The 60,948-nt window shown below is 31.1% G+C and overlaps 3 protein-coding genes across 6 annotated transcripts; all 3 read right to left on the reverse strand.

Annotated features, from left to right (window-relative positions):
* Nucleotides 1-8,306: 8,306 nt before the first annotated feature.
* Nucleotides 8,307-10,971, reverse strand: LOC123229088 (pentatricopeptide repeat-containing protein At3g22470, mitochondrial-like). Its single transcript, XM_044654668.1, has 2 exons — nucleotides 9,392-10,971; nucleotides 8,307-8,401 (listed from the first exon to the last, which is right to left on the reverse strand). Exons 1-2 carry the CDS (start codon nucleotides 10,876-10,878, stop codon nucleotides 8,395-8,397), a joined length of 1,494 nt encoding a protein of 497 aa, XP_044510603.1. The 5' UTR covers nucleotides 10,879-10,971; the 3' UTR covers nucleotides 8,307-8,394.
* Nucleotides 10,972-19,452: 8,481 nt separating this feature from the next.
* LOC123228745 (polygalacturonase-like) lies at nucleotides 19,453-20,870 on the reverse strand. The gene is given in 6 exon segments (XM_044654207.1): nucleotides 19,453-19,542; nucleotides 19,545-19,698; nucleotides 19,786-19,972; nucleotides 19,975-20,246; nucleotides 20,506-20,744; nucleotides 20,826-20,870. Coding segments are annotated over 6 exon segments (987 nt in total).
* A 28,818-nt stretch (nucleotides 20,871-49,688) lies between these two features.
* On the reverse strand, nucleotides 49,689-56,080 carry LOC123230158 (pentatricopeptide repeat-containing protein At1g62910-like). Of its 4 annotated transcripts, none has more exons than XR_006505023.1 (4): nucleotides 55,759-56,080; nucleotides 55,399-55,565; nucleotides 53,978-55,293; nucleotides 49,689-50,265 (listed from the first exon to the last, which is right to left on the reverse strand). XR_006505023.1 is itself a non-coding variant. In XM_044656293.1 (4 exons), exons 2-4 carry the CDS (start codon nucleotides 55,466-55,468, stop codon nucleotides 53,128-53,130), a joined length of 1,245 nt encoding a protein of 414 aa, XP_044512228.1. In that variant the 5' UTR covers nucleotides 55,469-55,565; nucleotides 55,759-56,079; the 3' UTR covers nucleotides 52,694-53,127. The 4 variants fall into 4 exon arrangements, 2 of the variants coding, with proteins under 2 accessions (XP_044512228.1, XP_044512227.1); XR_006505022.1 differs by having other exon boundaries at nucleotides 49,689-50,389; XM_044656293.1 differs by lacking the exon at nucleotides 49,689-50,265 and adding an exon at nucleotides 52,694-53,134 and having other exon boundaries at nucleotides 54,126-55,293; nucleotides 55,759-56,079.
* Between the last annotated feature and the right edge of the window lie 4,868 nt (nucleotides 56,081-60,948).

The following is a 60,948-nucleotide window of genomic DNA, read 5'->3' on the forward strand; positions in this document are numbered from 1 at the left end:
GATTGTCATATTCCCTCTGCCTTTCTTAATATTCTTTATTAAGAAGGAATATTAACTCTCTTCTTCCTTAGGATGAGTCCCCTTTCGAATTCATTTCTGTCTAAATAAACTCATCAATATGTATGTTCTTTCTTTTCAACAATTCTACAATCGGAGATTGATTCACTGATTACAAATCCTAAAACAAGTTATCCAAGGAGAGGATTTGTTTAACTTGACTAACAATTAGCATTGTCTCACTCTTCAAGTAAGTACCTTGTACCTAACTCTAAACGAAATGAGTTCTCACTCTAGTAAATGTATGAATGAACTTCATGTTTGTTCGCTATAGGGGAATATGAGAGAAGAGTTCAAATGGTTTGGGGTGGACAAAGATGGGTTTGTTTTTAGAGAATTCAAAAGCTTGGGATGCTAAAGAAAGGTATTCAACTTGTGAAAGAAGGAAAGTGGTGTCAATTAGGAGATGGATAAGAGGTGCTGAATTGGAGTTATTCTTGGAATATGGAGCTAATTGATAATGGTGATGAAAGGTCTTGAGATGAGGTTATGAGGTGCATAAAGAGGATTTAATTGGTCTCCATTTTCATTTGTTTATTTAGTTCACTAATTCATATAGTTTTACCTCTAAACTCCAATTATTAATTGAATCTGACCAAATTGCATGGTCTTTGCCTATTTGTTTAAGCGGGTCACCAACTATCAATTGTGGTTTAAAATGGTCTTAGGTGTGAATTAGTTTTGCAATTTGGGGTGATCCGATGAATGTATTGAGAGTTTTGCATTAGAGGTAGGTTGGGAAGGTCATTTGTTAGATTAGGGGCCAATCACAAGGTGAATAAAAGTTGTGAGGTTGTGAGGTATATATAGAGGATTTGAAGAAAGATGCAGAATCTAATTGGTCTCTATTTTCATTTGTTTATTTAGTTCACTAATTCACATAGTTTTACCTTTAAGCTCCAATTCTTAATTGAATCTGACCAAATTGCATGGTCTTCATCTACTTGTTTAAGCGGGTCACTAACTATCAATCGTGATTTAAAGTGGTCATTGGTGTGAATTATTTTTGCAATTTAGGGTGATGCGATGAATGTATTAAAACAAAGAAGACTAGGTAAAATTTCAATCAATCAGTCAAATCAAACAAACAAAATTCTTATTGTAGTTTCATTAAACAATCAGGCAAACCCAATTAAAAATTTGGTTATGATTGGAATCACACCATTTTAGTGCAATTCCAATTGAAAGGGTGCTAGTCATTAGGGTTTCATTTGACAATTGATTTTGTGATTGAAGCTTGGAGACAAAGAAGAAGAAAAGAGGGTTAAGGAGTGCTAAGAGGTGTGGTGAGATGACATTGAAGAAGAAAGAAGTTGTGTGGTGTCTAACATAAATTTTAGAAGATTTTTTTAAATATATAATTAACATTCGAAATAAATAAATAAGATTAAGTAGATACACTTTTGTTGTTAAAGTTGGTGGAAAAATCAAAAGGTAGAAATTTGTTATGACACCAAATGAAATTTACTAATAAAAATGTATGATGGGTGGTTAAATGAGTTTCTCAAACTTAAAAGGTATAAAAATTTTAATTATATAAATAATGGTGAGTGTTTCCCACCCAAATTTGTATGATACAAGTACGGGGTTTAAAAAAAAAAGTAATAATCCAACTGGAATTAGAACCGTGAGTTAACCATTGAGTATTTGTATTTTGGTTTTAGTTCTTATTTGGGACTAGCCTACTCTGAATAGATTTTAGTTCTAATTTTGTAATATTGATTGGTTCTGATTTCATTCCTAAAGAATTAGACCTTGAACCTAAACTCGAATCTAGAGATAAAATGGGAATGTGAGAAATATTTCTAATCTAATTTTGTGGATATGGAAACTCTCGATATGTGTGTATATATAAATATAAAGTAATATTATATGTATTCACTTTTGATATATAAATATATATATATTTATAGTACTTATTTTATGATTAAATATTATTTTATTTTTAATTTAAAATTATCAAATCATATAATAATACATATAATTAAGAAGGCGATTAAAAGTTTTACACAACCGCGACATTACAATTTCAGTAAGTCAATAACTGAAGGGCAATCGCGACATTACCAGTTCTACACAACCCAGTAAGCAAAATCCCAACTGTAAACTCATTAGGTGCACAACCAACAGAAACCATTTTCCTAAACAGTTCAATCGCCTTCTTAATCTTGCCCTCCATACAAAGACCATTAATCAGACAAGTAAAAGTCACAACGTTAGGGTAAAAACCCCTCCTAAAAATACTCCCAAAAACAACAAAACCATCAGAAACCCGGGACATTTTGCATAAGCAATTAATAAAAATGTTCAAAGTAATCAAATTAGGCGAAAACCCAGCTGAAACGAATCTCGTGTATAGAACAAGAAATTCATCATAATATTTTTTCTTAACAAGTGCAGAAAACAAAACACTGAATGATGACAAACCAGGGGTGGGGTCCATATGAATCATGTAATCGAAGGAATCAAGAGCTTCATCAAGAGAAAAGTTACCTGACTTGCAGTTTACATGGAGGAAATTATCAAGTTCAGATTGGTGTTTGATGGTAGAGGTGCGATTGAGTGATTTTAGTGAAGAAGGAATGAATGAAGTTGAAAATCTAACATTCAAAGATGATTTTAAGGAAACAATTGAAGTTTTAGGAAACATTTTCGACGAGGGGATTCCTGAAGGAAAGGAGTTGGAACTTCTTCGGTGAACGACTGTAAAAAGACTGGAGTTGCGCTAGAACTACAGGGATAGACTCGCCCGAGTTTTGATCCCAATCGTAGCAAAAGAGTCAAACAAATAATGTATAACTACTGATTTGTTTAGTGTAACAGTGGCTAACCTTCAGTCCTCCTAAATGTTGATTGAACGCTGTTTTGTCTTATCTATTATAAAATTTTATCTTTAGCATATGTGCAAGGTTGGTCAAAAGTTATAACATATTTAACCATTTAGTTATACACATTTTATTGATTGTAGGTGGAATTTGTTATTTCTCCATCGCCCTTTGAACCATTTGGAATAATTGCTATAATAGAGTCGTCAATCGATTATGATCTATTGAAAGCAATTTATTATTACCTTCTTAAGTGGTGTGAAATTTGTTTACAGTATTCTAAGATATGATGATGAAGATGATCAATGTCGTCCAAACTGACATATGTTAAACAAGAATAGCAGTGTTTATACATAGCATGTCAAATTAATTTACCTTTAATCATTTTTTCAATTTGATTGAGGCACTGTCACACTGTTGATTTTTATTTCTTATATTTTTTCTATCGGGGGTGCTTTACTTTTAGTGTCATTGCTCCAAATGCGTTGTCAACAACATCATTACTTTCAAACTATTCAAGCAAATTAAACTCATTTGAGTGTGGATTCATTTGTCATTTTTTATTGAATGAAAATTAATGATTTATACATGAAGTTAAAATTTGGTTGTGAAATTGTAGAAGGAATGAAAGATTGAGAATGAGAAATTTGGGTTTTTTTTTTTGGTTGGGGGGGGGGGGGGGGGGGGGTGTGTGTGTGGAGGGGAGGCGAGGCTGTTGAGGGGGTTGGAAAGGAGGCTTTATATAGGTGGGTGCACTGTCATTTTGCACCTGCAAATGTAACTTTTTTTAATTTTATATAGCCTACTGTAATAACATATCGTATTCTTGTAGGTTGTGGCAAAAAGGAGAATCTGGGCGACGTTAGGCCTTGCAATGTCTACACAAGAACAAAACAAAGACCTATTGCAAACCTAGTAAGACCAGTAGCCAAAGCATCATACTAAAGAATTTCGTAAGAGAGATAATACTTAAATCCTATCCTCTAGGGATAATTTGAATGATAAAATTATGACAATCAAATAGTAAAAAAGATATGAATTTGAAATTTATTGCGATATATTAAAATTAAATTTTTTACTTATCTAATATAATAGTTATGAAGCTAATCATTAAACCTGAAGTTTTGATGGCCGAACAATCCAATCCAATCCAAAATTGGGTTCTTGATTGATTAAAAAAAAAATCTCTGCCCTCTTTAGGGATGGCAATTTGGGCTCGACTTTAGAGGCCTCGACCCTCCCCAACCCTAACGGGGAGGGGATTCTCTGATAAAAACGGAGAAAGGGGCGGGGATGGGGACGAAAAAAATCTCTGTAATCGGGGACTGGTCGGGGACGGGGATACATATGTCCCCGCCCCGCCCCTTCCCTCCCCTCCCCACCCCGTCCCATCCCTACCCCACCCCCTAAATATAATATATTAATATTATAATTTATAAACTATTAAGTTCTAAAAATTTTTATATTATGATTTATTAAAACTATAGTTTTAATTTTACTAATTTTTGAATTATCAATTATCAGCTTTTACTAATTTCTGAATTATTAATCTAATATGTTAAAAAAACCCCAGAATCTCATTATCATAAAATGTAAATGCACCAACTTAATTATATTTTAACTTCAAAACTTAGGTAGTCAATCCACCAAGTTTTACAAAAAAAAACAAATTATAAACTTGATAAAATCAATTGAAGTGAATGAAAAGTGTTAAATTTAATGTTATTACAAAATTACCCTAAATCACATACATAAAGAGCTACTAATGAAGAGATTGATTCTTGCATATTGTTAAATTTTGTGCAAACTTTGTATTTGAACTAAAATAACAATAAATATTTTGTAGCTCTTGTAGTAAGTGATATTTTGGGAAAATATGATTTATTTTATTTATTGAAATACATAAATGAATTAAAATTTATATTTATGGTTATGGGGAGGGGATTTTTCCCCACGAGGATGGGGAGGGGATTTTCCTTCGCGGGGAGGGGATAGGGATTCTTTGTTATCCCCATAACGGGGATGGGGCAAGGACGGGGATTGATATCCCCTACGAGGATGGAGACGGGGATTGATATCCCCTCCCCGCCCTTCCCCGTTGTCATCCCTAGATCAGTTACCTATAAATGAAGCCCTTCACAAGCTGCAACCGATTCTGTTACTTGCCTTTTCCCATATGGAAAGCCCTTCACAACCAACATCACCATAAATCAAAACCAAATATTAACTATAACCAAAATATTTGCTCTCTTTCTGAAAGAGACTAAACAATAATTTCTCAAATTTAAGCACCATTTAACCAAAATAAGTATATAAATACTATAACCTGCATGCAAATGGACAATTTGGGTATACAATAGAAGGTGTTTAGTTCAGTTTGACTCAAGTTTGGTTTAAATTTATTATTTAAATCGATTATTTGAATTCAAGATTCGGTTCAATTTGAATTCATAGTCCGAATTGAAGGTTTAAATTTATAACTCAATTCAGTTTGAATAAATGATTTTACTTATTATTTGGATAAAATAATATTGTTTTGTTAATGAGTTACAAATCTAAATCACCAATTCAAATAATTAATTTGAATTACAATTTCAAATCGAATCAAACCATGAATAAAGCCAAATCATTTTTTATTTGAATCAAACTTAAACTACTATTGATTTTGGCTCGAAAAACTTGGGTTTAAAACTCAAACTAGATCATTTTCTATTCAAATCAAACTTAAACTAAAAAGTATTTAAACTCAATCTGATTCGTATCTATTCTTGCTTTCGAGACAAGATGGTTTTGTTTGGTCCCGATAAGAAAATCAAAAGTGCACCACTAAAAAACGAGGCTAAAAGCTTTTGTTAGGATTAGTCAATGATGATAAAAATAATTATAATAATCATAATATTAATAATAATATTATTATTAACATAATATTTTATTAGACGAAATATTTAATTAAGATAGTATTTAAATGCAAAAATTATACATTGGTTGAATAAATAAATTAGAGAGACAAGAATATTATTATTTATGTATTGTAGACACAGGCTAGTATTGTTGGGAGTAGTTGGTTGCTCTTGCTGCCGACATTAGCAGCATTTGCTTATTCATATTGAAATAATCATTTTTCTACAAATTTGAATCAAAACATCATGATTATAAAGATGTGGAGGTTTGATGTCGCACAAGGTATAAGTGGAAAATTGGAGAAACGTCTAATTAGTGTTAAATCTGAACCGATTGAATTGACTCGATCTTAGAACCCAAACAAATTCTAGGAAATGAGATTTCCATTAACAAAGATATTTGTTGGGAATCTAATTACAAAAGTCTACCACTGCAGGCCCAAAGGCAAAAATCCAGAAGGCAGCTCAGGAGGTGAAGAAGATAGCCCAACTAAGAGCAAAAATGAAGACCAAATGGGTGAGGGCAATTTGGACAGTTCACAAAAGCAACTGAAATTAATTGAAGCCTCCTTCCCAGAATTCAGGGGAGAATCCTTAGTGGTGGGGTCCATTTACGGTTAGAAGGTTGCACGTATAATGGGAAATGCTTGGAATAGGAAAGGGGGGGCAGAAATTATTATTCAGACTATTGTTACTAGGTAGGTAGAGATAGTGGGAGGGTGCTAGCTCTCGCAACCCACTATCTCTGGACTATTGTTCATTTTCTGTTTCTGTTTCTGCTGCTTTTGTTATCACCTTTTGTGGATTCTTGAATTTCCAGAGGAACTTATTGTTACATTCTTGGAACATTGTTGTAACTATTTTTCACATTATGAATATGAAATGAAATATGATTACTGCTCTGTTTAATCTCATTACAAACATGGCACAAGTATAATTGATAAAAAGAACAATGAGAGTGAGTTCATGTATGTGATTATCTCCCGTCTCCCTTACTGTTGTGAGAGATTTGGTGATGTCGTTTGGATTGTTGTTGGAAAGGAACTGGGATTGTGAATTTGTAGAAAGGAGCTATGCCTAGAACCTACTGAAAGACCTGCTGAAGGAGCTGCTGAGCGCTGTTAAAACCCTTAACTAGGAGGGCCTATCATTCAGGTTTGCAACAATATTGTTTAGGGATAATTTACAACCTCTCATACAGAATCAGTGTAGAAACATCAACCATCGAGCAAGGAGAGAATGATGTCGAGAGGAAAGTGATGTCAATTATGGCACAGTCGAAATTGACCAATTTATATTTTATCTTGTTATAAAGGGGACAAAACAACGCCGTTTTGTCCAAAAAAAAAAAGAATTATGGTTTGGTTCAATTTCAAAACTATCTAAACCAAAACCCAAATTGTAAACCATTTTCCAATTTTTTTTTCAACCCAACTCAAACCAAACTACCAAAAAAATCGAATGGCTCAATTTAGTTTTATGGTTTTAACTGTGTTTTGCACACTCTCATCAAAAATTTCTAGGAGGTACATACTTAGAGATAGATATACACTTGGTCAAATTCAAGACACATTGATTTTTCAACGACAATATAATCCTTGAAACTAAGTAACACTACTCAGTTCCATTTAAGGGTGTAATTAATCCGAGCCTTGTAAAGTTGTGCCTAGCTCGAGCTCCACCTAATTACATTAAAGGAGAACTCAAGCTCAAGCTTGAGACAAGAAGATTGATTTGATCTTGACTTAAAAATTACATTTAAACACTTTAACTTTCAAAACAATATTATAAATCTCATAATTTATATATTTATTAATTGCCGTTTATATTTAAAAATAAAAAATAAATTTTTTGGAGTATAAATGCAAGATTTGAAAATTTTAGTAAAATATTGATATTTTACTCGAGTTAAGTCATCAGCTTAGTGAGCCAACCAACATCAACCTCTAGCTCAAGTGTTCGAACTCGAGTGGCGAGCTAAAACTTGACTTTACTTAAATCAAGCCAAACCTAACTTAAGACATCTAGGTCATAAGCGACTCAACGTTGTTTACACCCTTAGTTTTGTTATCTAATACATATCTTTATCAAAAGTTTTATATGCCTCTAATAAAAAAAGTCTAAAATAATATAAAAAATAAATTAATTTCAGTCCTTATTAAAGAAACAAATCAAATAATCAATGAATTAAGAAATTTTCTAAATACCAACAAATCAAAAACCAAGTAATCCCAAAGAACAATCGTGGCTAGACAAAGAGACAATACCAAAACCTCACTGTTTCATCTTGACTTCCTAGATAAATCTTATAAGATTCTGATGACAAACAATCCCACACATATAATAAACCCATTAATTCAATGACAAAAATGACACCTGAAATCAATAAAAATTTAAAAAGTGAAAAAAAAAATATTACTAAAAATGACACCCAGAAACCAGTATTGTAAACTTACACATCACTTTATAACCACACTTCTTTTTAACACACAATAAGCACACACTTTCTTAGTCTTCTTCACCATCCAATTATAATTTGCAAAAGAGTTCATACGATTTCTTTATTGGTTCAATCACATCATTTTAATCAACAACCTTGAATGTGAAGCCATCTACAACCTTTGATAACATTAAAAATGCACTTGTTAGAAACAAAGATGTGTCAGCCACATACTAATAGCAACTTGATGGTCACGCTAAACCACCAAAAAATGAAGATATGGATTATAATCTGGGAATAACTTGGGTTGAGTATCATTACACTAATTTAATATCATTTTAGAATTAATTAAGTTCACAAAATAATTCATTACTTGGTGTTCAAATAAATAATCTAACAGCTATCATGAAACATGTTAATCCAACATGAAAAAATACATAGACTCAACCATACTAGTACTAATGACTTCAGGAATTCTGATACTGTAATAAATAATAGACTTCAAGCGGACTACCATACTATTGAGTTTGAATATTAACGTATCATGGGTTTTGCAAATGAGGAGAGAAACTAGACTGAACATAGATAAGGATGCAAAATTCACCATCGACTATTCATCTTGCAACTTTACTCAGATTAACAGGATTGAAATGTGGATTGCAGTCAATAAAATATAACAATTTAGTTTAGAAATAACAACACTTGAATGTACCGAACTATTAGTTTTTTGAATAAAAAAAATTGAAACTTTCTTTTTTTTTAAATACAGGGACTGAAATTTCATATTTTCCAATAGAAAAACCTAACTTGCATTCTCTTACACAGAAACAGGTCCAACCTTTAATACCATTTAAATTTAGACTTTTGTTTTAATTTAGAAATCATGACCAGGATATTTCTTGGTTAACATGCACAATTTAAGGTTGACATGGATATTTATTGGTTGACTGATTTTTTTTTTCCCTAATAAGGAGACCGAAATTTCATATTTCCTATTGAGCACTACTATGTTGGCAAAAACCTTTACATAGAAACTTTGACATCTGGCAAGACTCTTGTGATAAGTTGTACTCCCTCAGAAAATGCAGTTACTTGACAATCAACTATCCGTAGGTTCTTGGTTAGAGAACCCTGGTAGCAAATTTAGGACTTCACTGTAGTTTCTATACCTTTGTAGTAAATCTAGAATAATTGAAGCCGTGGATGCATCTGGCTTTACATTTCTCTCTTTCATTTTGTGAAGAAGTTCTACCACTTTTGAAGTCTCATTATTTTGCAAGAAACCAGACAAAAGAGTACTAAAACTGATGCAATCTGGAGCACAACCGTTTTGTTCCATATCTGATAACAAATTACTTGCCATCTCCAACTTCCCTTCTTTACAAAGTCCATACAACAGAATGTTATATGTCACAACATCTGGAACAAATCCTTCATTGCGCCATCTGTTAAATAGTTCCAAAGCAATATTGAGTCTTCTTGTTTTGCACAAACCATCAATGAGACAATTGAAAGTAATGATGTCAGGATGAATGTTTCCGTTTCTTAAAGAATGAAACAGTTCAACAGCCTCCAAAACACAACCATTTTTGCAAAACCCATCAATAAGAATATTATACGTAATTAAATTGGGAGGAACATTACTAAGTTGCATCTCACCAAATAGTTTTTTTGCATTTCCAACTTTACCATATATGAAAAGACCTTTTAGCAAGATGTTAAATGTAACGATTGTTGGCTGAATTCCCTTTGAGGTCATTTCCTTATAAACACAAATAGCTTCATCAGCTTTTCGATTCTTGCAATACCAATTGATCAACGTAGTGTAGCTAACTACATCAGGTTTGCATCCCTTACTCAACATCAAAGAAAACAATTCCTTAGCATCATCAATTTTATTTGCCAAGCACATACCATCCATCAAAATACTGAAGCTAAAAACATTAGGCTTACACCCCTTACTTTCCATGGAATCAAATAGTTTTCTTGCGTCCTCAATTCTACCTGCCAAGCAGTAACCACTTAAAATTGCATTGTAAGCAAATGTGCTGGGGTGAATACCTCTATTAATCATTAGTTGGAGCAATCCATTGGCTTCATCAATCTTCCCTTTCTTACAAAGTTCATCCATAACCACAGTAAATGTCACCTCATTAGGCTTTACACCTTCATCCAACATTTCTGCAAATAAAGTTTTAGCCTCCTCCCAATTAGATGTATTACACAATCCATAAATTAAAGTGTTGTAAGTAATCACATCTGGATTAACAGCCTTGGACTTCATTTCTGAAAACAGTTTCTTCGCCTTGTCTACTAACCCATATTTGCAAAGACCATCAATAATAGCAGCATAGCAAACAACATCAGGCTTGCAAATGACACCAAATTCACCATTCCCATTATTCATTTCCTCAAATAACTGAAGGGCAACAGTGACATTACCTGTTCTACACAAGCCAGTGATCAAACTCCCAACTGTAACCACATTAGGCCTACATCCAACAGAAACCATTTTTCTAAACAATTCAATCGCCTTCTTAATTTTGCCCTCCTTACAAAGACCATTAATCAGACTAGTAAAAGTCACAGCGGCAGGGTAAAAACCCCTTCTAAAAATACTCCCAAAAACCACAAAACCGTCAGAAACCCGGGCCATTTTGCATAAGCAATTAATAACAATGTTCAAAGTAATCAAATTAGGCAACAACCCAGCTGAAACGAACCTCGTGTATAGCACAAGGAATTCATCGTAATAATTACTGATTTGTCCTCTTTTGTGATTAAGTGTAACAGTACTATAAGTACCCCTATATAAAACATTTAAAACTTTAGTCCTTTTTAATGAATGACTAATAATTTGAAATATAAAATTGAAATATGAAGGCAAAACAAGTTATTCTACCCAAGGTTCAGTCCACTAACAAAGTCTTACTTGTTAACTTTTAAAATTTAAATATTTAACTACTATTTTAATCTATTAATAATAAGAGTATAAGTGTCATTGTATTTAATAATATTAAAAAAATAAAATTTTATCCTTTTTGCTTAGTTTAATTTTAAAAACTCATTTTTTTTCATTATAGCTTTGAAAACTAACACTTCTTCTTGTTAGGGTTTCTTATTTTTAACTTATCAACCACCCTCTTAACTTTTATAAAATCAAAGTTACACTCTACAACTACATTCTCTTCCTTTTATAACCTTTCTTCTCGGTCCGACAATATAATTTTCATTTTGTTGAAACTCTCTCCCTTGCCAATAATATTTTTGGCCTCTTTATTAAAGTTTCAATTGTAAACGAGCAAAATCCTTGATGAAAGTGTAATCTTTTATTGGTGATATTGTCACTCTTTTTTCTAGCAAAAGTCAACACTCTCCTTCTGTCATTGATGCTCATCACATTGGCTCAGTTCCCTCCCTTTGTCGAATCTTGTTTCAACCATCCTTTTTTTTATTTGCACACATGATCGTTGGCTTGGTTCCTTAGTTTTTTGTTGGCAATGTTGATTTTCTTAGTTAACAAGATTAAGCCTCGTTCCTTGGTTTTCCTCGTCAGCCAAAGATGAAGGGAGAAGTTTGTCGAAGACATAGGTGAAAATATAATGTTTCAAAACTTAGGGGGTAGTTGTAGGAGGAAAAAATATGAATAATATGAAACTCTTGGACAAGGGGAAAAAGTTAGTTGTCTAAATGATACTCCTTTGTCAATTTTTGATTTTTCATGTGTATGTATACATATATGTTAAAAAGGGTAAATTAATAATTTACAATTAAACTAACAAATTTGAATAACATGTAAATATTTAGATTTTTAAAAATTAACATATATAATTTTGTTAGTGAACTAAATCTTAAGTGGGAAAAAATCTTTCGCCCATTATGAAATTTATTATACTGTAAAGTGTGGGGAAATAACAAATGCCTTTTATATATATATTTATGGTAATTAATTGGAAATAACATTGATGATTTATAGAATGAGCATAACATTTTAATCTTATATAAAAAAATTTTAAGTATAACATTTATCAAAGCACAACGTATAATAGATAGAGAATTATTGATTAAGAGTTCAAGAGTTATGAACAGGATGATACAAAAACATTTTATTCCTAATATTATAGGTAGAAATTAATAAGGAAAGATCATAATAAACATATAAAGATTATAGTCAACACTATTTAATTTAATTTGATCTTGTTTTTTATTGATATGATTTTGACTTTAATTTAATCTTATTCTGATTCTGATTTGATTTGATTATAATTTTTGACAATTGGTGGATGTTCGTACAAAAGACACAAATGACCTTTTGTGACATGTAGAATAGGTTATGGTGGATGGCTGTACAAAAAGGGCATATGGTTGTTCACAAAGTAAAAAGTGGATTATATCCCTAGGGTTTCAACATGACTATGAAGAGGAAGGCCAAGTCATTAATGAGGAAGATGTGCACGCCTATGTACAAGAATGTGCATCATGATCAAGGATGCTTGTGAGTAGTTAACCATGTGCGAGAGACTAGGTATGTGACTGTGAGCCCTAGGATGTACTATTGTACATTCGATAAGGAAGTAAAGTTGAGCTAAGTCATGAACCCAAAAATTCATAATGTTGTCCGAAGGATAATACCGATGTATATCGTATATAGTAGTACTGAGTCATGCCTAAAGAGTTTAACAGTATAGTTAGGCCATAAGAGAAAGAAAAATTAGGGTGAAAACTACTTACGAGTCTAAATTAAGTTAGGGACTCGAGATGCATGTATGTTTATACATGAGCATATCCCAATCAGTGTTATCATATTAAACCATAATCTTTTATTAGTAGATATGTTTCATGAGGGTTGTTATGAGAGGACACTTATAAGATTCTTTCTACATATGGCCATAGTAGAGCATCGCTTATAGTTAGCAGGACAGAATATTCGTAAAAGGGTAAAATAGCCCATAGTAGGGCTTGCATATGATATCACAGTATAATAATGTTTTTAAGGAAATGAGACTGCATAGTATGTTACATGACCAAGGTGACAAATCTATGTTTTAACCTAATTTGATCAACACATAAATTTAAGTATTTTGTAAAAGTATAAAGTGTTTTCACCTGAGTTTTCAAGTATTTAGAGGGAAAGTTATCTAAATATAAGATCTCGAGTGTATCTTAGATGACCAAGAGATTTTGTTATCATAGTTATGAGACCTTAGTGTTTTTTGAGATGACTATATAGGACCAAAGGTGTTCCTAAGATAAAGTCAAGAAAGGATCAGAAACACTTCTAATGACAAAGTCATTAAAGATTGAAGTCCAAGAAAAGTACTTCTAATGACTAAGTTAGAGTGAAAGCAAGTCAAGGTTATAATGGGCATTAATTAAGTTTAAGTAAAACCTTAATACAACCAGGTAATTTATTACTCACTCCTCTACTTTTAATGTTTTCTAGGTAATGAGTGCTATGTATGGATTTATCTTGGTTTGTTACACATATTATTTAAGTATCTTTATGTATTTAGACTTTTTTGCATGTTTTCGCATTTAAATTTAATAAAGGGTATCTATGAAATTTTTTAAAATTATGATTTGATGGATAAACACTTTTAAGTGTTATGCATGTTTTTTTAGTTTATGTACTTACGTTTCCCTTTGAAGGATAATATTTTGGGAAATTATATTAAATGCCCAAAATTAAGAGAGTCTAAGCAAAATTATCCAAAACAATCAGGTTTAAGAAAAAATGCCCCATTTTTGTGAAATGACCAAACTACCCCTATATATAAACAAAGAAAATTTTCTTATTTCCCACAGCAATCTTCCACGATTCCATTGTGCAAATTTAAAGAAAATTTTCGCTTTACGGTCATCCCACGGGCGAAGAGATTTCTGATAATTTTTGATGACCGAAAATGACAAAGAAGGTTAGTAAATCTTCCTTAATCTTGTTTGAATCAAGTTATTGCTCATATTATTGAGATTTGAGTGAAATTTTACGGTTTAAAATTTTACGGTTTTGATTTAGAACGACGCTTAACATGTACATGACCGTGGGTTAAGGGGTTAAGTAAACCGTAGGGAGCTAGCGAAGAGTGGCTAGTCCACAGGGGGTGTTTATGAAATTTGCCATGTGGCAATAAGCTAATGTCTTGAATATCGTGTGTTAGGGGAAAAATTTACTTTTTTGAAACTACAGGGGCACTAAGAGATTAGAAAATTGCTGAGGGGGCAAGGGATTAATATTGAACCTGTTTGCAGTAGAAATTTTCTCAGGGGGTAAATTGATATTTTTCATATCTAAGGCTCCTTGACGTATAGTTTTTGAATTTTATATCTATTTTTTCTATTTTAGGGTACTTCAATATATAGTTTTCGAATTTGACATTTAATTTTTCAATTTTTGTGTTTTTTTGACACATTTTACGATGTAATAACGTATTTTCAACTCAATATTTCGATTTTTTTGTTTATAGTATATATCGATTTGTATTTTTGAATTTCAATTTCATTTTTTCGAATTTCATGGTTTTATGATGTATCGACTTGTATTTTTCAGATTTTCGAATGATTTTTTGATTAGTAACATTCTTACGTATTTCAACTTATAAAATTCGAATTTGAATTCCGTTTTTTCAATTTTTGTTGTTTTAGGAGAAATCGACTCTTTTTTTTCAAATTTTCTAACGATTTTTTAACTATTCATAATCTATGGAATTTCAACGTATAGAATTCAAATTTTAGTTTTGTTTTTTTGAATTTTGTCATTTTATGATATATCGATTTGTATTTTCAAGATTTTTAAATAATTTTTTGATTGTTGACATTCTAAGGTATTTCAATGTTTAGAATTCAAATTTCAGTCTTTGAATACACAAGCAAAACATCCTAATGTCATGAAAAAATTCTTAAATCGATGGTCATCGTCTGTTTCAATAACAGTAACGGTGCCCCGATTAGTATGCTATAGATTGTAGTAATAATTTGGTAAGAGCATAAATGATTCCTCCGGTGAGCTCTTTAATGCATTTATAGCCCAGTTTCTTGCCCGCACGCCTATGAATATGAAATGTCAATTTTATATTGGTCAGCGATGTCCACAATTATTTTCTTAGGCCGATAAATTCGATCAATTAACACAAATTTTGACCTTATTAGTACACTTATTTATGATATGGTAAGATTTGATCAACTGAACATGTGTGGGTAGGATTCATATGGTTGATTTGAAACACTTCATCGACTTTGGACTTGTTTGCATGTATATACCATTCACAATTTTCAGCCTTACACTTAATTTCCCATCGGACCCTGTCAGACTTCTTAAACATGAATTGAAATCCTTTAAGTAAGATAAATTGCTTCATAGCATCTTTCAATTGTACTTTATTATGAAAAATATCACCAACCTTTACACCATTTTTTTCTCGGATCGATTTGGTACCACCTGATGATGTTAATGGTTGTGGAGAAAAATTAGGAAGCCACCTAAACGGATCAGTGGGGATATTGTCAAAAAATGGCCCAGAATAATTTCTACCACCTGAAATAGGATTTTCAAGCTGCAAACTATCCATACCCTCAGTAACTGGTGTCATATATTCGGGTTCTACCTCTTCAGAAGGAATATTAGGCATATTATTTCTATCAAAGTCACCCCAGTCAGGAACCTTATCTTTTTCTCCATTAGCCCATGAGTTTACGATGTACAATGGGTCATTACTAAAATCAATCAAGTTTTCCAAATCATATTCTTTTTTCACCCCACTAATTTTTCCTTCATCTTCATCTTCATCTTCATCCGCATCTTTTTCCACTTATCCTTCAATTAGGGTACATGTAACAAAAATAGGAATACATTATTGTAAGTACTGAAACATATCAATAAGACCCTGGACTCTTCATCATTTTGGATCTGTACGGGGCAATCGAATTCAATTTTTTTTGGCTTCATTGATAGTTGAAGGTAGTTTTTCATTGGATCAATACCGCAAGACTCCTTTAAAAGCTCAATAAATCCCTCAAATGTTATTTCATAAGGAATTTTAATCAATTGTTTGGATCCTCCAACATATTTTATTGTGTTGTCGCCACCTTGAATCCATTCTCCTTGATAACGAACTGATGCATAACCATCTATTTTAATTTTAATCCTGCAATGACAAGTTTTTGAAAATAATTATTTATTTATAACCAAAAATTTGTAATAACTATGTAAAACAGTTTTATAATTATTAATATAAAAAACCCTTCATATTTTTTTAATATTTCATTTAACCCCTATAATTATTTAACAATTTATGTAACACCCTCGTATGTTATTTTGTATCAAAATGCATCTATTTTTTCTTAATATTCCATTTAAAACGTTTTTACAATGTTTAATATCAAAATACCCCATACATATTTTTTAATATTTTATCTAACTCCCTATAATTATCTAATATTTTATTTAACACCCTTGTATAATATCTTATATCAAAATGTATCTATCTATTCTTAATATTTTATTAAAAATGTTCTTATAATGTTTAATATCAAAATACCCTCTATGTTTTCCTAAATTTTATTTAACCCCCTATAATTATCTAACAATTTGTTTAACAACTTTTTCTGTTACCTTATATCAAAATATATATATCTATTCTTAATATTTCATTTAAAGCTTTCTTACTATGTTTAATATCAAAATACCCCCTATATTTTTTAACATTTTATTTAGCCCCCATACTTATCTAATATTTTATTTAATACCCTCGTATGTTTTCTATTATCAAAATACATCTATTTATTTTTAACATGTTTTTAAATCTTTCATATATTATGAAATATTTAAATACCCTCATGTTTTTCTTAACATTTTATTTAACCCCTTATAATTATCTAACATTTCATTTAACACCATTTTATGTTCTCTTGTATCAAAAAACATCTATCTACTCTTAACCTATTATTTAAATCCTTCATGTATTATGTAATTTGAAAATACCCCCTATATTTTTTTAATATTTATTTTACCCCTATAATTACCTAACATTGTATTTACCACCCTTGTATGTTGTGTCATATCAAAATACATCTATCTATTCCTAAAATTTCATTTATAATGCTCTTACAATGTTTAATATCAAAATGCCTCTCATATTTTTATAACATTTCATTTAACCATCCATAATTATCTAACACTTCATTTAACACCTTTGTATGTTGTCTTGTATCAAAATATACCTATCTATTCTTAACATGTTATTTAAATGCTTTATATATTGTATAATATCAAAATACCCCCATACTTCTCTAACATTCATTTAACCGCTATATTATTATCTAATATTCAAGTACTCCATTTACATGACATATAAACTAGATTTAACAAATAAAATTAAGTTTTTAGGTTAAGATTCATATAAATATTTTTTTTCATGAATAGCCTTTTTTCTATTCGAATTTAGAAATATGAATTTTTTTTATCCAAACGAACCTATACTAATTGATATTGAGTAAAAATGAGAGTGAGAGTGAGTGTTTGAGTAAGATGAGAAGTGTGTGTAATAAGAGTGGGAGAGAGGGTTTATATAGATGTGGTGAAGGGTAATTTTGGTATTTTAAAAAAAGTTTAGGGCATGTTTGCTTAGGAATAGGAAAATTGGACATTTTTGCTTATGAATAGGGAAATTGGGCTTTTTTGCTTAATGGATGAGTAATTTGGCCATTTAATATAATTTCCCTAATATTTTTAAAGGGGATGTTACATACACTTTTTTCACACAACAAATTCAGGATTCATTTTCTTAATTGTAACACACATAAACTCATTTTGAACAACTAAAAAATGTTAAGGACAAGCAACTAATCCGATTAAACGCTCTTCTAAATTGTGCGAACTAATAAAATAAACATCTATGCACACTAGTAGTGATAATTTTTTCTAGCAGTTTAGGATCGACTGCCTAATTAAGCTCAACACAGGAAATACTTTTGATATGGGTTGAATGAGTAAATACAATATCATTAGACTCGAGGCTTCTATCAGATCTTAAAGTAGAACTAGAAGAAATCCATGAATAATCCATTTTATAATGCTAGTCACAAAACTTTGATACCATGAAAGGTTTCGCCTGAATTTTAGGCACTTTGAGAAAAAAATATCTCTATTTTTTATTGAAGAAACGATTACAACTATTAAATCGAATTTAAAAAATCTGACTAACAGATAGAAATATCTATTAAATCAAATCACTCACCATCTGATCATGCTTTATGGCTGTCGAAACATTGATCAAATAAAAGTTGATTTGAAGATTCGTGTCTTAGGTATTTAGAGAAAGAGAGAGAGAGCTGTATTTTAGAAATAGTGAAAATATCTTATGAAAATCTCGACATTCTTCGACTAGAGAAATATATAAGCCACTAGACGTCATCATTTTTTCCTTTATTTTTAAAATGCTTCTTCCAACAGTAAAAGAACCGTTAAGGTCAATTTTAGTTGTTGTTGCTATTGGGATCTAAAAATGAACAACTTTTTATCTTCTTAAATAATTTTTTTTCTTTTATAACTGTTGATAAGTTCTTGAAAATTCACTTATCCATAGTGTTTTTCAGAATTTATTGTGAAATATTAGGTTTGATTTGAGTGATTAGAATTAATTGTGCTATAAATGTGTTTTTCAACAAAATAATGGGCAAATTTTTGTGTGTTATCATGTCTCGGGTGTTTGAAAATGATATTATGGAAGAGATTTTGTGACTATGACAGTCAAACATATTAAGAATTGAAGTTAAAACAAAGCAGTTTTGATATTTCAAATGATAGATTCTCATATTCAAGAAAGAGGATTCAAAGACTCCACATCCAAGAATGTGATGTGGCAGACACTGAAAAGACATAGTAAGTTATGCCTTGGAATTTGAAGAGCAATGTCGTGGCACAAAGAGGGTAGACGATTAGACATGTTAAGTTATTAAAAACCTAATACTACGACATGCATAGAATAGTCTAGATTTCCCCCGTGGAATAGTTTGATTTAACTTAGCTTATTGTTAGGTAAAATGTGTTGCTAAATAGTTCCACTCAATATGCATTAAAAAAGAAAAAACTTCATCAAGTTCCATGCATTTTAGAATTAAAAAAAAAAAGTAGAAGAAAAAAATAAGGTTGGGCTTTGGATTAAATGTATGATTTGATGAAGTTGAGCATACATAAGAATGAATCAACTAAATGCCTCAAACGATTATTGTGGTTTTATAGATTAAAAGACCTAGACACAAGTAATTGGATATGTTTTCCTTTGAGGATTGGCTCAACGTTTAAACAAGAAGACGTTGTTGGACCGCTTCAGTGCCATTGTAAACCAAGTTGATATCACCAATCTCCCCATTTTTGCACGGATTCAATCTGCTACACAGAAGATTAACTGCAACTTTGGAGGAGGAAGTGCCGCGAATGTTGTTGTATTTCACGTTGCTGATCTTCACCTTTGAGGGAACCGATACGAATTGATAAGTGAAAAATTAGTTTAGTCGCATTACTACTTGAGAAATCAACCATGAACGATTAGTATTGTGTTCATATACCTTCTTGTTACAAGCATTATATGGGTAATATTCCTGACCAATAACAATGGGGTTTTGGACATTATTCATGACAATGTCTTCAAATGTGAAATTGGAAAGTACACTCTCATAAGATTCGGGCGATGTCTTGATTCTTACACCATTGTTGGTGCCTGTGAAGGTGCAGTTTCTCACTGTCAAACCAGTAATTTCTTATTGGGAGTCCTTCCAACACAACCAACATTACCAACACTAATACCATGTCCCGGTCCACATACGACATTGGAGACAAGAATGTTTTCACTTCGGGGACTGAGTGAGACACAATCATCACCAGTTCCTATCAATGAATCATAAATCTTAATCTCAGTTGATGACCCGATGTGAATTCCATCAGTGTTGGGATTATCCCCAGGTGCTGAGATCTCGATAGATTTTAGGTTCAAGTTGTAGCAGGCGAAAACGTTGTTATGAACTTTCTTGCTATTAATAGATTTTATTTCTTCAATTGTTCAGTCGTTGAAAAAATCTAGTGTTTTAAGTATTAAAAGGGGATATGCAAGGCATATAATGTAACTCAACATTGGAAGCTCGCACTTGGAGTTTTTGTGGCAGTCATTTTGTTTCCATGCAGTATTAAACTTTCTTGCTATTTTGTTTGTCCTTGGCCATGGAAAATTCCACCTCCAGCGGGGGTAAAGTTGTTGAGGTATCGAAAGCCAATCCTTAATTTCTTATCAACAATGTTGAAAGGTCAGCAGGAGCCTTCACAAATCCCTTCACAGCAAAATAAATTGGACCATTGCATGGACCTTCAAACACCACTGAACTAATCAAGTATTTCCCTGGTGGGACAAATACCTTGCTTTTGCCATTCCAATCACAAGATTTTTTCCAAGCAACAGTAAAAGCCTGAGACTCAACATAAGTTTTGATAATGCAAAAATGAAAGGACAGTGATATTGTCTCTAAATATGAGTTCTGCCAAGCCCAGTACAATAAGTAGTCAAGCACATTCAAAGAAAAGGGAAAAAGGAAAGAGTTAATATAAACTATACTGACCTTGCTGTCATCACTCTTCCCATTTGCTATCGCACCCAAATCCATTACATTGAAAATCGCTTCATTTATTGCACAAATATTTTTTTGACAATATAAGCGCAATCAAGATAGAAAATACTTGTTGAGAGTATAAAATGAAAATCCACGAGAGCCTGTAATTATATATAGCTAGCTTGATGAACTGAACTTTAATAATAAATTAGTGTGCTTCACTTTGTTTATGGTAGCTATATTGATTTTAAGAGGCTAGCTATATTGATTTTAAGAGGCATTTATAGATTCTCGATAGCACTCTATCCCCAATAGTTTTCCTTTAAATAAAATTATTGGCCTGTGTTTATTTACCATGATTCTGCGAGTAACTTAATACAGTGGCCGCTAGTAAGTTAGAGGAACTTCCTTATACAAATAAGGCTGATTGTTGCTGACACTGTAAGAAAAGCAAGCTATTTTGAAAAATAGGAAGATTTACAAATGTTGATTCTATTAACATATGGAGGACAGTTAAGCCTCTACTTTTCTATTCCTAATGGTAATTGTGTAGCTCATTTTCGACTATCTAGTACAATTTTGCTTGTGAATTTGATTCATTGAATACGACGTCAATGTATTGTAGTTTCCTATAAGCAAACTAGCACGATTTGTGATACCTAAAGTTTATGAAGATTTACATGTACATAAATCTTAGATAGCCAAATGGCTAGCACTTCGATTTTTTAACGCCAGAAGGCTTGTTTGTCATTAAATTAATGAATAGAACTAGCTTGTCATTTTCTACTATGGCAATTATACGACTTGTCATTCAGTATATACTGATAAAATAATTAATTTCTTTATGTACTTAACTTTTTGAATAAATAATTAATTAAATTTTCACAAATAATTTAAAAAGATTTTGTGACATAAAGATTGTGGTTTATCCGAGCCTTACGAATTTGTCGAATTATCGACACAAACAGCAAGCAGAAGGTAATATTGATTCAAAATGGCGTCAAGCACAATTTATTACAATATCAAGGTTTGCAACTACCAAAAGATTCAATTTTAGAAATTGAACTCCTATGCGTAAAGACTGACCAAATCAATGAAGTTTCAAGGCATCTCTTTTTTAGTCAAAATGGTTATTGCATTAGGAGTGACACCCACTGTTAGAATTAAAAAAAAAAAACGGGGATTTTTTTTTTCCTGCAATTGTGTGTTGTACTCAACTGAGGTTTCGAAAGTTAACTAAGGTGCAAGCAAAAGAGCTACAAGAGTTAACAGTGTTAGGAGAAGAGCAACGGTGATCAAAACACATTGTTTTTTTTTTTTCTTAAAGTCAGTTCCTTTGTCCTTTTTTTACAGCACTTTTCTCTCCTTGATTTAAAATTTTCTCTTGTATTTGTTTTCTGTCCTTGGTATCAGAGTTACTGACTAACGTTAATGGTTGATTTATCTTGTTTTTCAAGTGCACTTAACACGCCGGAGAGGGGTTATTCGTTTGATCTTGCACCTGAGAAGACTATAACTTCATTTGGACACCTGTGATTGGCTAATTTATAACCGGTCACACCCAAGCTGGCAAAAGATAACTACAAATACTAGAGAGCACAAATCTTGTCATTGTTGGGGTGTATGATATGGAAGACCATCTTACAGGTCTTATTCCTTGTTCTGATCCTTTTATAATTGTCAAGTCTCAAGGTTCTAGCACTTATAAGAAAAATAATATTAGGGTAAAATATATGATTATGATAAGATATTTAATATTAGGATAAAATTAGGATAATATTTAATAAAGATATTATTAGGATAATATTTAATGAGTTATATATAAAGGGGAGTAAGTATTGAAAGAGAGGAGATAATTATTATTATCAATAAAACTATGTGTACCTATTTTTGGTATATAATTTGTGTACACAGATGATATATCATCATGTGATTAGGTGATTTTGAATTAAAGATAAAATAATACCCAATCATATGATGATGCATAATCTATGTATATGAATTATGTATCAAAAGTAGGTATATATAACATTATTCTATTGTTATTTCGATAATTTGGGCAACACTTGGCTGATTGGGAGGGAAAAGACAACTCTATTTGCCTTTGAGAGGAGTTGACATCTCTTATTGTCAACCATAATTATTTTTATTTATAATATAAACATTGAGTTTCTATCAAAATGGTATCAGAGTATTTCGGGAATGAGACCAATCAATGCTATGTTGGATAACGATGGGAGTTGGTTGTGGTTTCGACAACTAAAGGAATTGGAGTATGGAGATATGTTGGTAAAAAGAATATGTCTCTATTGTGATGGTAAATCCGAATCTGATCACAATTGTATATTCAAATGGTTAGCAGTGTTACTGGTGGACAAGGATGGATTTCATGACAATGTCATTTTGATAGTTAGCGATAAGAAATGAGAGAGGAAGAGTGGAACTGATTTTGCTGAGATGTAGGTTTCTAACGAAAAATAGTAGATTTTGATCACCAAAAAGTGAAATTGATAGATTTCAGCAACTCTAACCATGAATTAATTCGTTCTACTAAATTCACAAAGCCAATGATGGTCCAAAATGGTGATTTGACAATTTTTGAGGGTAACTCATTTGATTTCATTGAAAAATCAATTGTTTTTGGTGAACCCCAACTACTTGAAATTGTTCATTTGCCGAAGATTTTGGTGCTAGGGATGAAGGTAGAATATATTGAAAGAGGAAGTATGCGGATGATTTTTTTTTTGGACAAGGGCAATTAGAATAATAGCAAAATGGGACAGGTTTTTTTCAAAATAGGTAGGAAGAAATGTAAAAAAATGAAAATAATAAATCATCCCTATCTTGAGAACAAGGTGGTTTTTGAGAGACGAGTAATATTAGAACTTGATAATAATAATAATAATTAATTAACATAATATTAAATTAGGATAAAATATATGATTAGGATAATAATAATATTAAGATAATATTATATTAGAATAAAATATATGATTAGGATAATAATAATATTAAGATAATATTATATTAGGATAAAATATATGATTAGAATTATATATTTAATATTAGGATAATATTAGGATATTATATATAAGATCAGGATAATATTTGATAAATATATTAATAGAATAATATTTAATGAGTTGTATATAAAAAGGAGAGAGTATTGAAAAAGGAGAGGAGATTATTGTTATTTGGATTATTTGACTAGCCCTTACTTGATTGGGAGCGGAAAGATACCTCTATTTGCCTTTGGGAGAAGTTAACACCTCTTATTGTCACCTATACTTATTTTAATTTATAATGTAAGTACTGGTTTCTATTAGTTTTCTATTAGACTATTATTTTTGAAAAACATACTTTGCGTGCCGAAAATAAACAAAAAAAAAACCTACTTAGTATTTCAAAGTTTACTAAGGATTATATTGTTATTGTTGAATTCTCTTATGATTTGTGTTTTGTGAAGGAAAAAGAATCAAAGACCATTTTGCTATAAGGCACACTTGAGAATGGGTTGTATCAACTCTAGACTCCATCAATAATAGCTTCCTATTCTTCTACTATTGTCCTTTAATATATTTTTCTTGAATCTATATCTTGTTTAGTGCATAATTATTCCGGTTCAGATATATCTAATTCAGCCTTACATGTTCAAAAAACTGATATGTTTACTTGGAAGAAGAGATTAGGCCATCCACGTAATTAAAGTTCTTCAATTGTGTTAATGTTTAAATGACTTTATTTGCCTGATTGCAATGCAAAGTAATTACCTTTTTGCAAAGATGGTCAGTTTGGAAAACAACGTCAATTTTCTTTTCTTGTTCTTAGCATAAAATCCTCAACTCTTTTTGAATTGGTTCGTAGTGATGTTTGAGTGCCATCACTATTAGTTTCACTTGAAGCGTATAGCTTTTATGTTCACTTCATAGATGATTACTCTTGTTTCACTTGGGTTTTTTCCTTTAAAATCAAAGGCAGAAGTTATGTTAGTCTTTATAGGTTTTCATAAGCTTATAGAGAGATAATAACTGTAACACCCTTAAGTATGCTCCAAGGGCATTGTTATCCTTTCCCAAGTTTTGGAATTGAATTCAGGTTTAATTAGGCCAAAATCAAAATTGGATATTTATTTTGGCTTGATGTACTACCATGCTTATAGGACACATGTCCATACATCCCCTGCATAAATGTATGCTCATATATCATGGATGTACAGTCTCACATCGTTATAAAATTTGAATCTTAAGAGACAAATGATTCTTAGGAGCTGAGTATATATAAATATATAATCCTTTGCTACAAAACCCTATTTTTTTTCTTATGCCTTCATGCAAACCAAAGAGAGAAAACATTTGCGGTAGGTGAGAGTGCCAACAGTCCATGAAAAGAGCTATTGGTGGAAGACTTATGGTGAAACTACTTGTTCATAGAAACTAAGTAGGATGGTCTTTCCTTGGTTCCCATGATGAATTGATAATGGTTTCTGATTATTCTTGATGTTTTATGATTGCTTGTTGATTTTGTGCACAAAGATTGGTTATGTTCTTGAGTTGCATGAGTAAGGAATTAAGGTTGATTATATGAGACTCTTGCACAAGTTTAAGTTGATTATTAGGGTTTTTAAAGCTTCTTGTATGTGTGTATCATGCTTAGGGCGTAGGATATTGCCTGTTAGATGATTGACTGACAAAAATCCAACAAAGAATTCGCTGAAATCATTTTATATTTGTCATGTATGACTAGGAATAGAATGGTAGTTTTAGTTATGCTGATGTTTAGGGCACAAGGGTGCCAAATTATGACCACATCGATCTTTAATAATAGAATGCTAGTTTTAGTTATGTCTTATACTAGGTGTCAAGAGATCATCTACTTACTAAGTATTTTTTACTTATACGTTCACTTTTTGTGATTTTGTAGGTAGAGGCAAGTAGTGAGGCATGTGAGGAGTCATCAATTCACCTTAATTCGTTGCATGAGACTAAGGGCAAATGCATCATTTTAGAGTTTATGGCATTTTTATATTTTATTGTTAGCATAAGAGTTATTAGACATATACACATTATAAATGTGGTATTATTATCATTTGGATTTCAGAGATTGAATTATGAATTTATATTTAAGGGTTTTACTATGACTATTTATGAGATTAAAGAATTTTTATTCACACTTTTTTGCATGCAAATGAATTAGAAGTTTTTATTGCATGCTCATATTCTGTTGTATCCATTAAATAATTAAGTTGTGCATACCTTTTCAGATTATATTTTGTATAAAGGTATGTGTTTGAAAAGAAATGTTACATCAATCATTCTTTGGGAAATTTTCTAAATTGTAGAATGACAATAGACAATGAAATTGTCATTTTATTAATTAAAACAATAATGATTACAAAGAATTACATAAGTGATGATTGAGCTTAGAACATTACCTTAATACTTATCTTCTTATCTTCTAAAATGGTGCTTTTTCATTTTTTAACCTGCATATAAGTTCTTGAAAATGAACTTATCCTTAGTATTTTTCAAATTTGTTGTGGAATATTAGATTTGACTTGAGTAATTAGACTTAATTATGCTATAAATGTGTTTTTCAAAATCATTGATGAGTTTTTTGTGTTGTCATGCCTTGGGTTTTCAAAAATGATATTCAAATGAAAAATTATGTTGTGAGAGAGATTCGTGACAATTGGAAGCAAACATATATATCAACAATAAGAGTATAACAAAGAGGTAATGATATTTTAAAGAAGGGCAAAAGACTATTTCCCACCTAAGTTTTACATCAATCTTAAAAATAAACCTATAGCAGATAAAAAACCCAAATATCTATTCTTTCCTAAACTGCAGTTAAATTTGCCATAAAATATAAGGGCAAAATTATTATTTAATAATATTATTAAAAAATATATAATTTTATCTCATTTTCCACTACAGGTTTTAAAAATTAATATTTTGCTACATACCTGAACTTTGAAAAGTGACTTTTTCCTCCCAAATCCCTAAGTTTTTTCTTTACCTCTTCCTTCGACCACTGGAAACGACGAGTGTCATCCAAATCTGGATGACAAAACATCATTCATTCTCTGGATGATGCTTGTCATCAATTCTGGACAACGCTTATCGTTTAGATCTGGACAACAAACTAGGATGATGAAGCATCATCAAGTGAGGATGACAAAACATCTCCAAATTTGGACAATATTCATCGTCCTTGGACAACAGTGGTCATCCTTTGGATAACTTCGTCTTTTTCATCTGCTGTTAGGTCACTATTTGTTGGAGAAAGTAGTTAGATTTCAGGTTGGTATCCTAAGGGGAAAAGTAAATTTTTCAAAACTTAATTTAAGGTGAAATTGTTAGTTTTTCAAATTAAAAGAGAGGAAATAAGGTATAATATTAAATATTTTAATGTTATTGGCAAAATAACGATTTCATCCTTTAGTCCTAGCAGAAAATTTGTGAGTGTATCCTAACAGACTAAAACTTAGGTGAATATTTAGGTATTTCATCTCCTATGAGTATATAATTGACATTTCACCTAAACTTGGTGGGAAATAATCCTTTGGCCTTTTAAGAATAAATTCTTGCATTCAAGATTCAATGCCCTCACATCTTAGAATGTGATTCCACTAGACTAAAAAGGTAAAGTTATGCCCTAGAATTCGAGAAGTGATGTTGTGGCACAAAGAGGGTAGAGGATTTGACATGTTAAATTGCTAAAAACCTAATACTACGACATGTGTAGAATAGTCCAGATTTACATATGGAATAGTTTGATTTAACTTGAGCTCATTTTTAGGTAAAATATGCTCCTAAAGAGTTCCACTTAATATGTAATAAAAAAGAAAAAATTGCATCCAGTTCCATACATTTTAGAATGAAAAATAATAATAATAATAATAATAATAAAAGTACAAAAATAAGGTTAGGCTTTGGATTTAATGTGTTACATTATTGTGGTTTTATAGATTAAAAGACCTAAACACAAGTAGTTAGGTAGTGTTTTCCTTTGAGGATTGCCTTAACGATTAAAAAAAAAGACATTAGTGAACCCGCTTCAATACCATTGTAAACCAAGTTGGTATCACTGATCTCTACATTATTGCACAAATTCAATATGCTACACAGAAGATTAACTGCAACCTTGGAGGAGAAAGTGTCGTGAATGTTGTATTTGACATTGTTGATCTTCACTTTTGAAGGAACCTATACAAATTGATAATAATCATCATGTTAGCGAAAAATCAGTAGAGTGACTTTACTAATTAATGAATCAATAATGAACCAATTAATATTTTGTTCAAGTACCTTCTTGTTACACATATTAGACGAGTAATTTTCTTGATCAATAACAATGGGGTTTTGGACATTATTCATGACAATGTCTTCAAATGTGAAATTGGAAAGCACAGCCTCATAAGAATTGGGTCATGTCTTGATTCTTACACCGTTGTCGGTGCTTGTAAAGGTGCAATTTCTCACTACCAAACCAGTAATTTCTTTCTCATTCAATGTCCTTCTAACACTACCAACACTAATACCATGTCTTGGTCCACATATGACATTGGAGACTAAACTATTTTCACTTTCAGGACTAAGAAAGACACAACCATTACTGAATCATAAATCTTAATCCCTGTTGATAACCCAATATGAATTCCATCAGTGTTCGAACTATCCTTGAGTGCTGAAGTCTTGATAGATTTTAGGTTTAGGTTATGGCAAGTGATGTGGATATGAACTTTCTTATTATCACTAGATTTTATTTCTTTAATTGTTTAATCTTTGAGGAAATCGAATCCCAAAGATTGTAAAAAGGCAAATCAAATCAATAACTATTCAACTTAATTAATCAGTGTTTTAAGATTAAGAGGGGATAGAGGTGTCAATGGGCCAGGATCGAGCTGGCTATAACTCAACCCATCGGGCTAATAGGATGGGTCAGGTCGACCCATTATAGTGGTGTTACTGTTCATATGACTACTTCTTTACAAGGCTTAATCAATCAACTCAAACCAACAGATACGGAGGCCAAACTCAAAGTAGAAAATGATATCAAAGTAGAAGTCGTTTATGTTAGAACTGTCAAGTTATTGTTAGATAATGATTTTGAATTATGTTTAAAAAATAGTTTTTATGTACCCTTTTTAGGAGGAATTTAATTTATGTTTTGTTGTTGGACAGATCTGGATATAGACTTTTGTTTAGAAATGGAAATGTTGATTTATGGTATAATTCTTAGTCTATTGACAGTTATTTTACTTATGATAATTTATATAGATTTTGTTTGACTCTCAATAATGTTGATTATTCTTTGAATGTTGAGAATGTTAGTATTAAAAGATCTTTGATTAGAGAGAAGTCATCCTTATTATGGTACATAAGACTGGGGAATATTTCAAAGGAAAGAATAGATAGATTAATTAAAGATGAAATTCTTCCACCTTTGACTGTATAAGGAGAAAATAAACAAAGACTAAGAAATATGGTTTAATCAAGAGTAATAAACTTATTGGTGGGCCTTATTTGTACACATTGTGTGGTAACAAGTTTTTCATCACTTTTATTGATGATTTTTCTAGATATGGGTATGTTTTTTTTATTAAAAAGAAATTTAGTGCTCTTGAAAAGTTCAAGATTTTTAAGACAAAATCAGAGAAATAAACTGGAAAAATCATCAAGAATGTGAGATCTATTTGAGATGAAAAGTATTATGGCAAATATACTAATTCATGGTGGCAAATGAGTTCTTTTGCTAAATATTTACAAGAATGTGGAATTTTTTCTCAGTAAACTATGTTTGAGACTCCTGAACAAAATGGTGTAGATGTAAGCATTGTCGCACCTTGAAAGATATGGTGAGACGTATGATGTGTAGATCGAATTTACTGGAGTATTTATGAGGTGAAGCTATTAAGATTACATTATATGTTCTAAATTGGGTTCGTTTAAAGTCAATGCCTAAAACTTCTTTTAAGCTTTGGACAGGAATCAAACCTTATTTTAGACATGTTCGAGTTTGGGGTTGTTCTACCAAAATAAGGGTTTATGAAGAAATTGGATCCTAGGATTGTTTGGGGATATTTCATTAGTTATCCTAAACATTACAAAAGATACAAGTTTTATTACCCTTCTCATAGCGTAAAAGTAGCAGAGTCAATAATTGCTAAATTTATTAAGCTTGATTCAGTAGAAGGTAGTAGTTCTCAACTGTTAAACGAATTTGAAGAAGGTTTATCAAGGTCAAAGCCATTGACTAATGTATATAATGGTATTTTACCTATTTCTATTGATAAACCCAAATAACAAACTTTGAATCCTTCAAAACATAAGCCTATTCAGAATAAAGGTATTAGTAATGAAACTGTTTCAGATCCTACATTAGTTCAATGGCCTATATCAAATATTGTACTTGATCAACCTACAGTTATGATTCCAATTAGAAGATCATTTAGACAAAGATGTCCAACCGTTTTTTATGATTATTATGTCTATTTTGGTGAGTCTAATTATGATATTGCTCAGATTATAGATCCTATAAATTTTAGAAAAGTCATTTACTACCTATAGTCAAATAAGTGATTTAAGGCTATGAAGGAGGAAATACAACCTATGAGTGGCAATGGTGCATGGGATCTAGTAGAACATCTTGATAGAGTTAGACCTATTAACTGTAAATGGGTTTTCAAGGCCAAGAAAGACTCTAAAGGCAATCTTGACATATAAGTAATTATATGTGATTTGAGTGATGTTACTATCAAACATGAGATGAAATAAAGAAATAGTCAAACAACTCATTCCAACAAATATGAAATAAAGAAATTATTCAAACTAAAGTTATTACATCACATGTGAATACAATTACACATTTGAAACAATAATGAAAATACATAAATTACATATCACTGAAATACAATAATGATGAATTATATAACTAACAAAACTAAATATGAACTCGACGGGCATTGTGATAGGTAGGCCCCGTGCATGTCTGATAAGAGTGTTAAATGGCTTTGTAATATTAGTTTTCATGATGTTGTATCGATGTCTCGGAAAGTATGCTCTACTCCAAGGCTCAAATCCGACCTCATGTAGATAAGCTCTAGCTTGAGGGTTTATCGAATCAAGAGATTGTATCATCGTCCCAAATTCTGTTTCTGTGTATGATTTTACAGTTTTCCAATATACACCTGTAACCTGTAAGGTGGTAAAAAATATGAGAACTTTATAATCAAAATATATAAAAAAGATAAACATTTCAAAATTTTAATACTTGTTTGAACATTTTACCTTTGAGTCTTGTTTATACTTTGCCAACATGTTACACAAAAGATGATGACAATAACATCTATGGTGGACATCTAGAAAGACTTTAGCTATTGCAGAAAATATAACATGATGTCGATATGATATTATGGCCAGCTCGGAGAGGTCATAGATGCATTATTTAATCCTCTTAAGAAACCAAGACCATGTGTCGTGATCTTCTTTTTTTTCGACACCAAAACCAATGGGATATATCTGGTTATTACCGTCAAGAGACACTGCAATGAATAAATGCCTTAGATATCAACCTTTAAGGAAAGCAGCGTTGATGCAAATAATAGGTCTGAGATATTCTCTAAATGCATGAATGGAACATCCTAATGCCATGAAAAAGTTCTTAAATCAATGGTCATCGTTCGTTTCAATAGCAGTAACAGTGCCCAAATTAGTACACTGTAGATTGTAGCAATAATCTAGTAAGAGCATAAATGATTCCTCCGGTGAACTCCTCAAAGAATTTTTAGTCTAGTTTCTTGCCCGCCGCGCCTGTGAATATGAAATATCAATTTTATATCGGTCGGCGATGTCCACAATTATTTCCTTAGATCGATAAATTCAATCAATCATCACAAACTTTGACCTCATTAATTGACCTAAAGCTGGGGCCCCAGCTTGTCTATGATGTGACATGATTTGATCAACTGAACATGTGTAGGTAAGATTCATATAGTTGATTTGAAACACTACACCGACTTTAGACTTGGTTGCATGTATATACCACTCATAATTTTCAGCCTTGCATTTAATTTCCGATCGCGTCTTTTCAGACTTTTTGACCATGAATTGAAATCCTTTAAGTAAGGCAAATTGCTTCATAATATCTTTCAATTGTACTTTATTTTGGAAAATATCACTAACCTTTACACCATTCTCCTCTCGGACCGACCTGGTACCATCTAATGATGTTAATAGCTGTGGAGGAAAATCAGGAAGCCACCTAAATGGATCAGTGGAGACATTGTCAAAAAATAGGCCAAAATAATTTCCACCACCTAAAATAGGATCTTCAAGCTGCAAACTATCCATATCCTTGGTAATTGATGCCATATACTCTAACTCTACACCTTCAGAAGGAATATCGGGCATATCATTTCCATCAAAGTCACCCCAGTCGGGAACTCTATCTTTTTTCTCCATGAGCCCATGAGTTTGCAATGTACAATGGGTCATTACTGAAATCAATCAAGTTTTCCAAATTATGTTCTTTTTTCGCCCCACTAATTTCTTCTTTATCTTCATCTTCATCTTCTTCCTCCTGCTCTTCAATTGGGGTACATGTATCAAAAACAAGAATACATTCCTGTAAGTACTGAGACATATCAATAAGACCTTGGATATCTTCATCATTTTGGATTTGTATGGGGTAATCGAGCTCAATTTTTCTTAGCTTTATTGATACTTGAAGGTAGTTTTTCATTAGATCAATACCGCAAGACTCCTTCAAAAGCTCAATAAATCCCTTAAATGTTGTTTTATAAAGAATTCTAATCAATTGTTTGGATCGTCCAACATATTTCATTATATTGTTGCCACCTTGAATTCACTGTTCTTGATAACGAATCAATGCATAACCATCTATTTTAATTATTAATCCTGTAATGACAAGTTTTTGTTATAATTATTCATTTATAAAAAAAAAAAAAAATCTGTAATAACTATATAAAACAGTCTTACAATTATTAATACAAAAAACCCCTCTTATTTGTTTAATATTTTTTTAACCCCCTATAATTATTTAACAATTTATATAACACCCTCATATATTTTCTTGTATTGAAATGCATCTATCTGTTCTTAACATTCCATTTAAAACATTTTTACAATATTTAATATCAAAATACCTTTTATATTTTTTTTAAAATTTTATTTAACCCCTATAATCATCTAATATTTTATTAAACATCTTTGTATAATATCTTGTATCAAAACGTATCTATCTATTTTTAATATTTTATTAAAAACATTCTTACAATGTTTAATATCAAAATATCCCCTATGTTTTTCTAATATTTCATTTAACCCCTTATATTTATCTAACAATTTTTTAACAACCTTTTATGTTACCTTGTATCAAAATGTATCTATTTATTCTTAACATTTCATTTAAAGCATTCTTATAGTGTTTACTATCAAAATACCCCTTATATTTTTTAACATTTCATTTAGCCCCCCATACTTATCTAATATTTCATTTAATACCCTCGTATGTTTCCTATTATCAAAATACATCTATTCTTTCTTAACATGTTTTTAAATCTTCATGATATTATGAATTATCAAAATACCCCCATGTTTTTCTTAACATTTTATTTAACCCCCCTATAATTATTTTATGTTCTCTTGTATCAAAAAACATCTATATACTCTTAACCTATTATTTAAATCCTTCATGTATTATGTAATTTCAAAATACCCGCTAGATTTTTTAAATATTTTTTTACCCCCTACAATTACCTAACATTGCATTTACCACCCTTGTATGTTGTCTCATATCAAAATACATCTATCTATTCCTAAAATTTCATTTATAATGCTCTTACAATGTTTACTATTAAAATGCCCCTCCAGATTTTTATAACATTTCATTTGACCCCTTATAATTATCTAACACTTTTTTAACACCCTTTTATGTTATTTTGTACCAAAATATACCTATCTATTCTTAACATGTTATTTAAATCCTTTATATAGTGTATAATATCAAAATACTATCCATATTTATCTAACATTGCATTTAACCTCTATATTATTATCTAATATTAAAGTACCTCCATTATATGACATATAAACTAGATTTAACAAATAAAATTAAGTTTTTCGGTTAAGATTCGTATAAATACCTTTTTTCATGAGTAGCCTTTTTTCGAGTCGAATTTAAAAATATGAACTTCTTCTATCCGAACAAATCCGTACTAATTGATATTGAGTAAAAATGAGAGTGAGAGTGAGTATTTGAGTGATATGAGAAGTGTGTATAATAAGAGTGAGTGAGGGGGTTTATATAGATGTGGTAAAGGGTAATTTTTGTATTTTAAAAAAAAGTTAGGGCATTTTTTCTTAGGAATAGGAAATTTGGGCATTTTTGCTTAAGAATAGTGAAATTGGGCATTTTTGCTTAATAGAGAGGTATTTTGGCCATTTATTAAAATTTCCCAAAAAAAAAACAAGGAAGAAGAAAAGCTTCACATATAATCACACAAGGATGAAATAAGAATGTTCTTCGAGATTCACGGAGTCTTGAAAATTGAATACAGAAATGACAAAGGCTCAAACAACAGAGAAAATAGTAACAGACAAAGGTATCAACAAAACATGCAGATACCAGCCTATCCATCATCACCAAATTTAGTCTTACATAAAAAAAGGTGAAAATGAAAAAAAAAAGGAGAGATTAAAACAAAAAATGAAATATATGTGATTAAAAAAAAGAAATGAAAAAAAAATTAGAAAAACCACACACACACGCACACACACAAAAAAAGTTACAAATCAATTCAAGAGGGGATACCAGAATGTTTAGAGTCAGTATGGTCAGAATCTTTGAAGTCACAATTCTACAAACCAAGTCAAGAGAGGATGTTAGAATGCTCAGAATCAGCATTATCAGAAGCTGTGAAATCCAAACAGAGCCCAAACAACAAAATTAGAGAAAGTTCAGTTCAAGGGAGAATGCTGATATATGTAGGTAAAAACAATGACTCTACAAACTTTCACAATTGTATTGCAAATTGCAAAATAAGGAGGATCCGTCTGTAATTGTGCCACATTGGTATAAAAGACAACAAATATCTATAATAGTTATGCATCATTTTCATTTTTAATAAAAATTACTTTCTCACTTCTGGAATCTTTTCCTTTTTCTCTGGCTTCTCTCTAAATTTAGTAATTAGGGTTTTCATTTTTCTTCCGTTTACTTAGTTTCTCCATAAGTGTCCTTAAATAAAGAATTTGAAACCTGTGTCTTTTTTTATTTTTGCAAGAGCATTGAATCTGAGTTGGTGTTCTCCATTTTAATTCATTTTGTTTTATAAGAAATCTTTGTTACTAGGAATATGTATAATTCAATTCAAACTGTAAAATCAAATTGAACTGTTTAAAAATTACGGTTTGATTTGGTTTATAAAATGGTTTGATTTAACTTAATAAATTTTTAAAAAACTGTTTATGGTTTGAATTATGGTTTAGGTAGTTTCCAAAGCAAACAAAACCGTATACCCTTTTCTTTTTTTTTTAATATATATAGGGCAATGACTATTTCCCACCCAAGATTTGATAAAATGATATTCCAACCACATAAGTTTTAGAAAAGCCATTTTCCATCCATATATTAAATTTATTAAAAAATTTTGTATAAAATTATTGAAAAGACAAAAAAACTCTCAAAGTAAATAATGCTTTCTCTCCAAATTTTTATTAAATATTTTTTGTACCCCTAAATTATATTAATTCCAATTAAAAATTAAAGAAAATTATAAGTACAAGTATAAATAGAGATATTAATGTGTATAATTGTATGTTTGGGGGATGAACATACAATTTTCACTAGTTTAAAAAAGGGAAAATGATATATATATTTATTTTAAATATAAATAATTTATATATATTATCAAGTAATTAGATATTATTTTATTTTTAATTTAAAATCACTATTATATAATGATATATATAAGTGTATACTCATTTATATATTTAAAGTATATATATACAGTTTTTCGTAAGGTAATATTGACATTTTACAAGTGTATCAGAACAACAAAGCCATAGTATTTGTACATTAATGACTTTAAATTAAATCTTTGATTTTTCAGTGCGGTCACAAATTCAAGCCAATCTGTCCCTAAAATTATTGAAAATTTTAGGGTATTAATAATTTTTTTCAAACAGTTTTTGGAAATTTAAAAAAAAAGTTTGAGAGTGTTTTTAATTTTTTTTTAATTTCAATATGCTCATTAATAATTTAAAAAATGACACAATCAAAATACTAACGCAGTACAACAAACAAAAGGTATACATCACTAGTTTATATATATATATCTTCTTATTTTCTTGGCATGTAAATTGTATATATATTTTGTGTTCATTTACTTGTTTATTTCATGATAATTATAATTCTTAATTATGAAACATTTGGAAGTAAATGATTTTTAATGGGTTAAAAGTGTAATCTAAACTAGATCAAATTATATTTTTTAAATTTGGTTTGAAAATTTTTCAAACTTTTATTTTCAGTTTGATCTGAAAAATGTTCTTAAATTGAACAAAACCAGATCATGCACACCCCTATCTATTACTGTTTTCTTTTGAATCATCAAAACAACTAGACTATCTAATGTAAATGATGGCGGAATAATAAATTCCTTATAATATATGTAATGAGTAATTAACAGAAAATAATAATAATAATGAACAGAATAAGATATAAAATTTTAAATTTTATAAAATAATATTTTAAAGTAGAGCATTTTTGAAAGCACAACGTATGAGACATGGAGAAAAAGAGATTAAAAGTTGGAGAGTTATCAAGAGAATGATGAAAAAATGTTTTATTCCTTAATATAATTGGCAAGAATTCTACATTAGGATGCAAAGTCTTGAGCAAAGTGGTATATGCACGGAAGATTGAGCTAAAGAATTTGAAATGTTCATGATGCGATGTGAATTACAAGAATCTTAAGTGCACACCATTGCGAGTTTCTTAGGGGGGCTAAATAGAGAGATTGCAAATATGTTGGAGTTACAATCATTTGCACTTTTGGAGGATGTGAGTAAGCTTGCTGTTAAGGTAGAGAGGCAATAAGTGTGGTGCGAATAAGCAAAGTGTGTCACGACAAGTTGGTAATAAGACAACTAGCTCAACTTCTATGCCTTATGTTCAAATTGGAATGCAAAATGAATAGAAAAGTGGACTCAAGTAAACAACCTGTGGAATTGGCTACAGAAAAGGAGAAAGTACGTGATCTAAGACCTCCAAAAAGAGCCCAAGACATTAAATGCTTTAAATGTCTTGGCCATGGGCAGATTTATTAAGTGCCCAAACAAGAGGATGATAACTATTCAAGACTCACAAGGGAGGTGGAGAGCATAGATGAAACAAGATTGGAAGAAGAATAAACTGAGTGTTTGGAGGAAGAGTATGCAAATATGGCAGAATTGTTTGTAATTCAATGAGCCTTGAATTTACAAGCAAAGGTGAATGGTAAGCAATGAGGGAACATCTTCCATATTTGGTGCACAATCAATATAAAAGTATGTGGAATGATTATATACAGAGGAAGCTATAACATACATCAAAACAAATGTTAGGTCTACTAGCTGTGAGACATTCTAAACTTCCAATCACGCTTTTATACAACTTAGAATCAATCTTTTTCCTTCTATGGTTGTGCTCATGGGTGATTCGCATGCTTAGATGCATCTAACCAAAACTTCTTAAGTATGTTTTAAACATATTTTTATTAGTAACAAAAAAGCCATGATCAAGTTGTTTGATATATAAACCCAAAAACATGCTTAACTATCCTACCATGCTCAATTTAGATTTATATTGCATTAAACTAATGATTTCCTGAGTGTGCTCATTGAATGTGGAGCCCAACAATATACCATCAACATAAATTTGTGCACACACTATGTCATTATTTATATGCTTAATGAAAAAGGTTCTATTAGCGGTACATCTTTTGTAGCCATGATTAATAAGAAAAGTAGTCAATCTATCATACCAAGTCCTTGAAGCCTATTTTAATCTGTATAAAACTTTTTAAGCTTATAAACGTGATCAGGAAAGTGAGGGTGTTCAAACTCTATTGATTGTTCAACATATAACTCATTCATCAAGAAACCATTTGCAAATGCACTTTTTACATCCATGTTATAGAGTTTTACTTTTAAATTGGATGGAAAAGCTCACATCAACCAAATAAACTCAAGTCTTGCTATTAGGGCAAATGTTTCATCCAAATCAATCTCATCCACGTGAGTGTATTCCTGAGCAACAAGACAAGTTTTATTTCTTATAATATACCAAATTTATCATATTTATTTTTAAAAACCCATTTGGTTCAATAACAATTCCATTGATGGGTGTTGTTGGATAAGACTTTATACATAATTTCTTTTGATTTGTTTATTTCTCAAAGGTTGTTAATTTGTGACAAACTTAATGTTTTAGATATCATAATTGAAATGATTTTGCTACTATTCTTAGATTACATAGGAATAGAGATGTTAACAGACTAGGTCGAATTTTGTCGTGTCGAAATTGGCTTGACCTGTCTTACCTATAGGTCATATCAGACTGGCTCGCAATTTATTGAAGGCCTACAAAATGGCCTACGCTTTGTAAGTTGTGTCATGCTAGACCTTTAATGGGTCGACTCATTAATTAAAAAAAAACAATATTTTTTATGTAATAATTATATAAAATTAGATAAAATTTATTTTTCAATTAATAGAACTGAGAAAAATAATTCAAAATAATTCAATTTATGGTTACATGATTAAAAAAAATTCAAAGATAATACAAATCAATTTATTTACATAATAAACAAATATAAGTTCAAGTTGTATAATTTCCAATAATCTTTAACATTCAAATTCTTGAATTCTTCAAATATATCCTCTACTACCCAGTTTTGTAATTTGAATTCAGTTGTTACTCAATCTTTCATATACATGATTATTTTAACCATGTTTGGGTGTAAGTTAGATCGTTTGTAATCCAACATGCATCTACTTACACTAAAAACTAATTTCAATGTTATAGTAGGCACTAAAGGTGTTAGTAGATCACATGATATGGTAGAAAGCATAGGATAACTAACTTAATGTGTTTTCCATCATGCTAAAATATCGAATGCGTCACCTTCTCGATTCATAATTTTTGTAAAAGAATCGATATTAATATAATTATAAAACTCATTATGATTTGAACTTTGACCTACTTATTGCTTACTTTTGCCCAAGATAGACCATATATGCAACTTACTTCTAGGGGTAGAGGAGTATGTAATATCTTTCTATATTTATCTTCATAAATATTGTATAATTCAAGTAAAAAAATCATAAATATATTATATTCTATTCGTGTCATGTTCTAATAAGTTTTCACTTATAGCATCTAAACAATTTTGTACCTTTAATAATTTAGCCTTAGGATCTAATATGATAGCTGCAAAGATAAGGTGTTTCTTTCCAATATTTTTTTTTTAGAAATATTTTCTCCATTTGTCTTGAAAAATCTTGAAAAACTATGATACTTATATTCTTTGAAAATATTACTACTTTCTCCCATAGAATATAAAATTAAGCATGTGACAGGATAATACACACTTGAGCATTGATTAATGGCTATGTTCAGGGCTCTAACATGTTCATTAAAACATTGACAATGTTCCAATCATATTCTGTCTCAAACTCTTTTGGTTGTATATTGAAAATTCATGTTCTAACTACTTCATACCTTTCACATTTTTTAAATATAAGATATGTTGAATTCCACCTAGTCTTAACATCAACTTTATTTTTTATTTTTTGGTTCTATTTTAACCCCATTTGTTTGCAATCGTAATGATATATTTGTATACATGACAGGGTTGACAAAATATAAGGGATGACATATCTAATTCTTCCATTGCAAGTATTGATCACATTCCCTTTATAGATTTCCTAAGATTAAGGAAAACAACTAAATTGATACACTGATATGGTTAAGGGCCTTATTCTAAGGGATTGGTATAATTTGTAATTACAATTATAGTTACTTTCCTTGTATTATCATGACCACAATTTTGTATATATTCATTGTATAGATTCATTGAATATATGAATGAGTTTTCATATATTTTCAATTTTACATGGTTTCAAAGTAGGGTTAAAACTAATTTCAACTAGCAAAGTAGGTAGAAGAAAGGCAAGTCAATGGAAAATGCAAGAGTGGTTCATGTAATGAGCCAAAGAGATGGATCAAAACAACCACAATAGACGTTGGGAGATCTTAGAAGTTGTATAACCGATTATTGGCCTTACTTCGAGAAGATGAACAAATGATGTTTAGCATTCATTTTGTTAGTAATGCTTCCAAAAGATTTCTTAAGAAAAATGATTAGATTTTGGACAATAGGGCATCCGATCATATTGTTTTGAATGTTACATTGTTGATAAACAAATGAGAAGCCTTAAAGAGAACCAAAGTATCCTTACCAAATGGAGAAAAAGTGGTTGTTGAGGTAGTTAGGACCATACAGATAAACAAGGATATTAGCTTAAAAGACGTTTTGTTCATATCACATTTTCATTTCAACTTAATATCCATTAGCAAATTAGTTCAAGATTCAAATTACAAGATAATTTTTTAGACTAACAAGTACATCTTGCAAGACCAAATCAACGAGACAATGATTGGAGTGGGTGATATGCATGAGGGTTTATCTTACCTTAAAATGGAATGACTATTTTTAGCCAACACAATAAAGGCAGAGGATGATCTAGAAATTTTACACTAAAGGCTCAGTGATGTTCTTTTCCAAAAATTAAAGTTAATTTTCAATGTTGATATCATGAAGCAAAAGCTTTGTGATGCTTGTCATAGAACCAATAAAAAAGGAAAAATGTTTCTTTTGAGTAATAATAAATCCAAAACAAATTTTGATTTGGTTCATTTGGATACATAGGGACCCTATGCAGTAACAACATATACTAGAGCCTTTTATTTCTTTACAATTATTGACAATCATTTACGAAGAACTTGGGTTTATCTAATGAAAACAAGATCAGAGGCGCCAACTATATTTGACCATTTTGTAAAATTGATTGAAGTTTAATTCAACAAAAAATATTAATGGGGATTCAAACTGATAAAGCTGTAAAGTTCTAGTCTAAAGAGTTTAGATCTTTTCTTCTCAAACAAAGGATAACTCATCAAACATCTTACCTTATACATTACAATAAAGTGGTGTCATTGAAAAGAAGCATAAATATTTGCTTGAGATTGCTCGAGCAATTAGATTTCAATCAAATTTACTAATAAAATTTTGGGGGGAATGTATCTTGGCTATTGCACATATAATTAATATGATTCCCATTCAAAAATTAAATGACAAGTCTCCTCATGAAATGTTATTCAATTAAAAACCTGACTATAGCCATTTACGAGTCATAGGTTGTTTATGTTATGCATACATCAAACCAAAACCTTTGGATAAGTTTGTTGCATGGGCTAGAAAATGCACTTTACTTGGCTATATTTCAAGGAAGAAGGGCTATAGATTGCTTAACATAGAAACTAGAAAGATAGTTCAGTTCAAGGATGCCATTTTTTATGAAGAATTTTTTCCATTTTAGGAAGAAGAAGAAAAGCTACCAGAATTCACAAAATGTTCTACCTACAATCGATTATTGGATATTTTTCCTTTCAACAAAACATATGACATTGAGGATTATGATACTGATACTTTTGAAGAAAAAGACACAAGTACAATTATTGAATCAAATAACAACCCAAAAGATGTCTTACATGTTGGTAATTATGTTGAAAAGATTACCAATTGAGGAAAAAGACCTGTTTGAGAAAGAAAATTATCAAGAAGACTAGAGGATTATATAATGAGTATATCAAGCCCATATGATTGCTCTACTTATAATCTCACATCTAGTTGTAATATAAATATTTCATCAACCCGCCTTTTTGTCACATTAACACTCTAGTAGGAAACTCACTAATCAAACCAAATAGCTTTGAGGAAGCTATACATGACTTAAATTGGCAACAGGCCATGAGAAAGGAGCTACAAGCATTGCATAATAATGTTACATGGAAATTAGTTCAGTTGCCTAAAAGAAAGAAAGCAATTGACAATCGATGGGTGTACAAAATTATATATTGACAAGATGGGTTCAAAGAGCGTTACAAAGCTCAACTTGTTGCTAAAGGCTATAATCAAGTTCAAGGCCTAGATAACAATGAGACATTCACCACCCTGGTTGTTAAATTTGCAATAGTAAAGTGCCTTCTAGTTGTTGCAGTAATCAAGGGTTAAGAACTTCACCAACTCATCATAGATAATGCTTTTCTCAATGGCGACTTAGAGGAGAAGATGTTTATGAAAGTTCCTCAAGGTCTCAAACCAGTTGAAGATGGTTTTTTTTTTTTTTTTTGTAAGTTGAATAAATCTTTCTATGGTTTAAAACAAGTTTTACGACAATGGTTTAAGAAGTTATCTCCGGCCATTCTTGCGTATGGTTTTGCTAAAGTATTTTCTGATAATTCACTATTATTTATGAATAATGGAGATGAACAACTCCTTGTACTTGCATATGTTGATGATATAATTGTCACAGGAAGCAATCTAACTAGTTGTGGAGCTTTCAAAAGCTACCTTCAAACTTGCTTCAATATCATGGACTTATGACCATTACAATATTTTCTTGGTCTTGAGATACAACAAAATCATGATGGAATCAGTATCAACTAGTGAAAATATGCACATGATGTGGTCAAGAAGGTTGGAATTGGAAGTCCTAAAATTATTTCCTCACCTATCCCTCAATAGCATCGACTAGTTACAAATAACAGAGAGATTCTACATAATGCCACCATATATCGCCAATTAGTTGGTTGACTAACTTATCTTACATTGACCAAGCCTGACATCGCTTATATTAGACACCACGAGAATCACACATAGAAATGGTAAGGAGGGTTGTTGCTTATACTAGGAGCACACTTGATAGAGCTTTAAGCAAAATGAACTTCAGCTCCAAGTTTATTGTGACGTAGATTGAAGTGCTTGCCTCACTAATCGATGATCTATCACCGGATTCATTACCTTCCTTGGTCAATCCCTTATTACTTGGCAATCAAAGAAATAACCCATTGTGTCCCTCTCATCCGCTAAAGTTGAATATCAAGCAATGGCAAAAACAACTAAAGAAATAGTTTGATTGGTGAATCTTCTCAAGGACATGACCATGACTATTCCAACATCAATCAATCTTTTTTGCGATAATAAAGTTGCAATGTATATTGCTTCCTATTTTGTGTTTCATGAATACATAAAACACATTGAAGTCAATTGTCATTATGTTCGCATTCAGCACCAAACCAATCTCCTTTGGTTTAGATTCGTTCCATCTCATTGGCAATTAGTAAATGTGTTTACTAAAGCTATTGATATTGCTTAATTTCAAAAGATATTTCAAATTATTGGCTTAAAGAAGGTTGACCCATCATAGCTTAAGGGAGGTATGTTAGACTGCCCAAATAAAGGTTCATGCAAGCTTTGATATGTCATCATCACATCAAAGCTTAAGGGAGGCCATTACAAATCATCACATTTCATTACAAGCATTGATCACATTCCCTTTCTAGATTTCCTAAGATGAAGGAAAACAACTAAGCAAATACACTTATACGGTTAAGGACCTTATTTTAAGGGATTAGTATAATTTATAATTACAATTATAGTTACTTTCCATGTATTATCATACAATTTTTTATATATTCATTACACATATTCGTTGAATATATGAATGAGTTTCCATCTATTATCAATTTTATAGATTTTTTGCTAAGCTCAAATCATCTTAAGTTATTAACTTCATCATATGACATGCACACCTAATATGAAATAATCTTCTAACAAATGGTACTTTTAAATGATGCAACATTAATTTAACTACTCCATTTTTTTTTTTTTTTTGCATTATCCAATGTAATTGTAAAAATAGAGTTATTAATTTTATATTCATAAAAAATATTTGCTAATATTTGATAAATACTAACACTAGAATGAGGATATGTAGTGACTTAAATGCGATAACCTTTTTGCACAAATGTCTATCAAAATTAATGTAATTGGCAGTTGTGCAAAGGTTTCTCATGTCTTGATTAGATACAGTCCATAATAAAAAGTAATTGAAACAACATCATTAAAATCACTTAGTTTTTCCATAATTTTTAATTTCATACGTTCATAATTCTTAAGGATGTCAGTCTAGGGAATTTATGGCTTTCAAGCAGTGGAATAACAATTTAAAATTAAATTAAACAAATAAACATATTGCAAAAACCCCCCTTTTAGATTGCCTTCGCAGTAAGATTGATTCACAAGATACAAATTACACACATAGGGTGCTTTAGTTCATATTGGCATAGATAACTCATTCATCTTTCTTAAATGACAAGAAGTCATGCTTTGAGAACCAAGTGTAGGCCTAATCCTTGGTATCCATAACAAGCAGTAACAATGGAGGTTTAAATATGTTCAAGGCTTGCTAGAACCGAGGATAGTTTTTTTATGTGTGAGAGGCATAGATAATATTTCTCATAGTGGCTAGAGTTATTTTTTTATATTATTAATAATCTCTAAAAATGCAAGAAATAATGTGTATATATATACACATTTAGAGATTTTTTTCCCATTATTTTTTGAGTTATCCTAAAATCATGGGAAGTCTCATGGTTTTTGGTGTTATCCTTAAATCATAGAAAGATAAGATTTAGGATAAAACTTATCCTACACCATTAAAATTTCAAATTTAATTTTTTCTAGATTTAGATTGATTCAATTGGATAAATCCCATCATGTCATTTATTGCAAACACCTTTAGTTTTTCATGATTATTATACAAAGGTCCCTAAGTATAATAAAATGCACTTTCGAGCCCATAAACTTTCCAGGGCTCTAAATTCTCTATTTAGAATTCAAACCAAATTTAACTTGAACAATCCTTATGCCTCCATAGTTCATCAACTTCTTTTATGTGTGACCCACTGGCTTCTCACTAAGTCGGTTTGAATTTGGATTTGTATCAAACTTTGGGCCTAACATCCAAGCAAACATAGAATAAGATTGGCCTTTAGCAAGACATCATGACCACTCAATTAGTAGAGATCAACATATGACATCTTAACTTGTCATTGATATGATTACTCGTATAATTTGATCATTTCATCATACAATATCTCTCAAGGTTGAGGTATAGATTAAGTGTCTCCCTCGGGGCTCCTCAAATTACACAGATTGACTTCTGTCAATGATTGGATAATATTGAATTGAGCATCAACTCAGTTCCACTATGGTTACAAATATAATTGGTCATTGACATTCATTAGTAGGTCTTAGCTAAGATATAAGCTCTCGTATTTGAGAGTAACAAATCCTTTATTGATCTATCATAGTCTTCATATAAATCATAATATTGCCAACCACAACATTTCTAGTAATCCATTAACTAAACTACATTGGGTTGATGTCAAACTATATCGATCATTGTATAAGATGGTCCAGTGGCCTCAAATACAAGGATCACATGTATCTCCATTCACTAAAAAGATATTTTTCGTAAACAATAGAGTATACAAGGATCAATATGAGATTCTCTTAGCGGGTTAATCTGATGAACATATTTACAATGTGCACCTATGTGTTGTATCAAGTTGTCAATAAACAACTTTGACACATGAGAATTATTATCATCTTTCGATGAGGTTGTTTAACACTATGATAACTCTATCATTATTACTTGGGCCTTGGGTTATAGTAATATCATAATTATGAACATTTTGAAGAATAACCACCTTATTTGCAAATAGAGTTCTCACGATGTTAAACACTAATACCCTCATCACAGTTCAACTATCATTAGGACAATTATCTAATTTACAAAAACGAAATAAGATAATGAAATTGCCAATTTTATTAATTAAATATCAAGGATTACATAAACTTTGGTTGTGATGATTAGCTTTAGGGCACTATCATAAACTTTGGTTGTTGCCAAATTTTTAAGAATAGATCTAGGAATTCTTCTAAATGCTGGTTGAACACTATTTTGTCTTATCTATTATAAAATTTCATCTTTAGCATATGTACAAGGTTAGTCAAAAGTTACAACATATTTAACCATTTAGTCATGCATCTTTTGTTGATTGTAGGTGAAATTCGTTATTTCTCCATCGCCTCTTGAACCACTTGGAATACCTACTGTAATGGAGCCATCAATCGATCGTGATCTATTGAAAGCAATTTATTGTCACCTTTTTAAGTGGTGTGAAATTTGTTTACAATATTCAAAGATATGATGATGAAGATGACCAATGACATCTAAATTGGCATATGTTAAACAAGAATAACAGTGTTTGCACATGGCATGTCGAATTAATTTACCTTTAATCATTTTTTCAATTTGATTGAAACACTCCCACACTATTGATTTTTATTTCTTATATTTTTTCTATTAGGGGTGCTTCACTTTTAGTGTCATTGCTCCAAATGCGTCGTCAACAACATCATCACTTTCAAAGTATTCAAGCAAATTAAACTCATTTGAGTGTGGATTCATTTGTCATTTTTTATTGAATGAAAAATAATGATTTATATATGAAGTTAAAAATTGATTGTGAAATTGTAGAAGGAATGAAAGATCGAGAATGAGAAATTAGTGTTTTTTTTTTTTTTGGTGGGGGTTGGGGGCACGGCTGTTGAGGGGGTTGGAAAGGAGGCTTTATACAGAGAGACAAAAAAAAACAAAAATGGCCAAACTAATAGCCATTGGCTTGGTAGGTGGGTGCACTGTCATTTTGCACCTGCAGATGTAACTTTTTTAAATTTTATATAGCCTACTATAATAATAGATCGTATTCCTACAGGTTGTGGCAAAAAGGAGAACCTAGGCGACATCGGGCCCTGCAATGCGTACACAAGAACAAAACAAAGACCTATTGCAAACCTAGTAAGGCCAGTAGCCAAAGCATCATACTATGAATTTAGTAAGAGAGATAATACTTAAATCCTATCCTTGAGAGGTAATTTGAATGATAAAATTATGAGAATCAAATAGTAAAAAAGATATGAATTTGAAATCTACTGACGATATATTAAAATCAAATTTTTTACTTATTTGATATGTAGTTATGAAACTAACCATTGCACCTAAAAGTTTCGATGGCCGAACAATCCAACCCAAAATCGGGCTCTTCATTGATTAAAAAAAAAAAGAATCTCTGCCCTCTCTAAAGTTACACTAGTACAACATAATATGACAAAACAATTTATAAATCAAATAAGTCAATAACACATTAAAATTATATATCGTATGCATGAAATGATGTCATTGATGAATATCTGTCTCCCGTGACACAGTTGATCAATTACCTATAAATGAAGCCCTTCACAGGCTACAACAGATTTTGTTACTTGCCCTTTCCCATATGGAAAACCCTTCACAACCAACATCACCATAAATGAAAACCAAATATTAACTATAACCAAAATATATGCTCTCTTTCTGAAAGAGACTAAACAATAATTTCTCAAATATAAGCACCATTTAACCAAAATAAGTATAGTAATACGTATAATCTGCATGCAAATGGACAATTTCGGTATAAAATAGGAGGTGTTTAGTTCAGTTTGACTTAAATTCTGCTTAAATTTATTATTTAAATCAATTGTTTGAATTCATTACTCGATTCAGTTTGAATTCATAGTCTCAATTGATGGTTTAAATTTATAACTCAATTCAGTTTAAATGAGTGATTTTATCTATTATTTGGATAAAATAATATTGTTTTGTTAATGAGTTATAAATCTAAACCATAAATTCAAATAATTTATTTGAATTATAAATTTAAATCGAATCAAACCATGAACAAAGTCAAATCATTTTTTATTTGAATCAAACTTAAACTACTATTGATTTTGGCTCGAAAAACTTTGAGTTAAACTCAAACTAAATCATTTTCTATTCAAATCAAACTCAAGCTAAAAGGTATTCAAACTCAATCCAATTCGTATCCATTCTTGCTTTCGAGACAAGATGGTTTTGTTTGGTCCCAATAAGAAAATCAAAAGCTCGCCACTGAAAAACGAGGCTAAAAGCTTTTGTTAGGATTAGTCAATGATGATAAAAACAATTATAATAATCATAATATTATTATTTACATAATATTTGATTAGAACAAAATATTTAATTAAGATAGTATTTAAATTTAAAAATTATACATTGGTTGAATAAATAAATTAGGGAGACAAGAATATTATTATTTATGTATTGTAGACAGAGGCTACTATTGTTGAGAGTAGTTGGTTGCTCTTGCAGCATTTGCTTATTCATTTTGAAATAATCATTTTTCTACAAATTTGTATCAAAACATCATGATTATAAAGATGTGGAGGTTTGATGTCGCACAAGGTATAAGTGGAAAATTGGAGAAACGTCTAATTAGTGTTAAACCTGAATCGATTGAATTGGCTCGATCTTAGAAGCCAATTTAGCTCAATCCGAAATTGTTTAATTTGCATTTGAGTTAAAAGGATCAAACTCATTTTTTAAATCGAACCAAACTTAAGTTAAAAAAAGTTTTACTCAGTTTGATTCAAGTTTGACTTAAATTTATGGTTAGAGTTTGTAGTTCATTGATAAAATTATGTTGTTCTCCCCAATTATTAACTAACGTTATATTGTTTTTTCAATGAGCTACGAACTCAAATCACAAATCCGAAATATAAATTTGAATTATGAATTTGAGTTATGAATTCGAGTCAAACTTAAATCGAATCACACTGAACTAGTTTTTATTTGAGTCAAACTCAAGTCATCCTTACTTTTAGCTTGATGAATTTGAATTAGATCATTTTATATTCAAACCAAATTTTAGGTGGAGAGTGTTCGAACTCAACTCATCCCCCCTTAGGTATAATGACTAACAAAATTGAAAGCTTGAGCAATAGGTGAGAGTAAAATTTATTTCCATTGTAAAAGCAAATAGAAACCAAATCATGACTGTCAAGGGGTAACGATGCCATCTTGATCGTGTACAATGAGCGATGAAAGAAGAATGAAGCTGATCTGGTCGACACAGTAAAATTTGACACAAAATCTGCTAGTTTAGACGAAGATATTAAGCTGACAATGAACCAAAAAATGGAATTGATAGAATTTGGGGTTCAGTTGATCAAATACGACAATCAAGAGGGCGGTATCAGTAGATTCGAGAATTCAGTTGTTAGATTCTGACTAGTTCTTCAGTGTTGGAATATTTGTTCTCTTGTTAAGAGGTTCCTAACCATTGTCAATACTGTCAATCTCCGCCATAGCCAAAAGCTACAACTAGTCCTAATCTCAGGAATTTTCCTAACAGATTCAACTACCTTGTGGGGTTTTATAAGGAGTACAGATTCCATACACATTGTGATTATTACTGCAAATTCTGTTTTATTTTTAGTGGTTTTCTTATTTATCACTCATTTACTTTCCCTCACCAAACGTACCAAATCAGGTTAAACAAGACTATCCATATTCAAACCAGACCTCGCTTGCAAAACAAACATCTCAGAATATCACGCACAACCACCATCAATAAGCATTCTTGAAACCCAATTGGGATTAAAGTATAGTAATGTTGTTCTATCTAAAAGATTTGTAGATTTTTCGGTTCATGAAGCTACTAATCCAATCGCCATCTACCAAATGGAGTTGTTGATGCTGCACAAACTATGTAATTCTTCAGTTATTTCTACAAATTTGTTGTCAATTTCAGGGAGGTAAATACTCAGATAATTTTACCATTGGTAAAATTCAGGACACAATAATTTTTCAATGAATATTTCGTTATGTAATACATAATCTTTTATAATAGGTTGAAATGCTCCTAACAAAAAAATTCTATAATATAAACCATAGTTTCAGCCCTTATAAAATAAACAAATTAAATAATCAGTGAATCAAGAAATTTTCTTTGTACCAACAACAATCGCAGCCAGATGCAGAGACAATTCCAAAACCTCACAGTTTCAGCTTGACTTCCCGGATAAAGATTAGAAGATTCCGATGGCGACACAATCCCACACATAATAAAATTGATTGTACCTTCAACTGGCCTTCAAGCTACTTCAACAACCTAAAACCCTCAGTTGGATTGCAAAACTTACACATCACTCCATAACCACACTTCCTTTCAACCCAATAAGCACACACTTTCTCTGTCTTCCTCACTATATGATTAATATTTGCAAAAGAGTTAATACAATTTCTTCACTGCTTCAATAGCATCATTTCAATCAGCAGCCCTGGGTGCTAAACCACCTGCAACCTTAGAGACATCTTTGTAAGAAATTCCTCTGAAAACAATAATAGGCACCCTTCAGAAACAAAGATGTGTCCGCGACTTAAGTAAGCACTCCTGGATTTAGGTTAGCCCACTTTGATGTGGGCTTCCCATCAGCGACTTAAGCAATTGCCAAGCTGATAAAACATTAGACCAAAGATGAGTGAGAAACATTTCATGCGGCCCAAGTCATCCCAACTCATTTAATAAAGGTGACAATATATACTACTAAATCGACGTTAGACATACCAACTTGAAGGAAACAACCTATGATTGGCATCCTGGGATACATTCACAGATTCATCAACAATAATTAAGAATCTCAATCAAAACTTAAATAAATCCAACATTCACTCAAAATGTTACACTGGAACTTTTGATTGCAAACAATCATGTTACCAAAGATTGGTCAATAGTACTTAACCGAAAAAAAAAAAAAAAAAGAATGATTGGTAGTTGAGCTTCTACACCAGAACTTGAGTTTGTAGGTTCCTAATAAAGTGGGACACTCAAAAGTTGAATATCAACATCACAAGAAAACGTGGAGTTTAGAAACACACAATACTATTTAAGCTTTCAGCACTGAGAACCCAAACAAATTCTAGGAAATGAGATTCCATTAACAAAGATATTTGTTGGGAATCTAATTGCAAAAGTCTACCACCGCAGGCCCAAAGGCAAAAATCCAGAAGGCAGCCCAGGAGGTGAAGAAGACAGCCCAACTGAGAGCAAAACTGAAGACCAAATGGGTGAAGGCAGTTTAGACAGTTCACAAAAGCAACCGAAATTAGTTGAAGCCTCCTTCCCAGAATTCAGAGGAGAATCTTTAGTGGTCGGGGTCCATCTACGGTTAGAAGGCTGCACATAAAATGGGGAATGCTTGGAATAGGAAGGGGGGGGGGGGGGGGGGGGGGGGGGGGGGGGGTGGTTGTTGCGGCAGGCGGAAATTATTATTCAGAATATTGTTACTAAGTAGGTAGAGATAGTGGGAGGGGGCTAGCTCTCGAAACCCACCATCTCTGGACTATTGTTCATTTTCTGTTTCTGTTTCTGTTGCTTTTGTAATCACCTTTTGTGGGTTCTTGAATTTCCAAAGGAACTTATTGTTACATTCTTGGAACATTGTTGTAACTTTTTTGCACATTATGAATATGAAATGAAATATGATTACTGCTCTGTTTAATCTCATTACAAACATGGCTAAAGTATAATTGATGAAAAGAACAATGAGAGTGAGTTTATATATGTGATTATCTCCCATCTCCCTTACTGTTGTGAGAGATTTGGTGATGTCGTTTGGATTGTTGTTGGAAAGAAACTGGGATTGTGAATCTGTAGAAAGGAGCTGTGCCTAGAACCTGCTGAAGGAGCTGCTGAGCGCTGCTGAAACCCTCAACTAGGAGGGCCGATCATTCAGGTTTGCAACAATATTGTTTAGGGATAATTTACAACCTCTCATAGAGAATCAGTGTAGAAACATCAACCATCGAGCAAGGAGAGAATGATATCGAGAAGAAAGTGATGTCAATTATGGCACAGTGGAAATTGACCAATTTGTATTTTATCTTGCTATAAAGAAGACAAAACAATGTTGTTTTGTCCCAAAAAAAAAAAGAATTATGGTTTGATTCAATTTCAAAACTATCTAAACCAAAACCCAAATTGTAAACCATTTTCAATTTTTTTCAACCCAACTCAAACCAAACTACAAAAAAAATCAAATGGCTCAATTTAGTTTTATGGTTTTAACCGTGTTTTGCACATTCTCATAAAAAATTTCTAGGAGGTACATACTTAGATATAAATATACACTTGATCAAATTCAAGACACATTGATTTTTCAATGACAATATAATCCTTGAAACTAAGTAACACTACTCAGTTCCATTTAAGGATGTAATTAATCCGAGCCTTGTAAAGTTGTGCTTAGCTCGAGCTCCACCTAATTACATTAAAGGAGAACTCAAGCTCAAGCTTGAGACAAGAAGATTGATTCGATCTTGACTTAAAAAATTAAATTTAAACACTTTAACTTTCAAAATAATATTATAAATCTCATAATTTATATATTTATTAATTACCGTTTATATTTAAAAATAAAAAATAAATTTTTTGGAATGTAAATGCAAGATTTGAAAATTTTAGTAAAATATTGATATTTTACTCGAGTTGAGTCATCAGCTTAGTGAGCCAACCAACATCAACCTCTAGCTCAAGTGTTCGAACTCGAGTGGCTTGAGCTAAAACTTGACTTTACTTAAATCAAGCCAAACCTAACTTAAGACATCTAGGTCGATAAGCGACTCAATGTTGTTTACACCCTTAGTTTTGTTATCTAATACATATCTTTTATCAAAAGTTTTAAATGCCCTTAATAAAAAAAGTCTAAAATAATATAAAAAATAAATTAATTTCAGTCCTTATTAAAGAAACAAATCAAATAATCAATGAATTAAGAAATTCTCTAAATACCAACAAATCAAAAACCAAGTAATCCCAAAGAACAATCGTGGCTAGACAAAGAGACAATGCCAAACCCTCACTGTTTCATCTTGACTTCCTAAATAAATCTTATAAGATTCTGATGACAAACAATCCCACACATATAATAAACCCATTAATTCAATGACAAAAATGACACCCGAAATCAATAAAAATTAAAAAAATGAAAAAAAAAATATTACTAAAAATGACACCCAGAAACCAGTATTGCAAACTTACACATCACTTTATAACCACACTTCTTTTTAACACAATAAGCACACACTTTCTCAGTCTTCTTCACCATCCAATTACAATTTGCAAAAGAGTTCATACGATTTCTTTATTGGTTCAATCACATCATTTTAATCAACATCCTTGAATGTGCAGCCATCTACAACCTTTGATAACATTAAAAATACACTTGTTAGAAACAAAGATGTGTCAGCCACACACTAATAGCAACTGGATGGTCAAGCTAAACCACCAAAAAATGAAGATATGGATTATAATTTGGGACTATCTTGGGTTGAGTATCATTACACTAATTTAATATAATTTTAGAATTAATTAAGTTCACAAAATAATTCATTACTTGGTGTTCAAATAAATAATCTAACAGCTATCATGAAACATGTTAATCCAACATGAAAAAATACATAGACTCAACCATACTAGTACTAATGACTTCAGGAATTCTGATACTGTAATAAATAATAGACTTCAAGCGGACTACCATACTATTGAGTTTGAATATTAACGTATCATGGGTTTTGCAAATGAGGAGAGAAACTAGACTGAACATAGATAAGGATGCAAAATTCACCATCGACTATTCATCTTGCAACTTTACTCAGATTAACAGGATTGAAATGTGGATTGCAGTCAATAAAATATAACAATTTAGTTTAGAAATAACAACACTTGAATGTACCGAACTATTAGTTTTTTGAATAAAAAAAATTGAAACTTTCTTTTTTTTTTAAATTCAGGGACTAAAATTTCATATTTTCCTATAGAAAAACCTAACTTGCATTCTCTTACACAGAAACAGGTCCAACCTTTAATACCATTTAAATTTAGACTTTTGTTTTAATTTAGAAATCATGACCAGGATATTTCTTGGTTAACATGCGCAATTTAAGGTTGACATGGATATTTATTGGTTGACTGATTTTTTTTTTCCCTAATAAGGAGACCGAAATTTCATATTTCCTATTGAGCACTACTATGTTGGCATAAACCTTTACATAGAAACTTTGACATCTGGCAAGACTCTTGTGATAAGTTGTACTCCCTCAGAAAATGCAGTTACTTGACAATCAACTATCCGTAGGTTCTTGGTTAGAGAACACTGGTAGCAAATTTAGGACTTCACTGTAGTTTCTATACCTTTGTAGTAAATCTAGAATAATTGAAGCCGTGGATGCATCTGGCTTTACATTTCTCTCTTTCATTTTGTGAAGAAGTTCTACCACTTTTGAAGTCTCATTATTTTGCAAGAAACCAGACATAAGAGTACTAAAACTGATGCAATCAGGAGCACAATCGTTTTGTTCCATATCTGATAACAAATTACTTGCCATCTCCAACTTCCCTTCTTTACAAAGTCCATACAACAGAATGTTATATGTCACAACATCTGGAACAAATCCTTCATTGCGCCATCTGTTAAATAGTTCCAAAGCAATATTGAGTCTTCTTGTTTTGCACAAACCATCAATGAGACAATTGAAAGTAATGATGTCAGGATGAATGTTTCCGTTTCTTAAAGAATGAAACAGTTCAACAGCCTCCAAAACACAACCATTTTTGCAAAACCCATCAATAAGAATATTATATGTAATTAAACTGGGAGGAACATTACTAAGTTGCATCTCACCAAATAGTTTTTTTGCATGTCCAACTTTACCATATATGAAAAGACCTTTTAGCAAGGTGCTAAATGTAACGATTGTTGGCTGAATTCCCTTTGAGGTCATTTCCTTATAAACACAGATAGCTTCATCAGCTTTTCGATTCTTACAATACCAATTGATCAACGTATTGTAGCTAACTACATTAGGTTTGCATCCCTTACTCAACATCAAAGAAAACAATTCCTTAGCATCATCAATTTTATTTGGCAAGCACATACCGTCCATCAAAATACTGAAGCTAAAAACATCAGGCTTACACCCCTTACTTTCCATGGAATCAAATAGTTTTCTTGCATCCTCAATTCTACCTGCCAAGCAGTAACCACTTAAAATTGCATTGTAAGTAATTGTGTTGGGGTGAATACCTCTATTAATCATTAGTTGGAGCAATCCATTGGCTTCATCAATCTTCCCATTCTTACAAAGTTCATCCATAACCACAGTAAATGTCACCTCATCAGGCTTTACACCTTCATCCGACATTTCTGCAAATAAAGTTTTAGCCTCCTCCCAATTAGATGTATTGCACAATCCGTAAATTAAAGTGTTGTAAGTAATCACGTTTGGATTAACAGCCTTGGACTTCATTTCTGAAAACAGTTCCTTCGCCTTGTCTACTAAGCCATATTTGCAAAGACCATCTATAATAGCAGCATAGCAAACAACATTAGGCTTGCAAATGACACCAAATTCACCATTCCCATTATTCATTTCCTCAAATAACTGAAGGGCAACAGTGACATTACCTGTTCTACAAAAGCCAGTGATCAAACACCCAACTGTAACCACATCAGGCCTACATCCAACAGAAACCATTTTTCCAAACAATTCAATCGCCTTCTCAATTTTGCCCTCCTTACAAAGACCAATAATCAGACTAGTAAAAGTCACGGCGTCAGGGTAAAAACCCCTCCTAAAAATACTCGCAAAAACCACAAAACCGTCAGAAACCCGGACCATTTTGCATAAGCAATTAACAACAATGTTCAAAGTAATCAAATTAGGCAACAACCCAGCTGAAACGAACCTCGTGTATAGCACAAGGAATTCATCGTAATATTTTTTCTTAATAAGTGCAGAAAACAAAATACTGAAAGATGACATACCAGGAGTGGGGTCCATATGAATCATGTAATCGAAAGAATCAAGAGCTTCATCAAGAGAAAAGTTACCCGACTTGCAGTTTACATGGAGGAAATTATCAAGTTTAGAAAGGTGTTTAATAGTAGTGGTGCGTTTGGCTGATTTCAGTGACGAAGGAATGAATGAAGATGAAAATCTAACATTCAAAGATGATTTAAAGGAAATAATTGAAGTTTTAAGAAACATTTTCGAAGAGGGGATCTGTGAAGGGAGGGAGTTTGAAATTCCTTGGTGAACGGCCGTAAAAGAGATTTGTGCGACGCGAAATGTACAAGGACAGACGCATCATAAGTGTGATCCTACCGACTCCTACGCATCGCAAATAATGTATAATTACTGATTTGTCCTCTTTTGTGATTAAGTGTAACAGTACTATAAGTACCCCTATATAAAACATTTAAAACTTTAGTCCTTTTTAATGAATTACTAATAATTTGAAATATAAAATTGATATCCTCCTTTTAATTCAGTATATTTTATAAGAAACCTCTAGAATGATCTATAATTGAATTATGAAAGGCAAAACAAGTTATTCTACCCGAGGTTTAGTCCTAACTATTATTTAAATCTATTAATAATAAGAGTATAATTGTCATTGTATTTAATAATATTAAAAAAATAAAATTTTATCCTTTTTGCTTAGTTTAATTTTAAAAACTCATTTTTTTTCATTATAGCTTTGAAAACTAACACTTCTTCTTGTTAGGGTTTCTTATTTTTAACTTATCAACCACCCTCTTAACTTTTATAAAATCAAAGTTACACTCTACAACTACATTCTCTTCCTTTTATAACCTTTCTTCTAAGTCCGACGATATAATTTTCATTTTGTTGATACTCTCTCCCTTGCCAATAATATTTTTGGCCTCTTTATTAAAGTTTCAATTGTAAACGAGCAAAATCCTTGATGAAAGTGTAATCTTTTATTGGTGATATTGTCACTCTTTTTTCTAGCAAAAGTCAACACTCTCCTTCAGTCATTGATGCTCATCACATCGGCTCAGTTCCCTCCCTTTGTCGAATCTTGTTTCAACCATCCTTTTTTTTATTTGCACACATGATCGTTGGCTCGATTCCTTAGTTTTTTGTTGGCAATGTTGATTTTCTTAGTTAACAAGATTAAGCCTTGTTCCTTGGTTTTCCTCGTCAGCCAAAGATGAAGGGAGAAGTTTGTCGAAGACATAGGTGAAAATATAATGTTTCAAAACTTAGGGGGTAGTTGTAAGAGGAAAAAATATGAATAATATGAAACTCTTGGACAAGGGGAAAAAGTTAGTTGTCTAAATGATACTCCTTCGTCAATTTTTGATTTTTCATGTGCATGTATATATATATGTTAAAAAGGGTAAATTAATAATTTACAATTAAACTAACAAATTTGAATAACATGTAAATATTTAGATTTTTAAAAATTAACATATATAATTTTGTTAATGAACTAAATCTTGAGTGGGAATAAATCTTTCGCCCATTATGAAATTTATTATACTGTAAAGTGTGGGGAAATAACAAATGCCTTTTATATATATATTTATGGTAATTAATTGGAAATAACATTGATGATTTATAGAATGAGCATAACATTTTAATCTTATATAAAAAAATTTGAAGTATAACATTTATCAAAGCACAACGTATAATAGATAGAGAATTATTGATTAAGAGTTCAAGAGTTATGAACAAGATGATACAAAAACATTTTATTCCTAATATTATAGGTAGAAATTAATAAGGAAAGATCATAATAAACATATAAAGATTATAGTCAACACTATTTAATTTAATTTGATCTTGTTTTTTATTGATATGATTCTGATTTGATATGATTTTGACTTTAATTTAATCTTATTCTGATTCTGATTTGATTTGATTATAATTTTTGACAATTGGTGGATGTTCGTACAAAAGACACAAATGACCTTCTGTGACACGTAAAATAGGTTATGGTGGATGACTGTACAAAAAGGGCATATGGTTGTTCACAAAGTAAAAAGTGGATTATATCCCTAGGGTTTCAACATGACTATGAAGAGGAAGGCCAAGTCATTAATGAGGAAGATGTGTACGCCTATGTACAAGAACGTGCATCATGATCAAGGATGCTTGTGAGTTGTTAACCATGTGCGAAAGACTAGGTATGTGACTGTGAGCCCTAGGATGTACTATTGTACATTCGATAAGGAAGTAAAGTTGAGCTAAGTCATGAACCCAAAAATTCATAATGTTGTCTGAAGGATAATACCGATGTATATCGTATATAGTAGTACTGAGTCATGCCTAAAGAGTTTAAAAGTATAGTTAGGCCATAAGAGAAAGAAAAATTAGGGTGAAAACTACTTACGAGTCTAAATTAAGTTAGGGACTCGAGATGCATGTATGTTTATACATGAGCATATCCCAATCAGTGTTATCATATTAAACCATAATCTTTTATTAGTAGATATGTTTCATGAGGGTTGTTATGAGAGGACACTTATAAGATTCTTTCTACATATGGCCATAGTAGAGCATCGCTCATAGTTAGCAGGACAGAATATTCGTAAAAGGGTAAAATAGCCCATAGTAGGGCTTACATATGATATCATAGTATAATAATGTTTTTAAGGAAATGAGACTGTATAGTATGTTACATGACCAAGGTGACAAATCTATGTTTTAACCTAATTTGATCAACACATAAATTTAAGTATTTTGTAAAAGTACAAAGTGTTTTCACCTGAGTTTTCAAGTATTTAGAGGGAAAGTTATCTAAATATAAGATCTCGAGTGTATCTTAGATGACCAAGAGATTTTGTTATCATAGTTATGAGACCTTAGTGTTTAGTACTTCTAATGACTAAGTTAGAGTGGAAGCAAGTCAAGGTTATAATGGGCATTAATTAAGTTTAAGTAAAACCTTAATACAACCAAGTAATTTATTACTCACTCCTCTACTTTTAATGTTTTCTAGGTAATGAGTGCTATGTATGGATTTATCTTGGTTTGTTACACATATTATTTAAGTATCTTTATGTATTTAGACTTTTTTGCATGTTTTCACATCTAAATTTAATAAAGGGTATCTATGAAATTTTTTAAAATTATGATTTGATGGATAAACACTTTTAAGTGTTATGCATGTTTTTTTTAGTTTATGTACTTACGTTTCCCTTTGAAGGATAATATTTTGGGAAATTATATTAAATGCCCAAAATTAAAAGAGTCTAAGCAAAATTATCCAAAACAATCAGGTTTAAGAAAAAATGCCCCATTTTTGTGAAATGACCAAACTGCCCTTATATATAAACAAAGAAAATTTTCTTATTTCCCATAGCAATCTTCCACGATTCCACTGTGCAAATTCAAAGAAAATTTTCGTTTTACGGTCATCCCACGGGCAAAAAGATTTCTGATGATTTTTTATGACCGAAAAATGGCAAAGAAGGTTAGTAAATCTTTCTTAATCTTATTTGAATCAAGTTATTGCTCATATTATTGAGATTTGAGTGAGATTTTGTGGTTTGAAATTTTAGGGTTTTGATTTAGAACAACGCTTAACATGTACAAGACCGTGGATTAGAGGGTTAAGCAAACCTTAGGGAGCTAGCAGAGAGCGGCTAGTCCACAGGGGGTGTTTATGAAATTTGCCATGTGATAATAGGCTAATGTCTTGAATATCGTGTGCTAGGGGAAAAATTTACTTTTTTGAAATTGCAGGGGCACTAAAAGATTAGAAAATTGCTGAGGGGGCAAGGGATTAATATTGAACCTGTTTGCAGTAGAAATTTTCTCAGGGGGTAGATTGATATTTTTCATATCTAAGGTTTCTCGATGTATAGTTTTCGAATTTTATATCTATTTTTTCTATTTTAGGGTACTTCGATATATAGTTTTCGAATTTGACATTTAATTTTTCAATTTTTGTGTTTTTTTGACACATTTTACGATGTAATAACGTAATTTCAACTCAATATTTCGATTTTTTTGTTTATAGTATATATCGATTTGTATTTTTGAATTTCAATTTCATTTTTTCGAATTTCATGGTTTTATGATGTATCGACTCGTATCTTTTAGATTTTTGAATGATTTTTTGATTAGTAACATTCTTACGTATTTCAACTTATAAAATTTGAATTTGAATTCCGTTTTTTCAATTTTTGTTGTTTTAGGACAAATCGACTCTTTTTTTTCAAATTTTCTAACGATTTTTTAACTATTCACATTCTATGGAATTTCAACGTATAGAATTCAAATTTTAGTTTTGTTTTTTCGAATTTTGCCATTTTATGATATATCGATTCGTATTTTCAAGATTTTTAAATAATTTTTTGATTGTTGACATTCTAAGGTATTTCAATGTTTAGAATTCAAATTTTAGTCTTTGAATACACAAGCAGAACATCTTAATGTCATGAAAAAATTCTTAAATCGATGGTCATCGTCTGTTTCAATAACAGTAACGGTGCCCCGATTAGTATGCTATAGATTGTAGCAATAATTTGGTAAGAGCATAAATGATTCCTCCGGTGAGCTGTTTAATGAATTTATAGCCCAGTTTCTTGCCCGTCATGCCTGTGAATATGAAATGTCAATTTTATACTGGTCAGCGATGTCCACAATTATTTCCTTAGGCCGATAAATTCGATCAATTAACACAAATTTTGACCTCATTAGTACACTTATTTATGATATGGTAGGATTTGATTAACTGAACATGTGTGGGTAGGATTCATATGGTTGATTTGAAACACTTCATCGACTTTGGACTTGTTTGCATGTATATACCACTCACAATTTTCAGCCTTACACTTAATTTCCCATCGGACCCTTTCAGACTTCTTAAACATGAATTGAAATCTTTAAGTAAGATAAATTGCTTCATAGCATCTTTCAATTGTACTTTATTATGAAAAATATCATCAACCTTTACACCATTCTTTTCTAGGATCGATCTGGTACCACCTGATGATGTTAATGGCTGTGAAGAAAAATTAGGAAGCCACCTAAACGGATCAGTGGGGATATTGTCAAAAAATGGCCCAGAATAATTTCTACCACCTGAAATAGGATTTTCAAGCTGCAAACTATCCATACCCTCAGTAACTGGTGTCATATACTCGGGTTCTACCTCTTCAGAAGGAATATTAGACATATTATTTCTATCAAAGTCA

The sequence above is a fragment of the Mangifera indica genome, chromosome 11 (assembly GCF_011075055.1).
Source record: "Mangifera indica cultivar Alphonso chromosome 11, CATAS_Mindica_2.1, whole genome shotgun sequence".
In the NCBI taxonomy this organism is placed as follows: domain Eukaryota; kingdom Viridiplantae; phylum Streptophyta; class Magnoliopsida; order Sapindales; family Anacardiaceae; genus Mangifera; species Mangifera indica.

Excerpts from the sequence above, each read along its gene's own strand:
- LOC123229088 (XM_044654668.1), bottom strand. The coding sequence starts at position 10,878 with ATGGCCCGGGTTTCTGACGGTTTTGTGGTTTTTGGGAGTATTTTTAGA.
- LOC123230158 (XM_044656292.1), bottom strand. The coding sequence starts at position 55,468 with ATGGTTTCTGTTGGATGTAGGCCTGATGTGGTTACAGTTGGGTGTTTG. Across the intron at positions 55,294-55,398 it reads CACTGGCTTTTGTAGAACAG|ATGGTCTTTGCAAATATGGC; the intron begins GTAATGTCACTG and ends CTGCTATTATAG.